The 72,089-nt window shown below is 41.6% G+C and overlaps 2 protein-coding genes across 2 annotated transcripts; one reads left to right on the forward strand and one right to left on the reverse strand.

The window, feature by feature from the left end:
- Window positions 1–1,831: 1,831 nt before the first annotated feature.
- On the forward strand, window positions 1,832–33,145 carry kiz (kizuna centrosomal protein; the record flags this gene model as incomplete). The annotated part of the gene is made up of 15 exons (XM_080523160.1): window positions 1,832–1,896; window positions 2,390–2,452; window positions 2,982–3,144; window positions 4,746–4,829; window positions 6,652–7,258; window positions 7,485–7,767; window positions 16,139–16,258; window positions 17,111–17,275; window positions 18,707–18,857; window positions 21,436–21,595; window positions 22,655–22,771; window positions 24,343–24,423; window positions 24,762–24,831; window positions 32,586–32,632; window positions 33,042–33,145. The coding sequence occupies 15 exons, from the start codon at window positions 1,832–1,834 to the stop codon at window positions 33,143–33,145; spliced, it is 2,280 nt and encodes a 759-aa protein (XP_080379286.1).
- A 30,890-nt stretch (window positions 33,146–64,035) lies between these two features.
- Window positions 64,036–65,551, reverse strand: nkx2.4a (NK2 homeobox 4a; the record flags this gene model as incomplete). Its single annotated transcript, XM_080538337.1, has 2 exons — window positions 64,036–64,700; window positions 65,182–65,551. 2 exons carry the CDS (start codon window positions 65,549–65,551, stop codon window positions 64,036–64,038), a joined length of 1,035 nt encoding a protein of 344 aa, XP_080394463.1.
- Window positions 65,552–72,089: the final 6,538 nt, after the last annotated feature.

A 72,089-nucleotide genomic window follows, 5' to 3' on the forward strand; every position in this document is an offset into this window, starting at 1 on the left:
ATGTACACTGCGTTGAATTCCCTCGGGAGGTATGTGGGTCGGCATTTAACAGTCAAGTATTCCAGGTCTGGGGAGCAGTGGCTACTTACAGTTTTTGTGTTTAAGCACCAGCTGTCCTTCGTAGATATGATCAGGCCGCCTCCGCGCGTCTTCTCGCTAAGCAATGTCCTGTCCGCTCGATGTAAAGTGCTGCCTTGTAACGCGACCGCGGAGTCAACAATGGAAGCTCTGAGCCAGGTTTCTGTGAGAATAATCACACAGCTATCCCCCACGGTGTTGTTGGAAGCAACCTGCAGTCTCAGTTCGTCCATCTTGTTAGCTAGGGATCTTACGTTAGAGAGGAATATACTCGGCAAAGCTGGTTTATCCGGGCACCTCCTTAGCCTAGCTAGCAGGCCTCCTCTACAGCCTCGTCGTTGCTTACGGTCACGACGCCGTCGTTTGCGCCTCAGGGTTGGGATTGTGTACCATTGTTCTCCCGGTGAGCGAGCGATGTCGTGGGGAATCCTTTTTTGCTTCAAGAATTCCGCTGTTACAGTCCTCTCGTTTTTCGCACCAACTTCTAGTTAGTCGTGCCTGCTGTAGGTACTATTTACACAACAGTTCCCTATAAGTACTGAAATAAAAATGTACATACAAATGTACTTAAAAACGCTAAAAAGCACCAACGTCGGGAGCTCTCCCAGCCTCGCTTGTGAACGCGCCGCCATCTTATGTGATCCTAATAATACCATACCTGATTCTCTTCACATGGTAGTGGTGGAATCAAAAAATCAAAATTATCAAAAGGAAGATGAATGGAGCTATGTACCTGGAAATTCTTGAGAAGAATCTGTTGCCATCCACCAGGATGATGAGGATGAGACATGGGTAAAGACGGTCTGGCTGGGTTGAAGAATGGGTCAAAATCCCACCTGATCACTGTGATTAGCCTATTTTTTTGTACAGGAATCGTCTTGAAGCTGTCATTGGAAACAAAGGCTTCTCCACCAAGTTCTCTTGTTAAGTCGTGACGTGTTTCCGGGTCCAACGTTGGCTGAGGCGCTGTCTTCGAAATTGAGAAATAATAATAATAATTAATTATATTTATATAGCGCTTTTCCGAGGCTCAAATACCCTGACAATATGGAGAAAACGGGAAAGTGCTGTGTCCCTTGTTGAATGAATAGATCCGAGTCTAAAAAACGATTAAACTGTCATTCTACCGCTGTAGTTCAGAGGTACTCTGGTGCGGAGAATTTCTGGTTTGGACTCGGAAATAGTTAAACGTCACTTTTGACGTCAGACTTAACAAGCGGATACCAATGTCTGGTCTAAATTTCATGTGAATAGCTGCAATGGAAATTAATTTAAAAATGTTGATGTGTTGAATACTTATTTGCCCCACTGTATGAACAGAACCAATCCATTACACATTCTATTCTCAAATCAGCATTTTATTTTTTTATTTTATTTTTTTTGCAATCATTATCCATGATGTGAATATTCCTTACTCCTTGCCATAACGTACTGTGGCCTGCATTTGATTACAGAGAATCATGGATCTTTTTTTCATTCATTCGACAGTGTATGCTTTGGCACATAGTATAGATAATCCATACTTTGGCATTGATAATTTGTAGAGCACCACCATTTTTAATGCGCGAAATCCGATCCTAGACCAGTGTTCAGTGCCAACCCTCTTTTACTTCCCGCGTGGACCGACTGTTTACCACAGGGGGGTTCTGGGAAGCGGTATTCATGGCAACCAACATAAACATGTTTTCGCGGTAGCTTCCTCCCGCTAGCTTTTTTCCTCAAACGCAGCACGAAGGAAAACGACCAAATAGTCATGGCTTTCTGTGAGGACAAGTATTACAAAAGAATAGGATTTATTCAACAAAGTATCCATGAAAGGTAAGATTCGAACCTTTTTTCCCAGTTTGGAGCTAGGCCTTTTTGAACACTACGAGCTTGAGTTAGGGACTCTTCCGGTGTACTCTGTTTCATGTGCGGGGGTCCAGCTTCAGTCGTGGCGCTAGCTTCGCCTTCCGTGCATGTTTTATAAGGCTCGTACTAGCCTGCTAGTTAGTTGGTGAGTGTCTTGAATGTGTGATGTCGGTCACAACTGACCTTAGCTTGCAAGCGAACAACAAAAAGGCACAATCAGCAGTAGCTAATGAACACTAGCCTAGCCTAGCTAGCTAACTGGGTAGCCTGTCAGCACGCTTGTCTTTGCATTGCTCTCCCTGCGTCTACTTCCACACTCCACAGCAGGAGTTGCATTACTTGTGATAGATATGGGGACACTGTCCAGCTTGTTTGTATTGTTTTGTGTGCTGCCTGTTAGTGAAAAGCGATATGGCAGGCTAACCTACTCCCACCTCGGCTGTGTCATCTGTCATTGTAGGGAGAAGAGGAGACTGGAGTTGGAGGGAGAGCTGTTCGCCTATTCCAGATCTGATAAGCGAATGTAAGCTTTCCCACCGCAAGAAACATTGTATTTGTTCGCTTACCGTTTTCTCATAGCTCATCCCCAATCACTGGGCCTATTTGGGCACTAATTTATATGTTGCAGTAGCCTATATCTAGTTAGTTTAACTAGTTTAACTATCACAGCACATCACTCTGCATAAGTGAGTGTAATGTGGCACGCATGTAATAATACGGTAAAGTCAATCTACAAATGCGTGTAAGGAGTTATTATATGATGGCAGGTTTTGTGTCAAATCACACGCACACGCACACACCCATACACACACACACACACACCACACACCACACACACACACACACACACACACACACACACACACACACACACACACACACACACACACACACACACACACACACACACACACACACACACACACAAAATATATATTTATAAAAAAGAAAACAATAATAATAAAAACACTACTAGAATAGATACTCTAGAAATCCAGCACTTATTTGTAAGAATGCTCTTATATTATAGCCTACTTCTTCTTTGCCTTTAGCTCTCAGATAAAGTCTGCCAAACTCTGTGGATATCTCAAGGAAATCTGTGAGAGAGAAAAACGAGCGAAAATGAGAAACCTTGAGCTTCTGAAAGATGTGGAGTGCATGGAAATGAGCCTGAAGGACCACTATCCTGACCGTGGCCTTCTGCATCAACACAAGGTATAACTGAAACAGGCCTACAATCTGTTCAATGTGTAGTCTTGCTTCTATCAGACTGGTATTGATTTGGCATACACTGAGTAAAATATGTATGATTCTCTGCAAGCTCAGATTTATTGCTTTTTTAATAGAAACATCAGTTGTGTGCCACCTAATGCCACAGACACACTGGTGGGTGGCAAACACTGATGGACAAACACCTTTTAACTCTTCTTGCTGTACACTATCAGAGAAAATAAATGATGACATGACATAGGCTATATTTACAAAATATAGGACTACTCTTCCTTATTGTGAAATATCTTAGTATCATGCACTAATTGCTACACACTGTAGGGATATTTACCCGCAATTGCTTGATGTAACAATAGTAAACACTTGAATACTGCAATTTATCACGCAAGCAAATGAGCAAGAGAGGAAACAATGAGCGAGTCAGATTATCACTTAAAACTCAACAACAGTGCTCAACAGCTTAATATCATATTAACAAAATTGGTTAATTATGACTCGCTAAATTAATTGCCCAATATGGAGAGACTGAAGCTCCAGAGGTTTATTTCCCCCTCAAGCAGTCGCTTTGTGTCCTCTTTATGCTTTATGGCTCATACATGTTTGTAGATTTGTTTGAAATTATTTCCTATTGTCACAGTGGAGGCCAATATATTCTATCTCATTTTCAGTCACCTGCTTATTATATATAATACTGTAATTAAGTAATCAAGCAGTCAACAAACCATAAAAAGATTATTTTCTTTTTTTTACACAGTGACACCCAAGTGATATTTTGATTACACTAATTCAGGTTACTGGGCTACTATGTAATTCCACAAACACATGAATTCACAAATAATTCAAAACCAGTTGTTACATGAATGTGTATGTATTACACTGTAAATGCACTTCAGCAGCAGAATATTATCTTTCTGTCATTTCTATGAACCTTACACAAGCAAACAGACACAAACAATGCCATCATTTATCAATACAAACATAATCGTTACCACTCGCTGTAGAATCAGCGCAAATAGATAACAAGTGTATTTAGCAGTTTTGATAAACAAAAGTAGCCTCTTTCTGTGGAAATTGCCTTGGATGTTGGAGTTAATCCTAGTGCCCTTAACTGCGCCATTAGACTGTTTAATTGGAGTTGGGATTAGGGCAGTCAGTCTGGCTACTCAGATAATTGATTAAGAGTGTTGGCAGGCAGTGTGGAGGACACTCACTGGGGAATAGCCTACCCATAGTGACTGACTCTCTCATTGTGACACTTTGAATTTCACCAGTCCTTTCTTTCCACATCAAAATGTGTTTGCAGAACATGTTTAAACACAGTGTTACCATTTTAAAGAAAGCTTCAGTGTTGACAATTATCCAGATTATGTCAAATTACCTGTGCTATATGTTAGTAATTGTTATTGATTGACAAACATGCTAGTAATTCTGACTGACTGATAATCACAATGTAATAAACCATGATTGTGTGTATTATTCAACATTAATGCATTGAGTTACGGTGCGATGGAAATGTGATTGGTAACTATTAGGATGATGCTTCATTTTTTAAAATGAAATGTTCTTTTCTTCCCCCTGATTCACAGACGGAGTGCTTGAACCGAATTTCCACATTCATGTTAGCGAGGGGGAAAAAAGAGCTGGAAAGAGACACGTTTGAAGCAGACAAGGTAACATAAAGCAACACACATCTTTAAATCAGAAAATTATATATAAAAAAACTAATAGAATATTCTACCCCAATAATACAGGAAATCTTACAAAATATGTTTACCCATCATTAATAGAATAGAATTGTTGTAGCAAATGCAACATATTTATCCATGATTCCTTGTACCAGTCTCACTGTGTTGACAGTCAAGTGCACTCTACTATAGACGCTTCTCAAGGTTGTTTTATTACATACAGTGGTGACCAACAGTGGTGACCAACCATATTTATGTGGTTTATCAACACAAACACAAACAAATGCATACCTTGTGTGTATATTGTGCAATAGCAAAATAACTTAAATGGTCTCCCAGTGACAAATCTCTCTTTTTTGTAACCCAGGTTACAAAATGTGAATAGCAATTCATTTGACTACAAGGATAATGCAAATCTTGACTCTCTCAAACTGTGTTTTTAGGTCTGGACCAACAAAGAAAAGTATGCAGAGCAAATGTGTAGAGGAGTTTTATACATTTAAACTGTGTATCTGCAATAGCGCAGGTGTCTAATCCTGACTGGTGCATCTGTACAAGCGATGTAGTTCAAGCCCATAGCTGCTTCTCCCTTCACTTAAAGCAGTTAAAGCTCTTTTAGATGAAATGTCTAAGACATCTCATAATAACTTGGAGCATGCTGTCTAGAGCAGTCACTTGTGACTGTGTGCAAAACCCCCCTCAGCTTGGCGATATTGTAATGAGCAAAATGGTACCGTCACTCCATTATGCATACAAGCCATTGCTGGCAGTGTGCATGTCCCTCAGGCTGCAGCATTCATTAAGGAAGCTTACCGGGCTGAAAGCTGGAGACAGATGATAACGGGATATGATTTTCATATTTAATACATTCCTTGGAAGAGCACGCGCGTGCCGCAGATTGATAGAAGAATCAATTGCTACTTTAGTGAAACACTTTCTACTTTGCCCTGCAGCTACCGATGGAATCACTCAGCCAAGAAATTAACTTTTCCTCTTTTTTACCTACTTTGTGGATCTGCTGGGCAGGCTGCATGGTTTACAGTGAATGTTATTAAGCAGCTAACTGTTTGGTATTTAAGACTCTTATCAGAAAAGAAACAGAAGCCATGCTTTTTGTTATTATGTTTGGAGGAAGGTTTTTTAGCTCCTCCTCTGTGCTATTGCAGACATGAATCACAACTGGTGCAAAGGATCGCTAATACGATTAAAAGTTAAATCATTGATCGTGCAACATTCTTCTGAAAGAGCGTTTGAAAATAATTCTGACCTTGACCCAAATAAACTGCCAACATTTTAACAGAAAAGAGTGATGCTTTTAAACACTCTAGAGTTGAAGTTATTTAGGAAACCCTATTTACTATTCTTGCATTTCAGGAGAATACATAGAATTATAAAAGCACAGACATTTAAGACCAACATGAATCCAGGATAAAATAGAAGTCTTTGCTGCTCGAGATTGAAGGGTGTCCTTGTCTAACCTCCTTGTTAATGGTGCTTCATGTGTTATTATATTTTTTTCCAATGAATAGTTGAAATGCCATAGTCATCGTTATTCCCATTGCTCCAAATTAAAATGGGGACTTGTGACTTGAAGAATCTCAGCACTCTTGATGATTTAATTCGAGAATAATGATGTCAAGTAGTAGTAAATTGTTACTTTAATTAGAATTAGCAAAAAAATACCTGTGTATCCCTAAATCATATGCAACACTTGTTTTAATAAGCTTTGAACATTTACCATAAATGCACCTGTGTACAGTATATACAGTGTCCATGTGTGTATTTTATTGATTAATTCATTTTTCAGGGAGATTCATATGCCCATCCCCAGGATGCGTCCCTCTCCCACCTGGCCTCAGGTTTTTACCAACCCGCTGCAATATTCATGGGTCGCCAGACCTCCAGAGGGACCGTGTCTGAAGATGCCACCACAAGTGTACACTTACACCGAGCATCGCATCGTTCGCCCAATCACCGCTCGCGCTCCTCCGAACGCCCGCAAAGTGGCCTTTTGAAGGACTCCAAAGTTTCCGGAGAGCTCCGCGCCGACAGCAGAGCGCGTTTATCAGATGACATTTCAGGCTCAAACGATTCCCCAGACGGCTGTAATTTGAGTGACAAACATGAAAGGACGGTGGCGGTGGTTCCATCTGTTCGTGCCTTAACAGCCGGAGCCGGCGTGCCTTTTGGAGGTGATGAACAACCACCTTCACCCAAAGTGACCTTGAGGAGGCCTGAGAAGAATACTCCATCTCCGAGCAGCATTGGCCCTGTGTGTGACAGGAATTCACCTGCAGAACACACTCAGTTTAGAGGGTCTGCCCATCAGGAGCTCATAATGGAGGACATGGAGAGAGGGCCTCAGGGATCAGCACCTGAAAAAGAATTGGGAATAGAATCTCAAGAAGTGCTAGGTTGGTGATCTTATTCCTAGAAAAACGTTTTATGTCAGTAGATACTGTGGTTTCTGAGTTGTTTAAACAGGACTTATTCTTTTCTGAGCAGTTCAATAGAAATATTTGCTTTTCAATGTTTTATGTATTAATTCTTCAGTGTATTACCGCTTTATATTCTATATATATATGTTTGTTTTTTTAAACACACAGATATTGAAATAACCTGTACTGCATGTGTTTTCAGAGACATGTGAGAGTGTTAGTCTACCCAGTTCCAGTGTTGACCTGTCAGTGACCAGTGGCAGTGACCTCTCCATCTCTCTGACTGAATCTGACCTGGAGGAGCTGCCTGAGGGTGTGGTCCAGACTGACAGCCCACCAGGCCAACCAGAGAGGAGCACCACGCCCAGGGGGAGTGACCTCCGCAGCACCAGCGTACACAGTCATGCGTCACTTGGCTCGGCAGAGTCCAACAACAGACCTGAATCAATTAGAGAAGCCACGTCTCCAGAAACACCATCGGAGAGGTATGTATGAGTTATGTCTATTACATTATGCAGAAATGTTGGTAGAATAAATGTCACTGAAATTAGTGAACATTGTGCCACTTTCATTTGTCAAATTATTTTCTATTGGTCTGTGTGTTCTGTTGCCCCTTATATATTATAACATGGTCTAAGTGGAGTGCTGCACTCTCCTACTGAAAATCACGTGAGCTGCATGGATGGGGATGTTCCAGAGTGGCCAAGCTGAACTGGGCCCGTAGATAATAAGTCGGCTGCACTGGGGGAGCTGGTGAAAAGTGCAAAACAGTCCCCACTGCCACATCTGCCCCTGACAGAGAGGATGGTGGGAGTTTTTTCGCTCCACGCGACCGTACTCAGTGCAGCTCAGCAGCCGCAGTGAGAAACATACCTTATAGGGAGAGCTCAGGACCCGTGACAAACATTATTGCCGTAATCCACGGTAATGCCATAACAGAGCAATTTTCTGCTTGAGAGACCTCAGGAAGTCCCAGTGGAGGAGGAAGTGTGGGGCGCTGTAGAGTGTTCTGGAGGGTGGGCATGTGGACAGCACTTTAGACCCAACAAAATCCAGCGCATGGTGTCCTCTGAGTTTGGGATGGATTGGGCATTTGGGTCCCACAGACCTATGTTCTCCTCAGATAGAGGCCGTAGTCATCTCAAAGACATGGCGCCGTATACTTAGCCTGTAATAACCTGAACAGTTTACTTAAAATGTCCTTGTATAGGCTGTGAATCTGAGGTCATCTTTCTGGGGACACTCACAAATGCACTGCATCTTTTTGGTTGTGGGTGTCTTATCCTCCCTAAATGGACTGCAAAATGTCAGTGATTCTGCTTTTGCGAGGTTCACCATAGGTTAAATATGGCTGCAGGGGATGACAGTATTGTGTAGGCTAATTGCTGTGTGGAAATAGTATTTTTTGCTCATCCAACATTAAGATTTTTAGCTAGTGATGAATTAAGATGTTTTTCACCGTCCTATGCATTTTCAATGGCTATCTTTTCTTTTCTTTTTACCCAGCCTTTCGATTGCGTGGTATCCGTGACAACAGGGCTGACATAGAATGTACATTCTCCAGAGAGTAAAGAATGGATGTTTGTGTGTGTAAGATGGTGTCTTTGTGTTGTCTGCTTTAGTGTTATACCATGACCTAGAGGAACTACATGGAGGGTCTGTGTGTGTGTGTGTGGGGGGGGGGGGGGGGTGCTTTCATTGTTGACATGGAGCCTTGTATGTGGAGAAAACCAAGGTTTTGATGTGATGCTCAGAGCATCCAGTGACCAGCACTTTGAGTCCTTACTCACTGTCAAGGTTAGGGCTTACAATATACCACTTTTTCCATTCAGCTCATTGGTAAGGAAAACAAGCCTGGGTAATTCATTCGATTAAACCGTTATCTGGTTATATATCCTTCCACTGGACTGAGAGAGAATATAGCATGGAAACATCCGGAGGTTTCTTCAGTGCTCATGGCCTCATTGCTAATGGCCTCATTATGTGCTTTCAAACAAGGAAGGCGTACATGCTACCCAAATATCATCCTTTCTTTGCTTATTGTTCTGTCCATGAACTAGACTTGTTGTGACTATTAGTGCAGTTGTTACAATATGATGTTGTATAGGCATCAGGTGTATCTTAGGAACAAGACGTGCATTACTTTAACATAGAAGGAGATTCATTATGTTATTGTGCTGATTAGTCTCAATTTCCTGGTTATTATACCCCGACTAATAGTTGACGGCATTGGCAGAGAGAGTCATATAGACTCCAGATTCCATGAAACTCGATTACAGGTAAATCGGGCTTGTTTTCATAATTCGTGATTATTCCAGGTCGAGTTCCATTCCCTGAATGTGGCTGAAATAATTTGCTGTTGCAATGCTATGCAACCAATCCTTCAGAACAAACGTGGTAGCGACCAGGTTTACGGTCTGGTTTAAGTTAGATGTGTGTCAACAATGTCTCACAGGCGGAAACTAAATCCCGAACGACAGTTCCTCAAGTGTCTTTTTTTGAATTATTTATTTATGGGTTTTTCAGTTTTACAACACAAACACACAGGTAGATCACAAACATATCAACAGAAAACAAAACAAACAAACAAACAAACAAACAAAAAAGTAAACAAATAATAAAAATATTGATAAAAGAAAAACAATTACAACAACAACCACAATATATATATATTATCAAAATAAATGCAAAAGTAAAAAATAAAATAATAATAATAATAGTACAAAGGTCAGATAGGTAGTTGGATAGTTAGGTCAAGGTCAGATAGGTAAATAGGTCAAGGTCAGATATGAAGGTAGGTAGGTCAAGGTCACTGCTAAGTCAAGTCCTCGTGTCTTTTTGGAAATATTAGGTCCCACCTTTTACGAGATAGATAGATGATTTGATATTTTGATAGATAGTAGGGGTGTACGGATCGCCCCCCGCGGTTCGGTAGGCATGTGTACCGCGGATCAAATGCAAAATGTATTTTATTATTAAAATAATAATATTACTTAATGGGCCAGTTTCACAGACAAGGCTTAAGCCTAATCCTGGACTAAAAAGCATCTTCAATGGAGATTTTACATTGAAAGTGTGATTTAGTCCAGGACTAGGCTTAAGCCTTGTCTGTGAAACCGGCCCAATATTAGTTAATATCTCTTGTAAATCACAATGTAGAGTAGCCATGAAAAGATAGACGCGACAGCATTCTTTGTTTTACTCTAAAGCGCAATGATAGGTTGATAATGCGCAAAAAAAACAAAACTGTTGTTTACTCACTACACGTGAAGCTGGCAATTCACAGCAACAAGTGTATCATGGCAAGCGCTAGTAACATCGGCGGCGGAGAAGAACTTGAAAGGCCTCCCTCGTCATTTAAATCCCATGTATGGGAGCACTTTGGCTTCTCTGTCAATTATAACAATGATGGAAGAAGGGTGGTCGATAAAAAAGTAACGGTGTGTAAGCACTGTGCAACGAGAAAGTCGTACGAGCATGGCCACACATTTGACGCGAAATCACCCTGGTGTGTTGACGGGAGGCATGAAAAAGGCAGCTCGACAACTTCTGATAATGTAGGCATTTTTTTCATACCATATTTAAAGGAAGGTTTCACTTTATTATTTAGTTAAAAGTGGCATGAAACATGTTTATCCGTCTGCTTTAAAGAGCCCAGTGATTCACTGCTGCAACCAGGCGCCTCCTCCCTCTCTCCTATTGCACTATAATTTAAGTTTAATGTGTATTTCAGTATAATATGTAATGTTTGAGTGTAGAATATGTTAGATATATATTTGACCAGTTTTGACATCTTGAATGTAGTTTTTTTGTTTCACAATAAAAGTTGTGGTTTTACGGAATTCAAGGAAAAAACTGTTTTTATGTATATATTTTTTTTAAATCGTGTTGATCCGATCCGTGACTCAGAAACCTCGACACGATCCGATCCGTGAGTTAGGTGATCCGTTACACCCCTAATAGATAGATAGATAGATAGATAAAAAGGTGTAAAAAGATAGGTATGAGTATCAGCTTGAATCGAGAATAGCAGAGTGGTGTGTCTGGCACAGGGGATATGAAAGCCAGCTAGCATTCAGGAGGTTGCTGGTTCGATTCTTGCCTCAGGAGAGAGTGGTTGACTTTAATTTAATGTTTATTTTAACATTTAACAGAAGCCTTCATGCAAATCGATTTACAATAAATACAGAGAGGGGTGCAACAGTTTGGGCACCCCTGGTTTAAATGTCTGTTACAATTAATCTCCAAGTCATTGAAAGCAAACCTGAACACTAAATGCTACAAAGTTAAACATGACACATTTCTGCAAAATGTAAAGCAAGGGTTAGGGTAACCCTTATTTTAACCCTTTTTTAAATGATAAAAAAGGAAAAGGGCCCTGTGCAAAAGTTTAGGAACCCTTTTGGATTATTCTTTGTTACCTTTTGAGAAGATGATTACTAAGGCCCAGACCAAGGTGGTTTACTTGTTAGGGCTTCAGGTGAATATAATTCCAGGGTTGAACTATATATTCTGAAGTAACTCCATGTTCCTCTAAACAGTTGTCCAAGGATGGTCATTCAACTATCCAAGATAGTTCACTTCCACCATCAAGGAGAAGGCTACAAAAAAGTCTTGCCATGTTTCAAACTACCCTTTTCCACTGTTAGAAACATCAGAAAATGGAAAATAAATGGATCAATTGAAGTCAAGGCAAGATCTGGAAGACCAAGACATTTTTCAGATAGAATGGCTCGTGATCTGGTGATAAATGCTCAGAAGAACCCACACATCACTGCAAAAGAGCTACAAAAAAGAGTAGCAAACACTGGTCTAGTTGTCCACAGGACAACAATACAGCGTACCTTAAACAACAAAGACCTACCGGTACATGGCCGTGTTGCCAGAAAGAAGCCTTTTCCTACAATCTCACACAAAATTAAGCGTCTGAAGTATGCAAAAGAAAACCTTGAGAAACCTGAAGCCTATTGGAACAATGCTTTGGACTAACAAAACCAAAATGTAACATTTTGGCCACAACTAAAGAAGGTATGTTTGGAGAAAAAAGGTTGAAGCATTTGTAGAGAAGAACACCTTGCCAACTGTTAAGCATGGAGGTGGATCCATTATGCTTTGGGGTTGTGTAGCAGTTGGGGGCACAGGCAATATTGTGCGGGAGGAAAGAAGAATGGATTCCACCAAATATCAAGACATTCTAGAGGCTAATGTTTGAAGGTTAGTCCAGAAATTGAAGTTGAAGAGAGGTTGTGTATTCCAGCCAGACTGACCCGAAGCGTACCTCTAAATCAACCATGAAGTACTTCCAGGAAAGACGGATGAAGGTTTTGGAATGGCCATCACTGTCCCCAGACTTGAATATTATGGACAATCTGTGGAGAGATGTCAAACATGCCGTGCATGCAAGAAGGCCGAAGAATATTTCTGAGCTAGAGGTGTTCTGCCAGGAAGAATGGGGAAAAATTCCCCAAACAAGAATTGAAAGTCTCTTAGCTGGCTACAAGAAGCTCTTGCAAGCTGTTATAGTTGCACGAGGAGGAGTTACAAAGTACTAGCTGATAGGGGTGTACCAGATCACCTAACTCACGGACCGGATCCTGTCATGGTTTCTGAGTCATGGATCGGGTAATTTTTTGGATCAACACAAAACTTTTCTAATAAAACCTGCTTTTTCCTTGAATTCTGTAAAAACACCACTTTTATTGTGTGAAACAAAAAAAACTACATTCAAGATGTCAAAACTGGTCAAATATATATATAACATATTCTACACTCAAACATTACATATTATACTGAAATACACATTCAACTTAAATTATAGTCCAATAGGAGAGAGGGAGGAGGCGCCTGGTTGCAGCAGTAAATCACTGGGCTCTTTAAAGCAGACAAATAAACATGTTTTATGCCACTTTTAACTAAATAATAAAGTGAAACCTTCCTTTAAACATGGTATAACAATGGCTACATTATCTGAAGTTGTCAAGCTGCCTTTTTTCGTGCCTCCCGTAAACACACCAGGGTGAAATTGTCAAATGTGCGGCCATGATCGGCGTATTGCCTCCCTCATACGACTTTCTCGTTGCACAATGCCTACACACTGTAACTTTTTTATCGACCACCCTTCTTCCATCATTGTTATAATTGACAGAGAAGCCAAAGTGCTCCCATACATGGGATTTAAATGTCGAGGGAGGCCTTTCGAGTTCTTCTCCGCCGCCAATGTTACTAGCACTCGCCATGATACACTTGTTGTTGTGGATTCCCAGCTTCACTGTGTAGTGAGTAAACAACAGATTTTTTTTTTTTTGCATTATCAACCTATAATTGCGCTTTAGAGTAAAACAAGGGCACGCAACTGTCGCGTCTATCTTTTCATGGCAACTCTACATTGTGATTTACAAGATATTAACTAATATTATTACTTGGTTAAATTGTGTGATTGATCCGCGGTACACATGCCTGCCGAACCATACGGATCTCCCCCCACGGTTCGGCAGGCATGTGTACTGCGGATGTTTAACTTTGTACCATTTAGAGGTTAGGTTTGCTTCTTTTCACTTAGATATTAATTGTAAATGGCATGTTGACTAGGGGTGAGATTCAACTTTATTGTTATTGCAGACTACAAGCATCAAACAATGAAATGCAGAAAAAAGTGTATGTCAGAAGCTGGATTCGGACCCCCATCTTAAAAGAACACAATGATCTGATGGCAGCGGCTAATACCACTCTGACATCCTGGTGATCTGATAGTGTGTAGCCTGCTGCTGATATAACCACAGTTTCTTGCCAAACCATTTCCCTCACCTTGTTAATTGCGGCAGTATTGCACTTTTTTACTTCTTATTTTTTAATCTTCATAAAGATCCATAAACAAAGCGCTGCCCTGTCATTTTCCAGTCTTAGTATCTTCTTTTCGACAATCGGCTCTTCTGGGCTGCTTATAACTTGTGTGTGTGCCCAAATCGAGAATTTCCAAACTGGACTTGCGTGAACATTGACGACACAAGGCTGATTCTAATTTGAGGAATCACTTGAGTTGAATCGCTTGAATCCCAATCGATAGTTGCTCGAACCAGGCTTTTCTTTTAATCGCGAATGTACTAATCAACGTACGTGGAATACCCCCCTATCCACCAGGCCTGTTAGTACAATATTTCACCATCCCATTGTGTATGCTGACCTGACACCAATCACTCCTGTCAGACCATTACATGTGGGAAACCTCCACTGTACACGGTATCAGTGTAATATCACTCCCAAGAGACTGACCTCTATCTCCCTGCTAACAATACACTCCTGATGATATTGGGATATGGACATACACACACACACACACACACACACACACACAAACACACACCAACACCCAAAGTGAGGTTAGAGACCTGTCAACGGACCCCTGACAACAATACCGGCGAGAGGTCTGGTGCACACACAACAAATTAGTGTTTTTTTTTATTATTTTTTATAAAGGTCCCCTTTTGAAGAGCACTGACAAATAAAGTGGAGAGAAAGATGATGACTATTTCAAGGCCCACGCTGACGGGGTGAGAAAAAAAGGCAGAGCTTTTGCCCATGCTACTTCAGCCGCATTGAAGAGGACTTAGCGCAGATGGATTGTGCACTACAGAATGTCATGGATATAATTCAAGCTGCCAGCTTAATCAGGATGTTACCAGGAAACAACCTGCAAAAGAGAAGGAGCAATTGTTTGCTGCCCCCTAACCTAGCAGCCCATTAGAGATTGTCATAAATTCTTTTTGCCCCTTTTATGTTTGGGGGGCTCAGGATCTCGGGCTGGGCTTTTCTGGAGAATTCAATGAGGGCCACCCAGAGCTTAATGCTCAAGAAAGAGATGGATTCCCAAAATCCACATGCATTAGGCATCCATCTCTCATTTTACAGCCTCACAATCACATGACCAAATTAAAGTGTAAATCTCTACCCCAAAAGAAAGAAATCATCTTAGTCTTTTTCTTGTTGGGAGGTTGGTCTGTTTTAGTGTGTGTGTGTGTGTGTGTGTGTGTGTGTGTGTGTGTGTGTGTGTGTGTGTGTGTGTGTGTGTGTGTGTGTGTGTGTGTGTGTGTGTGTGTGTGTGTGTGTGTGTGTGTGTGTGTGTGTGTGTGTGTGCGTGCGTGCGTGCGTGCGTGCGTGCGTGCGTGCGTGCGTGCGTGCGTGCGTGCGTGCGTGCGTGCGTGCGTGCGTGCGTGCGTGCGTGCGTGCGTGCGTGCGTGCGTGCGTGCGTGCGTGCGTGCGTGCGTGCGTGCGTGCGTGCGTGCGTGCGTGCGTGCGTGCGTGCGTGCGTGCGTGCGTGCGTGCGTGCGTGCGTGCGTGCGTGCGTGCGTGCGTGCGTGCGTGCGTGCGTGCGTGCGTGCGTGCGTGCGTGCGTGCGTGCGTGCGTGCGTGCGTCTGTGCGTCTGTGCGTCTGTGTGTGTCTGGTCTTTTTGATTTCACGTTTTCTAAAAATGTGATTTTTCTTTTGTTGTTGTACGTATGTAGTTGACCATCTGTGGTACAAAGTAATTTTGAAATTATCAATCATATTTGCTGTAGTTTTGTTATGGATTATTATTTTATTACCCCTCCCAGTTAGTTTACATTTGATTCATCCCTTGCTTTTAAAACTATTCATCTGCTTTTCTGCTACCTGCTATTCACATCAGCACAAAGAGATATTGAATTGATGGGTTGAAGGCCCAGTTCATACAAATACTACCATAGCACCCTCCATTAAACCTTGAAACCCCTGGAGAAAATAAATGACCTGGAAATATCAGTTAACACAAATATCGATCAAAGCAGTCTGCCTTTTTATATCTCTGTTATAGTTTAATATGTAATTTAATGTTCTTTCAGGCTCTCAATGGAAGGCTTCTTTAATCTTCTGGGGAACATCGAAGGTCGACTCCACGGAGAAGAAACAAATCTGTACAGGGATTCATCAGCTAGTGATAGAAAACGCAGTGAACTGATCAGGTAGGGTGTGTGCCATTTGTATTTGCCTGTGTTCAGCTACAACTAGTTTTCATCATCATCTTCTGTAGCCTTCATGGATCTAGAGGAAAATGTATTATCCTGTTGCCAAGGGCTCTTACTTAAAATTAAGTGTCATCACTTGGCACCAACAACACTCTTGCAACACATCTTGGTTTCTAAGGGTTTTTGAAACACACTGGATTGCCATAGTAACCACACTTCGCAGCAGAATTATGGTCCCGGCAATTTGGAGTCAAGGAAATTCAATGGCTCTTTTTTAATTTGAAAGCGGACCACTTTCCCAAGTCTGTTTTCTAGAGAATTTACAAGACAAAAATAATTGGAAAAAGTCTTATCAAGAAGTGTTTGTCGTTGAATGGCTGCAGAGAGAGAAAAAGTTTCAAACTCTTTCCCAATTATGCCTTCCATCATGTAGGCAAACATAAAAGTGCTAAATGATGCCATCTCGTTGGACGGTGATTGGTGATCTCCTGCTGTGGCCTTTCGCATATGTTTACTGGTGTGTGTGTGTGTGTGTGTGTGTCTGTGTGTCTGTGTCTGTGTCTGTGTATGTGTGTATGTGTGTATGTGTGTATGTCTGTATATCTGTGTGTGTGTGTGTGTGTGTGTGTGTCTGCCTGCCTGCTTGCCTGCCTGCCTGCATCTGTGCATCCGTGTGTGCGTGGGTGCGTTTTTGTGTGTGTGTGTGTGTGTGTGTGTGTGTGTGTGTGTGTGAGAGAGAGAGAGAGGGAGAGCTTGGAACAGCTGCTTGCTGTGCTCCGTACCCCTGACCTGCGGGGCTGAGCCCCAGGCTCCATGGGGATGGCTCACTCTGCTCTATATATCTGGCAGCCTTTGTAACGCCGGGGCAGCCTTGAATGGAGAGGACCTTGGAGCATGTGGAGCAGTCGTCCTTCATCAGCTTCAGAGGTTGTCATGGAGCATGTCAAAGGGATGCCTGTTACCCGAAGAGATAGTTAGCACTCACTGCTCCACCACCAAGCCCATGAAAATAAGGTAAGGTCTCTGTGAAGCCACCACCACCAGCAGAAAAGGCTTTTTGATGTCAGTGTTTTTGAATGTTGGGTCATCAATCATATGAGGCGTTCTATTGAAGCTTTCATGAAGCCTGCGACAGGTGAGACCGTGAAATGATCTACAGGTAATGCTGGTCAGCAATGTTTAGACCCTCTGATATTGAGTCCTCTCATGATATTGAGCCAATGGTTGGTGCTCGCTCCCTTGATGTTTTTCAGTTCTATTAGCACTGTTTTCATACGTTTAGCACTTTTGTTATGAATTCTGAAGCCATTTACTTTTTAATTATTTTTTGGAAAGATGGCAGATGTGTGCTCTAAAAACACCAGAAGTTGGTGCATCCTCAAGGTTCTAAAACCCTTCACTGCTCTTGTGCGTCAATGTCTCTCCTCCATGGAGTGTTTGCTAACGGTGAAATCAGGCCTGAGTGTGTGTGTGAAGATGGAGACATTGTCAAATCCTGAAATAAAATGTGAGCTGTAATGGAGTAATATTAGTGCTACAAGTGACAGAGTTTAATAGACCGATCTCAGCGCTCCAAATGAAAAGTCAACAGATATTAAAGATGATGTCCACTTTTCAGACAAAGAACAGATTACTTCCTCTGTGTGTTCTTGTCAGTTGAGCTGGAGTACAAGGAGGGGGGAAAAAGCACATTTGGAACACTCGGTGAGATTGCAATCGAATGACCGTGAACATGTCTCCACCGTCCACAAATATAAAGGTCATTTGGCTAACCTCCAGCGGTAGCACTACATGTGTGAATGTCACGAGCAAATGAAATGCCCTATCTTTTGACTTTCATTTCTTTTGATAATGACATCTACCTTGAACTGAAGCTTTGCTTTGCCTCAATACTCCATTGATTTCATAGAGACCTTTTTTGCTGACGTGTATTGAAGAAAAAATAACTAGACGAGTCCTTTATACTCTGGTTTTCTGTGTGTGCCCACTGGTTGCTTTTCCTTTTGGGACTGTAGCCTGTACTTAGAGCTTATTTGAAAAGAGTGATTTGAAGTTCACCGCTAGACAAATAAGTTCATTGTTTGTCTTGCAAATTTTCACTGTTACACTATGATTCCACCTTTTTGGGATGCACCAAATTGTGTTCATTGTGGAAAATATGTTTTTATCATAAAACATGATGGTTCATGTTTGTGAAGTGCTCACAGCAAAGGTCTAGAAAGATAGATCTGTGCAGATAAACAGTTTAAAAAAAACATTGATACTGTACATAAGTCAACATTTACAAATCTCAGCCATTGAATGAATTGTCCTCAACGTGACATGCTGTCATAGAATAACTCCCTCTCTCAAGACTGCATGTTTTGCTTGTAATGGTCTTACTGTGCACATCCAGACGGTCTTCCTCACCCTCCTGTGCTGCTGCCTGTGTGTGTCTCCCGCCAGCTCCAGCCTTCCCCGTGACGCCGCTCCGCTGTGGGATCGCTGGTTCAAGCACGCCCTTCTGCTCAAGGACCACCATGTCCTCAGCACCGAGCGCCTCGTCCAGCTGTTCTCCCCTCTGCTGCTGGAGCAACACGCCTCCTACAGCCAGAAGGTAGCTAAAGCACCACACACAACACACACTTACACACTGTAAATACAGAGGAGTGCTACCCTTTTTTAAAATATATATTATTTGACATAATATAAAAAAAACTATAAGATAAGATAACATGGGATTTTGTTCTGCTTCTATCAAAGATAGACGCCGTTGTTTAGAATATCAGTGGTAAAAAGGTGAGGTACTGTGGGCCCTCTTTGTCTTTGGTGTGTAATTCTGGCCTACTCATCGGATTACTCCACACGGTGACCTGGACCAAACGGAGACTCTGACCCGCGTGCTAATCGCAAATAACAGCCTCTGCCCAGACTCCTTTCATCCGCTGGTTTATTTCCCCATGAAAAACACAAGGCATTAATTTGTTATTAGCTGAAGTATTGCCGTGGCCCAGGCCCTGTGTGTGTGTGTGTGTGTGTGTGTGTGTGTGTGTGTGTGTGTGTGTGTGTGTGTGTGTGTGTGTGTGTGTGTGTGTGTGTGTGTGTGTGTGTGTGTGTGTGTGTGTGTGTGTGTGTGTGTGTGTGTGTGTGTGTGTGTGTGTGTGTGTGTGTGTGTGTGTGTGTGTGTGTGTGTGTGTGTGTGTGTGTGTGTGTGTGTGTGTGTGTGTGTGTGTGTGTGTGTGTGTGTGTGTGTGTGTGTGTGTGATCGAGGCGACCATTCAAACCTTCCTTCTTCTTGTTCTTCACAACAGAGGCAGCAGCGGTCTTTGAAATTCCCCACTCATTGACCTTTCAGCAGAGTATGCCCAATTAAACCGGGGCATGAAATTACAGTGAATATTCACACACCTGGCGTACGCTGAAAGATGATGCTCACAGTGAGGACCCTCATTGTACCCTCATCTTCCTCCGTCGTCTCGCAGTCGCTTTGTTTGTTGTTGTTTTTTTACACCTCCCGGGGTGAAAGCTGTCGCGCTGGAACATTTGATGAAGTGTACTGGATATATTCACCCGTATCAACAAAGAGGAAGTGTATTTACTTTGTGTTTTTTTTCTCCAAAGTTGATTTATATTCGACTTATTTCTATTCAATTTCCTGAAAAGGCCTGCTAGTGTTTTAGCGATGGTTCTTGTCACGGGGAGAGGTTGTTGCGACGCTCCTGACACTGGTGAAAGAGGCTGTAGAGAGGCTGTAGAGGCTGTAGAGGATATAGAGGCTGACATAGGCTGTAGAGGCTCTTGAAAATATGAACTGACAAAGGGAAGAGAGCTGCCGCTATCCCAATCATCGTGTCCAAGTGCACCAGGAAGAGCTTGAGTGTAAACCTCTCTCTTTCTCTCTCTCTCTCTCACGCACTCACACACACACTCTCACACACACACACACACACAACTACCATCTCTCTTTCTCTGTGTCTCTCTTGCTCACACACACACACACACACAAACTCTCTCTCTCTCTCTCTCTCTCTCTCATATACACACACACACACACACAACAGCTCATTCTCCTTCGCTCTCATACACGAGAGCAAACAGCATTTCCATTCACGTCTTGCCACACAGCCTCACCACTCAGTGGCAAACAGGAGCATGCAGCTCGCATGCACACTCAAAGAGACCCTTTGAATATTCAAGTACCAAGAGTTGCATTCATTGATATTGGAAATGCAGTGGTTTGCTTGTGCCCTCCACTCCGTGGTACATTTGACTAAACTTAGAAGAAAAAAACAAAAAGAGAAAGATACCAGAAACACAGATCAAGACATTTTTGATTTTGCGACCACGTCGAATACCACTGTATGAGAGACAGATCAGATTGCCGTTGGTGTCTGTACCCATCTTAAGGATATGAAAGCACATACACACTGCCAGTCTCCCCAATGAGACCCGCTGATAACGACGTGTATTGTAGACACACTTAAAGTTTGTCCATGTGGAAATCCTCCTGATCATCCCCTTCATATTAGTGCTCATTAAAAAGTTGCAAACAGCCATCTGAAGCTGAGAGGCGAGCTTTGAAGGCAGAAGAAAGAGGGGGCAGTATCTCTCAGATGACGATGGCTGGGTTTGATACGGTGAAAAAAGGAAATCGGTGTGGGGCATCTCCCTCCTCCTCCTTCTCCCTCCTCCTCCTACTCATCACACGGAGCAGCTCCTCCTAATTGTGTATCCTCATCGCTCCCGGAGATAAATGAGTGGAGAGGAAGGAAGAGAGCGGTTTGTCTCAATCCTCTCAGCCAAGTGGCGATATCGTAACGTGTTGCACGTTAGCGCCAGGATGATTGCATTCTTTAGGTGCTCGCCTAATCTCATGGATGAGAGGAGTTAGAGGGAAGGATGGAGAGAGGGAGGGAGGGAAGGGAAGGAAAGGGAGAAAGAAAGAAAGAAAGAAAGTGAGAAAGAAAGAAAGTGAGAAATGATTTGTTGTTGGTTAAACTAGAGAGAATTGTGGTCATTTATTGATTGATTGATTTATATTTAAAAAAATAAAATTTTAGAAATGCGTGTGCGCTGCTCTGTATCTCAGCCAGGGCCTGGGTAAATGACTTGCTTAATCGGTAGGAGTTCAATTTGACGCTCCCTTCACAATGTGGGAGCAATTAGAGTGTGGTTTTAATTTGCTGTGCTTGCAGGCCAAAGTGTTGCTGAGGACACTTCTGTCCCGGTCCAGTGAGGAGCTTCCCTCGGCGACCAGTGAGTCGTCCTCCTGCAGCCTTATCTCACTCCTTGACGACGGCACAGAGGTCCGACCAGCCAGAGCAGCTCTGGACCCCCGCAATGCTGGGACACAAGGTCATTAATCCCCCCTACCCCTACACACACACACACACACACACACACACACACACACACACACAGCTATCCCCTTCCCCTACACACACACACACACACACACCTATCCCCCTCCCATACACACACACACACACACACACACACACACATTTTTTATCCATATTGAGCGGCTACCGATAATAGCAGATATAGAGCAATACCTTGCTAACTGTTTAGCCTTTCTCTTGGAGATGTGGGCCATCTGAAGGTCCCTAACCACCAGCTTGTGAACATGACCCAGGCTGCCAAAAATGAAAACTAACATTAATCCCCCCCTCCCCTACACACACACACACACACACACACACACACACACACACACACACACACACACACACACACACACACACACACACACACACACAGCTATGGCCAGTATAAAACAAACCTTTTAGTAAAACAAACCTTTTAGTTCAGGATGATGAAAGAATATGTTGTTTTAGTTTATTACATAGTGAGGAGACAAAAATTAAACGGGCAGCAGCTTTTACGTTTGGTCAGACAGGAAGCAAGAGTATGAGAGGCAGAAAGAGCATAAAGCAAGTATAAACCACTTTTCATAAACCACCGTGAAATTGAACCAGAGAGCGAGGCTGCAGTTTAGAGACACACCTACGCACCACCCTCAAGGCTCAAGTAACCACCCACAAGTAATGAGGGAAGATGTGGGTATGACACCGTCCAATGATGCCTGTGTTTCCAGACCTCCGCTATTTCAAATCAGAAGTAATTTGCAGACATCGGAACACAGCATTCCAAAGTCAAGAAAGTCATTAATTGCACAGTGAGACAGACAAGAGAGAAAGAGAGAAGGGGATATGAGTGCTTCTGGTGCACTGCCATTTCATTCAGTTAAGTATGAGCAATCACAGCCTCCAAAAATGAAACTTCTCGTCTATGAAAGAACTCACTTTCACCACAGGCCTTTGTTTTGTTTTTGATTTTGTATGAATCCCTCACAGACACAGCCTTCATAGGGCTCTCTATTCAGACAAAAGAACCCCCCCACCGTCCCCCCAGCCCTGGCCTCCCCACTGCTTCCCAGCTTCACTGTGGGCTTCCCTTTTCTTACAGGAGTACAAAGTGGTGAAGAGGACAGCCAGGAGGAAAGCCTTGTGGAAAGTATTCCTAATAGAGGTAAAAAGGCAGCGCGCCGAGCCTTGCATTCACAGTTTCTCGGTGCTCTGTTTGTTTTTGGTCCCCACAAGCAGAACCATAATAGGTTCTTTTAAACGGATGGCTGTGGCAGGATGATCAAGGTGAATCTGCGGGTCAAAGTCCCACCTGAAGAGCTGCACTGGTCCCGTCTAATTATCTTGGCGAAAACAGTGCATGTTTTTTCAGCCGCTGATCGACGCGACGCTGGGGCCGATAGGCATCGTTCTCTGGCCGAAGTCGCATTACCGCGGGCGCTTTAATTATCTGGATGCCGGGGTGTTACCGAAAAAAAAAGATCTGTCATGGGTTCTCATTATCTTCTAAACAATGCTGTGCTGAAGCAAGAGACTTGAAAAGAGACAGAGATGTGAAGGCATCCTGAAAGCGGCTGGGGCCCACTGGTCCCAACCCCCCCCCCCCCCCTCCCCCCAGCACAGACCTTAGAAATGGAAAACCATCCCGTTATTACACTTCAAAATGCCATCGGATTTCATACTGAGCTTTTCATGTGGGAGCATCCCTAAGGTGCCAGGCCCAACAAAATCTAGAATACAGTTTTCTTTTTCTTTTTTTTTTTGGTGGGGGGGCGAATCGCAACTAATCAAAAGCCAGGAAAAAAAGAAAAGCCTATTTGTAGTCTTAGTTTCATGGAACGTGGCTGGAGCCACTGCAGGAGAAACTCACACACACACACACACAGAATGATAACTGAAAGTTAATGAGTTAAACATGTGTGGAATATAGCATGTATAAAGCATTTATTTTAGATGAGCCATATAGCCTATAGGGCCGTAGGCAAACCAAGCACAACGGGTGGATGCTTAGATTTAATTGGCGTTTAAATTGGTCATGGGGCCTACTGTAGTCTCCTCTTAAGAAAAGAACCTAACCCTGACCGGACTCAAAGTACTCTTTGCTACAAACAGCCTCCTGTGATGTGAAACCTCAATCTCTGTACTTATAACCAGATATGGCTATTTCTGTTATTTACCAGGTTGTGTTACAGCATCAGGATCATCAATGCCATCACTGGCCATTTAGTATCCTCGGCTGCCCTATAGATGTTTTACCACTGATTATGTCTCGTTTTCAAACACGATACCTACTCCACTGTATATGGAAGTCGTTAGGCGCAGCTTGTAAAAAAGAAAAACAATCAAAGTATTTTCCGTGTGTGGGGTGCCTGCCAACACGATGTCGAGATAATGTTAGTGGGTGATTATTGTCTCGTGGAAACTGTTGCTCCCCTCTGCCCTGTGTATGTGCAGGGCTTAAATCAACAGCTTAGCCGCCCTGTGTCGTGTCCTGTTGTCGCCCACTTTGTTCATCGCAAGTCCAAAAGACTCAGCCACCGAAGCGAGCGTGTTGTCTCATCAAACAGAGAGCCTCTGAAAGTTGGAAACCTGGGTCTTGAGCAAATATTTGACTGGGGCATTTTGTGTGTGTGTGTGTGTGTGTGTGTGTGTGTGTGTGTGTGTGTGTGTGTGTGTGTGTGTGTGTGTGTGCGCGTGTGTGTGTGTGCATTTTTTTTTTTTTTTTTTTTTTTACAGAGACAAAAGCATATCAGCTGCTTAAACAATCTGCTACGCAGCAGAGGCCACAGAGCTCCAAGGAGGAGGAGGGTCTGTCAGGTATGAGGAGACACCACCATCTCTCCAGCCAGCCAGGCAGCCAGTCACTGTGCACCTAACCATTGGTCAACACTGGCCATATGTTTCCCCATCTCATAAATAATAGAATCTGTTTTGAAGGAAGAAAGCTGCATTTCAAGTGGTTCAAGTGTTTCTTTAGAGTCAACTTTTTTTTTAACTTAGTTTAATATATTGTACTTTTAGACCTTTCACTATCTCCCGTAGTTCGTAGACATTAGCGTTAATCATATTAGCATGAATGCGAATACACAACAACATAGATGTCCTAATAAGATGCACAAATCAAATGGCTTGATCTGTCGTGTTTTCTCTCTAAGGAGTAAATGATGACCATGAAGAGGATATGGGGAGGGTTGAGCGCTCCTCTCATCCAGGCCCTTACCCTGGGTAAGAACATTATTGTTATTCTCTCTGTTGGGAAACGGGCCACCAGACACCAAAGTGGATGATGTACATTTGCATGGCTCTCATAATTCACAGTTAATTTCCATGAGATCAAGGGTGGGCCACCCATTAACTTGTGCATAAAAACAAAAGCCCTGAAGCCTCACTCTGACTATTTATAGGCCCCATCATGTCTCAGGAAGAAATAAAAGCAGACAGTTAACCATCAAAGCCAATCAATCACCCCCCCCCCCCCCAAAAACCACGCTGTTTCAAGGTTGGCACTAAAGAGCACAAACACACAAAGTCAAGTAGAGGACTTTTAAGTATGAGTTGAAATGATCATCATCCGTTCATTTTCTGAGCGTGCCCTGTCCCGAATCACGTTTAAGATGCTCAAATCAGAGCTAGGAAAAGAACATCCAATGGTAAATAGCTCAGTGTTGGCCAGGCACTCGCTGGCTTTTCCCTACATTAGAATAAGCGACTTCATCAAAATCAGCAATTGTGGCGCGGCCCTCAGAGCACCTCTTCACCGGGAGCCCATTTGGGTCCCGGTAATGGCTGGGTAAACGTTATGAGGAATAATCTTCTCTGATTTCATGTGATTACCGGCACCACGCTGACACAAGGGCCTGAAGTCTGCATCTCCGCGGCCAGGCTGCGTGTTCTCCCAGTCTCCCTATTAGCGGAGGAAGGGCATAATGGCCGCGCTTGAGGCGATCATGTCTGCCAGTGCCAGCCCGGTGGTGATGACCGCCCCTCGTTAATAAACATGAGCCAATTTCAGCCCCAGACCCTCTCAGATCGCGCCCCTCGCCCCGTCATTACGGCACGTGGGAAGCCCTGAAGCTTAGGTGATAAAACAAATCAAAAAACAAGGGGAAAAAAGGGAAGAATCACCCTAGCTTTGATGTGCCACTGACTGTAGCCCCGGCTCTGTGCATAACTGATTGAAACCGGACTAATGAGTCGTTTTGCATGCTTGACACTCTTGTGGCATGGGGGTTAGATGGGAGCTGTTAGGACTGGTAAGAGCTGGTCACTATCAACCCTTCTTCCTAGTCTACTGCGGAGGCTTTTTGTCCTCTCCCCCCTCCGGAATCTTGCGTTTAAGCATCCCACTTACCACAGTCACTTCTTGCGCTTTATTGCTTCTACAAGTGGTCCGCAAGCCTTGCACTTGAGCGGAAGCATAACACTGCAGCATGCTCTGCCCCGCTTCTCTCTTTCTATTCCTCTTTTCTCCTTTCCTTATTTCTCTTTCTTATTATTTTCTCTCCCCCTCTCCCTCTCTATCAAACACACCTCTCTCACACACCTCTTTCTCTCTCCCTCTCTCCCCTTCCCCTTGTTAATTATTTGCTTTATTTTGTCAGTGAGCTGATGGGTGACATCAAAAGGCATGGTGGCTGGACTAAAAAATACAAAAATGGCTTCCTCTCTGTTGTCTTAGACAATAATTATGATTTGCCAGTTAAGCCTAGACTACAGCTGAGGGGGATTGTAGTTTAAAGCAGAGGCTTTAGTGCAAAAAATGCATTTATAGCCCTTTGTATGGCTCCTCATTATGTGTGGGCCCGATTCATTAAGTAATTGGTTTGCAGTTGTTTACATGAGTATTAAGGCCCTCCATCCAGGAGCCTTTGAGAGATACATTGTGCAAATGTTGCATGTTCTGAATGCAGGATGAGAGGCGGGGGGCCCGTCCTATTGGCCAAACACTGCAGTGGGCTGAAAAGCAAGAGAAAAGCCCTGGGTGCTGCTTTGCATAGCAATGACTCTCCCATAATAAGCTTTACAGATTAAATGCATGCAGTCTATACAAGATGCAACGAGATACTCTTAACACATTTATATGTGCTCATTTCACTATTATGGCGTTGGAGAGAATTGAGGTCTTTCATATTCCTTTTTTTCTCTCTCTCTCTCACTGACTCTCTCTCTCCCACACAATGTTTTTCACCGAGATACGTTATAGAATGTGGTGTTTATTGTATTATTATAAATTGCAGAGAACGTAGACAGATCTGCAACAGTTTATTAAGGATTCGTCCATTAGAAATCTTTTGCTGCCATTGTGAGTGGTAAAGCAAAATCACTTTGTGGTTGAGTAGGGATGAAAGGAATACTGCAGGAAGGAGTGAGTCTTAATCAGCAGCTGCACTCCATGTAAAGACCACTTGTTCCCCTTTGTCTGAGGGTGCATGCCACTGCTTCCTCTTGTGCAAAGAATCATTGTGCTGTTTTTTACTGTAGGCATTTCAGATGGGGCTCCTTTCTTGTTTTATTTTCGTTCCGTTTTTTTTTCGGGTTTTTTCCGCTCTTTTTGGCCTGGTCTTGATCTAAAGAAAAATGCTCACACGTCGCACCACACACCGCACATAAACACACGTGCGGGGCGAGCGCACGGACACAAATACACACACACACACACACATGCACGCACACACACAACAACATATATTTCCAGTCAGTCTGTGTAGTGTTTTGGTGCCTCGTCCCTGCTTGACAAAAACCTTGACTTGACAATTAGTGGGTTGTAACGCTCTCTTGGACAACAGGATGTGCTGAGGCATTCGCCCCCCAATCACTCAGACACAAAGTGTCAGAATCACAAGTTGGCCCCTCTGTGAACGAGTGGCAGGGGGAGGCGATGTGTGTGGCATCTCCCACAGCACAGAGGGAGGGAGGGAGGGAGGGAGGGAGGGAGGGAGGGAGGGAGGGAGGGAGGGAGGGACGGAGGGAGGGAGGGAGGGAGGGACAGAGGGAGGGAGGGAGGGAGGGACAGAGGGAGGGAGGGAGGGAGGGACAGAGGGAGGGAGGGAGGGAGGGAGGGAGGGAGGGAGGGAGGGAGGGAGGGAGGGAGGGAGGGACGGAGGGAGGGAGGGAGGGAGGGACGGAGGGAGGGAGGGAGGGAGGGACAGAGGGAGGGAGGGAGGGGGAGAGAGAGAGAAAGATGTGCAATGAGAAAAATGCAGGTAGGAAAGGCATGAACAGAGAAACAAAGAGAGACAGATAAAGTAGCCATTGGACAGAAATATGGTAATGTACTGTTGTCATAGAATAATATTCCAGACAGACAGCTAGAAATATGGTTTTGTTTTGACATCTGACAAATAAATCACCAGTCTTAAACACCCCCTTGCCCCTACCGCCTACCCCCTAGACACTCTGCGGCGCTCCCTTTTAGATCTCAGACGTGCAGAGAAACATTGGCACTGTATTGCAGAAACTCCTTCTAACCCTCTGGGAGGGGCTGGGGGTGGGTTTTGGGGTGGGGTAGAGAAAGCAGCAGCAGCCTGACTGACATGCAGGCAGGCAGCATTGAGAGGCTACTGCCAGAGGAGGTCACTCTCCTGCACTGGGTTCCTCTCTCCGTCAGTTATCTGCCTCTATCTTGACTGAGGGACCACATACATACATACATACATACATACATACATACATACATACTGTACATACATACATACATACTGTACATACATACATATATATTATTGTAGGAGACATACAGTAGTTGGTTTGTCATACAGTATTTTGTCATCTTGTTGTGTTAATCTTCTCATGTCAAAAGGGTTTAGTTTTTTTCGGTTGAAGAAGAATAAGACAATAATGTATGACATTTACAGTAAGCTGTTGATATGAGAGAATGATAGTATGAAGTATTTTTTGTGAATATTTGTGATTACTCTTTAAATGATCTGATTTGGGAATGTAAAAACCCAAACAAATCTCCCATCGTTTTAGACAGTACATATTCCGTCAGGCAGCTCTGTGTCCAATGGAGGAAACTGCCAGCTATCATTGAATGTGTCTGTGCTTGAGTGTGTATCAGTGGTAGTGTTTTCCATAGCTGCAGTTCCCCTTCATGGTCAGCAGAGAGCACTCACACGTTAGACAGCACCAGGCTTCAAAGGTGGATGCCAAGGGATGCCTCACTGAGCTGCCCCCCCCCCCTTCTGAGTGTTACATCCTGGTATAATCCTGGGCTGTTTTAAACGTCTAAACAGACCTAAACAATTTTGCTGCGGGTCATAGCTGGGTAGGGAGTAGGAGTTGATGGGAATGATGGGGTGATGGGTCTCCCTCTTTTTTTCCTTTACCTTTAGACAAACGCTGGTGTAGAGTGCCTGTGCTATTAGCATTTCTGTGTGGGTGGTAGGAGCTTAAAAAAGACAGTGTAAATAAAGGTAGCTAGCGTTCTCTACCAGGCTGTGCCAAGTGTATATAAAATGCCAGGTGAGCAGTATTTTTTTAGGCAGAATCAACTCTATAGTGTCCCCATGATTAGAGTAGAACATTAGATTAATGTGTCAATCCAAAAAAGGTTGTTAAAAAAATCACTGCTGATCTTAAATGACAGTCTGAAAGGATAGTGCATGGTAATCAAAACATGAGAGGATGATACTTGTCTTTAATGTATGCTGTGGGAAGGCCATGGGGTACTGCTTTAGTAAATGCTATAAGGCAAAGTGTTGAGCGTGTTTGTTGAGCTCTTGCATACTATGCAGATCTATACTAGATTCTGAAATTCTTGATTTGTGTATCAATTCAACATTTAATAATTCAATGCTAGAAATAATGGTTTCTAGCACTGAATGCTCAGTGTGTGAAAAAGTATTATTTTGTGGTTTGATATTTGGTTTTGACTTTATTGTAATTTATATCTAAGCCTAACATAAGGTAAACAATAATATGCATCAATCGCAAAAGCCAAAAAGAGATGCTCTAAAAGGGTGGCATTTCAATAGCTGTAATTTGCATCATTTTACACATTACATTCACCTCTTGTCTGTCAGAGCCTGCAATACAGTGAACTAACCCAGTCTTACATATTCAGATTATTGCCTCAATTAAGGGAAACTCTGCCGAAGATGAACTGGCATAAATGTTTATGGAAATGGAATATTAGATTGGAGGGGTCAAAGCCAGACTGGGTTCTCTATGGTAATAGCACAGTCTTGAAATCAGCCCTGTGCCCATCTGAAGTGGAACAGCTGATAGATCATTCCCATGCTGCGGAAGTTATATAAAAGAATAGGCCAATTTACTCGCTGCCTGCATGGACCGCTCATTATTGTGGCGGGAGAAAAGAAGTCACCATATTGATTATTGTTGCTGCCTTCAACTGCGCCTGCACTTATTCATGGCGAACTATTTTAAGTTCACGTCAGTCAACTAATGTGATGTTATCCTCCAACAACTTGATTACCGGTATGTTGATATACCCCCTTTTATAGGAATGATGGCATGTAACAAGTCGATCATGAGACAAGTCCTTAGGGTAGCAGTACTAGGTTTGGCAGACGACAGCAGACAACCTTTCCCAAAGCTGTTCCACCTTTGTTCATACCCAAGGATGTCCCCCAACTACGGTAGCAATGGAACATTTCTGTTTCCACTTCACAGCGTTTTACCAAAGCCATTTAATTTGAAGCTCACCTTGAACTAGAAATGAAACTCCATGAAACTTTCTTTAAGTTGTCTAATGAATTAGTTTAGTTTCCCTGAAGGCTGCATTTCCCATAATTACTACATTCTAGGAAGTGTATTTTATTTTGTGAAACTCCTTGAGTCAAGCAACCTTGCAGTAAAATTATATTTGTGTGGGAGTGAGTAGAAACGAGGAGACGGTGGACAGGCTGTCGAGTCAGACGTTTTACTTCCCAACTTGGAACAATAGAACAGCAGCAGGATCACAGTGTACAACAGCAGTGGTAACGATAGGCTAACGTGAAAGATACAGGTGTATCAACAGGCGCTGCTAACTCTAAACACTACCCAGTAAGCCCCTGAGTTGAACTCTCAACTCTACATCTTAAAGGAGCCGTACCTCCTCCCATAGTGTCTAGGGAATGTCTATGTCCAGTGGGTCACCACATTTGTATTTATTGTATTTCTTAAACATCCAGAGCTATCACCTGATAAGTGTGTAATACATATCGATCACTCAATTACCTGAGAAGCCTACAAAATTGTCAGCTGTAACACATAATTTTCACTATGCAATTTCCTGGATAAGGATCTTCTGTTGTTCATGACCAGCGGCAGTAACGCCAAGTTGTAACTCATAATCAATGAAAAGGCTTTGTTTCCTTTTCACAATTCCAGCATAGATCGATAGTATAGCTGTTTAGTATCTATAAGATCTATTAGTAACAAGTTTCAATATTCTAGCGCACGTGAGACTGACCATCGGGGACCCGATTTGGCCTGAGCGCCAATTTTAGAAACAGTGGCTGAAATTATACAAATATCCTGTTGAATGAATGAATGAATGATGAATGAATGTTGCATCTCTTTAAACAGTTGTGAGTAAGTATTTGCATACATTTGCTGGCTTTGTGAAGCATAGTTTAAAGTAGGCCTGTTAAGGTAGGTTGAATCCCTACCATTGAGGGAAAAGGTGTCTGTGAAAAGCCTGATAGCTGCCAGAAAGAAACCTTCCTCAGTATTTCAGTGCCCTTTCAAATACAGACAGATCGGCTGATTATTTGTGATTGCGTCCTTGCCTCGTCCCCCATTTCCACTTTTTTGACCTTGCTTTTCCATGACTGGCTCTGTTTTGATTTGCCCGCTCTGTCAGTGCCAAGGTTTCCAGAGGTATACACCCTTCTCCTGCCTGGAGGCATAGATATAGACTTCACCCCAACATCTGCTGGGAAGCTTATTCTATGTGTGCAAATGTCCCCAATAATGGTTATGCCGGCTACATTATTTAATGCATGAATTGAAAAAACAACCTCTCTCCTGTTAATAAATGGGAGTTCTTTATAAACTGTGTGGGTGTAGTGTCAAAAACAAACTTGTCGTTTGTGTACGGTGGAAGATAGAGTGGTGTTCAATAGGATCAAAGACGGCATAATTGAATTCATATACTTAGTGTACAGTCACATATCCCTGTACCATGGCTGAGCTTGGAGAGAGCAGGGTAATTGTGGGGATGACAATCAAAGAGGTGATGTGTATGAATGGAAGGTCGCACGGAAGAACACAACCGTGCATGAAGAAAACTCAGTCCACACAGTATATTTTTTTCCTCCCCATCTCAAAGCTTTTCATTGTAAAAGTACAAACAAACGGGCCATATGGATATACGATAACCAGAAAAGATGATGTGGGGGATACATTGTAGAGCTTTGAATAGGCCCTGTGATGATGTAAATTGAAGAGGAGGCCTTTAAAGGTGGAACAGGGGCTGATTGCATATGCATGGAGGCAGATCAAAGGCTTTTCAGGGTCACACATTTACATAGCCATATCGCTGATGCTATGGGAACCTGGCAACCCTGTCTCTGGACCACTTGTGAATAAAGAGAGGCCTTGTGGAAGTCCTTCAGCACCATTAGAACAGGAGTCAAGCAAGTTTCCTTTGGTGCTCGCTCCCTCTAAAACAGGCTTAGCCAGCAAATCTCTCCCCTCGAGCGTAGATATGGGTATCCTTAAAACGTGTGTTACACACACATTTTGGTAAGAGTAAAGGTAAGGAGACGGTGTATCTCTGTTGGTACAAGTTGTGCATTTGTTGGTGCATGCATGCATGCTGCTAGTGTGGTTCTCCCTCTCTCTGCTCCCTCGTTTGGTGGTGGTCTCTATGATTTTGAACCGACTATGCAACCCAGATAACTGTTATTACTCTGGTTAGTCATAAACTTCAATTGCTTTTCATATAAAAAGCTGTTTTCTTGAGGTGCTCTCTTGATAAATTATTTTCAAAGAAAACAATGAATTGGTTTTATTCTTTGTGTTTGAAGGAAAGGACAGACAAAAACAAAAGGCCACTCTGCGATACAGTCCAAAGGTGAGTTAAAAATTAACACATGTTTTAATGTCATGTCTCTATCTCTGTGTTACCAATAGCACACACAGAAGTGAATGGCCACACACACATACACACACACACACACACACACACACACACACACACACACACACCCTCTCAGAATTGTTACCCGTGTGAGATGCTGTGTTATGCTAATGAATCATACATCTATGCTTGGATCAGAGATGGGTTTAGAGGGCGCATAGACAATTATTCCAGAGGTTTGTCTCTCTAATAGCTATATTACATGTGTAATTAGTATACATTTCACAATGACAATATCATGTTCCTTGTTTGGATTTGCATTTGAATACCCTCCCATGTCTGAATTTATCACAACTCAGGATGCAGTTGTGTTTCATGTTTTCATGTTTTGTTTTTTTCAAAGCTTTTTGGGGAGAATCAGATGACAGCGACTCAGAGATCGAAGCTGCCCTGCGTCCTCAAACCTTTACCACAGACAATGATGACTTTGACGATTTTTATGACTGATTTTACTTGGCTCAGGGGAGTGTTAATGTGCCTGCAGCATGATTATATGGTTTTAAGAGAATGTCTTAATACCATTTATTTTTCATAACATTGTCATTCCTAATTAGAATGCACTCTGAATCCACATTCTAAATCATACAGTATGCGTACCGCATCATACAATAATAATGTAGTTGATACTGTACCTCTCAATGTGGGTAAGGTACGTGAAGAGTTTTCAAATACACTAATGTTAACCCTGCTCCAGTCTCTTTATCTGAACGACACTTAGAACTTATAATAACAGCTTGAAATAGATTAAACAGATCTTTTAAAGTGATTTGTTTGCACTAGACTGGAAATTATGCATTTTGAATGCAGCAAGCATCTTGGAGTAGTCGACATGTAGCATGCTTGAGTGTAGTGATGTGAATCACCTATGAAATGACAAAGAACAATGGGCACTCTGGGTGCTACCAAACAACCTGTGAACCTGCTGAAGTGGCCCATCTCACACAACAAGGTGTCGTTGTACTAGATTCAGATTCCACATTCAGAATGAAAACATCCACTGACAAATGCTCAGAATGTATTGGAACTATTTCTTTACAACGACTTTAAGAAAGTTGTACTCATAATAGCACCCAGACGGGTTTAAAAAAAATAAAAGAATGAGTGTAGTGTGGATAGTTTATTTTCTCCCCATGCCTTATTTGCGTGTAATCATATTTGGTCATTGTTATGGTTACATTCTTGCGAATGCCTTGTTATGAAATTGCTGCATTGGTATGCCTACTGTAGCAGTACTTTGTAACAATGACATTTAAAACCTTTGGTCAAATCCAGATTTACTGATTTCAGGGAATTCATCCATGGGAAAGACAAGGGAACTACCCACACTTATTCACTGTATGAATTACAGTAAACATACAACTTGCAGAACTCTTCACCTCTTCAAATTTGTAGTTGTAGTATTTGTAGATAAAGAAGCTCCTGAAAGATAATTTACATATAAAGCACTCTAAGATGCAGAGTTGTATTATATCAGAGGCTGGTGGCATCTCCATAGACTGACATAACAGTAGAAAAACATTCACCAATGTTCATGGAATATCACACAATGCCAAATAAATCTGATTCAATACAGGTTTCCACTCAAATTCCATTACACTGTATGAATAGAACATTGTTTCTGAGTTGATGAACTGCCTTTGTGTCCATATTGTCAAAGGAATCTACCAGACACCTTCAACCATGCATTCTGCCTGTGTCCTATTATCAAGAACTACTGGAACAAATGTTCTCTGTGACATCCTTAATACCACCATTTCAGCATCCCCCTCACTGTGTGTAATACACTCTATAGAGGATGGCAAGTACCTTGCACGTTCCCTTTCCAAAGATAATACACATTCTATTTATTCACTTGCCATTAAAGTCATTTTACTGAATTGAAAAAAATATATATATAATGTCTCTGCTTCTCACTGACTCAACTTATTGTCAGACATGGCCTCCCTAGAAAGAGCTACCTCCCAATGAAATCGCAAACTAAATGATTATGATGAAACATGGAAACCCTATCCTACATTGCACACAGGTGACCACCTACATCTAACCCATAGATGATAGGGAAAGCTTGGCTTGGATGGGTAGGGGGCTCGCCAGAGAGGGTTAGGGGACACAGGTTGGGGGATAGTAGGTAGGCTACAACATTGTAATTACAAAAAAACAAACATTATCCATTTATTTAGTTTCTTTGATCAATGACAGATTATGATTAACAACATCAGCTGCTGCTCCCCACGCCCCAGTCCAGGACTAGTTGTGGCTTTTCGGTCATGCCTTCTTGATACGGTTAATTTATTCAATCAATTATTGAAAAAGAAACTCATTACACAGAACATTTTACTTCAAGTGTAACTTGTGTTGTGACATACCAAAAACTTGTAATTACAGTATAAGATCCTGGTGTAAAAAGCAACATTTACCTAGTGAGTCTCAGGGTTCGTAATACAATGCAAGATTATATTATGACCCCAACAGGAGAGACCTGGGGCTGTTTTACAATATTCATATTTATACTGTAACTGCAACAGAGCTGCACTAGCGTTACTAATACTATTAACACAGTAGGTGTATACAGTAACGCTAGGTGTATCTGTGGACCAGAATGGTCATATTAGCCTGGGCTTCATCACACATTCACTGCCCAGCTACTACAGCTTTATGGTCTGAGCAAGTTAGCTGCTGGGTGCTAATCAAAGCACACAATGTTGCCAAGCAAAGGAATTCCGGCAGTTTGACCATTTCTTTTTCATACGTGTATCGTTGAAGTAATACCGTAAACGTTATTGTGGATCCTGCAGCCGTGGGCGGAGATACTCAGATGGGGGGCGGTATAATTCTAATGAGACCACTCTGTTATGTAGGAAAGGGAGGCCAATCTGAATGACTTGTTGAATCGCATGTAATCGCATTTCTGAAATAGACAGCCCACAGAAAACTGACTGGATTGTTTTATTTAGCAGTTTGTGTGTTAGTAGGCCCACCAGAGACCCAAATGTATGTGCACAAGCACTGAAAATGTGAGTTCTCCATAATATGAGACCTTTAATGATGATGAAATTAACAATAATGTGGACAAATTAATGCATGTATCTGCAACTTTTTAAAATTGACAGAAAAAAATGACAGATAGCCACTCGGAACCAGAAGTAAGTTCAATTAACTCAAATTACATTCTGACAACACGCTGCACTCTACATCCTTAGACACGTCCCTGAGGACCTGAGGAACATCATGAGCTAACCATGACAAGTATTGTGTTATAATAGTCTACAAACAATGTCATTTTCATGACATTTTCACTCTCATCACTAGCACTGTGAACAGGCCCCAGAAATCACTCAAATCACCAGTTATCCAGTCTATAAATAACCTGTAACTCTCATCATGTGGGAGGTTGCATTATGAATTGTACATTGAAGTTCATCTGTATCATGTCTAGAATAGTGAACATTTCCAAAGGTATGTGATGTTGTAATAACTGTGAAAGCCCCCTGGCATTCTGTCCATCAGCAGGATTCCATTAGTCAGCTTTTAGGTGACTTTATATGCCTGAACCTTCTAAAGTAGGACTCCACACTCATTACCAGTAATGGCTTCAGCCAGCCCTGACCTAACATGGAAACAGAATGTGGCGGAATAATTTGGAGTTTGCTAAAAGGCTCCCTAACATAATATCCATGTTAAGGAGCATGTCAACAGATACTTGTGTGAGGTAGATAGCTCTGGGAGAGTGGAGTTCTATTGTACTAATATGTAACAACACAATAAACATTTTTTAAGAGAAAAGTGCACACACGCAGCGTTTAACTGTTAGCTTTCGACGCGTGCTGTCAGGTTGTGCAAGGCCAGAGTAGACTCAGCGATATGACGTTACCACAGGAAGTGGAATGACTTCAGTCACCCAAGCAAGGTGTTTCACACATAGGCTAGCTATTCGGTATGCATGCTGTCCAAGTACTGCTTTGCAATGTGATAGCCGCTTGACAGAAAGGCGGGCATATGAATTGTCTTCAATTGGGCTAGTTATCTTTGTTGGTTGTCAGCCCAATATTTCGTAGCTAAGTCATATTACTTTTAATACCCTCTCTTTTACGGAAAAGTAGATCTTTACAGAAAAGTAGTACAAAGTAGTACTACACTCTACATGTCAAAAATATAGGACGACAGTCACAAAACATACATAAAATACAGCCATATACTGTATATATATAAGCCTGCATGAAAAGGGTCAACACTGTCATCAATTCTGACACTGGGAGAGAGTATTCCACAGGCAATGAGCAGCAGATGAGAAAGCTTTGTCACCCATAGTGTGGAGTCTGGTTCTGGGGCCAGGCAGGGAGCAGGTGGAGTAGTATAATAATAATAATAATAATAATAGCTTAAATTTATATAGCGCCTTTCTCAAACCCAAGGACGCTTAACAGATTTCATAGACAGACAGAACAGAAAAACAAAGCAAAGAAACAAAGACAACGAGAGTGACAAAGCTAGACTAGGGACCAAAGGCCTTAGAGAACAGGTGGGTTTTGAGGGCTGATTTAAAAGTGTCCAGGTTAGGGGCATTGCGGATTGCTGTGGGGAGAGAGTTCCAGAGGGTGGGAGCTACCACACTGAAAGCTCTGCCCCCGAAGGTCCGTAGGTTAGGAGGAGCTCAAGACAGATAGGGGGGGCAGACCCATGGACTTAAAAGTCATTCCTTTGATGGACAGGTAGCCAGTGGAGGTCCTGGAGTACAGGGGTGATGTGATGGCGGGTGGAGGTGGATGTGAGGAGAGTTTTCTATCTGTTGTAGTTTGTTGAGCTGGTGGGAGGGGAGGCCGAGGAGCAGACCATTGCAATAGTCCAAACGGGAGGAGATGAACACGTGTATGAGTCATTCAGCATCAGAAAAGGAGAGAAATGGCCGGATCCAGGCAATATTACTAAGGTAAAAGAAGGACAGCTGTCGTTTTTCATTGATGTGGGTCTCAAATGAGAGGTCACAGTTGTGTCAAGGAGGACCCCTAGGTTTTTGGCATGTGGGGAGACTGTGACCTTCACATCCTCCTCCTTACCTTATACTGCATATGGGAACTCCCGGTGGACTGACACCCTCCTTCCTCGACCCTCACTTATAGGGGTGACGTGATATTCTAAACTCAATACAGGAGGGCTTCGCAAGGAACAAAACTACACTGTCACATGTACTGTAAATGTCACCCAATGCTGCAGCTGCACTAGTCTGTTGAGGTGAGAGCAGGAAAGGTTCCTCTTCCCCCAGCAGGCCCAAGGCACAGCCATCAGTCATTGTCAGGCCAGAGACCATCTAGAAGCTCTAATGTGTATTGGACCCCATCAACACACAGGATGCCTGAGACACCAATACTGCTGAAGGGGTCAAAATCCCACCTGATCACTGTGAGAGAGCAGTTTTTTCATACAGGAAGCTGCCATTGGAAACGAAGGCTTCTGGTAGTCTGGTCTGAATGTCGTGAATAGCTGCAATGGAAATATCTTGAATTTAAAAATTGTTGACGTGTTGGATACTTATTTGCCCCACTATATTATGGAATCTTATATTGTATGTTTGTTTGTGACCATACTGGATGCTTTCAATATGACAAATCATTTAACCAACAAGGGTACTAATGCACTTTGAATAGTGGGTGCAGCCATAACAATAGCTGGCAATGCTCATATCAGTCACATCAATAGATCTCATATGTTGACCGTCAATTAAATACATGCAATACTTCCCTGCCAACAGCAACAGTGCTTCAAATATAGCTCAAGTACTATTATCTATCAATCAGCACGAGAAGCACTGCACCACATCTACAATATATCCAATAGGTTCAATCAGGCACAGCCAGATATAATTGTACTGTATAGGTCGTGTGTGGAGCAGAGAACATTGTCAGCTCTATACATTGCAGTTCTTCGTAATGCCCTGTGTTCCAGCTGCTGACCATTACCCCAACACCATTCTACAGTTGGACAATTGAGGATCAGCAAAATGCAGAACTAACTTAACGTTCACACATTTTTTTTTTATCAAATAGGCGTGTTTGTGGGATACGGTAGTCGCCTAGTGGATAGTGAGTGGTACTGGTGATTGGAAGGTCATGAGTTCAAATCCCACCAGGGAACACCACCACCACTAGTGTGCCCTTGAGTAAGGCACAAGCCCAAAATGGATAATTGAAATAGACATAGATGTAGATATATAACATACATATTTTCAAAAGAAATTACCTGACATTACCTGGTTGGTCAGAGAGGGGCAAACCTTATTTTTATTAAACAAGCTTATTTTGTTGGCCTTAAACTGAGGACTGTGTGGTCTAATGAGATTAAAGGGTTAGTTCAATATTGTTCATCTTATGGTAATTTGTTTAAATATCCACCACTAACTTCAGCTAACAATGGGAGTGATTGGGGAACATCAACAAAACAGTTCAATATTCGTGAAAAGAGGAAAACATTTCAAGTGATTGTGGCCACAAATGTTCTTCTTTTTTGTTCCCTAATAACTCTCATAGTTGTTCCCCAATCACTCTAATAGTTTTTTGTCAGCAGTGTTGCTGGCTACAGCAAGTTACTAGTGGCTATTTAAACAACTAAATTACAGTTTTTTCTGGTCCACAGACTACTTTCAAGGTAAGGAGCATCTGAAATATAAGTAGTAACTAAACTAACTAAAGCTACTGTATTGTTACTGCATTACTGCAATAACTACTTCAATAAGAAGAGTAAGCTATTTGACTTGTTGTATGGTTGGCATCTAAACGTTGTATTCCCAGTGATTCAAACTGGCATGGCACTCTGGAATGGAACTTGTCAGTGTAATAGGAATGGTTCATTTAACTGGTTAAACACAACATTTACTACAGTTTTGATGCAAAGTTTCTCTTTGAAGGGGCTGGCATGATTGTCCCAACATCAGACGATCGCCTTTGTAAGCCTGGGCTATGAAAATTATGTGTTTTGGTCTTTTTTTCTGAAGAATTTAGAGTTGGCAATGAGAGGAGGAAGAAATAGATGAAAGCAAGGGGCAAAGTTAAACACTCACCAACAATGATATGGTTGAGTTAGCAGTATGTTATTTGCATACTGGATGTTTGTGTAATGTATTCCTGCTCGCCAGACAAGTTGAGGTTTTCGAGTGTGCACCTTCCATTCTCTCCTACTTCACTTTTATTTTTCTATCAGAGAATAATGATTTAAAGCAAGGTCATGTGATCCTCTGTCTCAATAGACCACAATAAAATATTCATCCATTCTGATGTGCTCTCTTTGACAGCTCTCCTCTGTGTGTGTGTGTGTGTGTGTGTGTGTGTGTGTGTGTGTGTGTGTGTGTGTGTGTGTGTGTGTGTGTGTGAGTGAGTGTGTGTGTGTGTGTGTGTGTGTGTATATGTGTGTGTGTGTGTGTGTGTGTGTGTGTGTGTGTGTGTGTGTGTGTGTGTGTGTGTGTGTGTGTGTGTGTGTGTGTGTGTGTGTGTGTTAAGGAAACAAAAGCCTGTCCTTTTCACAATACCAGTTTTTGCTATTCAAAAACATAAGTAGAAAACTAAGTATGCAGAGTTAACCAGTCTTATCTCTGATCAGCAGATTTTGCTTTGGCCAAGATTTGTGTTGTTTTGCCTTGAATGCTGAAACAAAAGCAATTGAGCAATTATCAAACTAAGTGTGAAGGACTCTACTTATAGCTTCCATATAGCTAAATCCTGGGCACATATTAATTTATATGTATATTGTATTTATAATGAATAGGGCTTATTGGGTAGGACTAAACATCATTAGCTCATACTGGGGATGTTGGTGGATGTATAAAATCAGGGTATTGTTGTAATGCATGGGATGGAATGAGGAATGGCATCTTGCCCGTCCTCCGATTTCAGCCACACCTGCTGTACATTACATGTATGCATGCTACCAGAGTAGCCGTTGAAATGACCTCTTTAGTATATGTATTTTTTGAATCGGTATATGTTGCTTCTGTTCTGTTGTCTTCGAATCCTTTATACATGGTCTCTTTGATGATGCATGGTGATCATTCATTAGTCTGCTTTTTGTGTTTTGAAAGCAATTGTCCCGTGAGCATCTTCTACCTGGCTGAAAAAACAAATCCATATGACCCGACCATGGTTTAGCCTTACTACCACTTTCAACTGAACGGAAATGTCTTGAGCCCCGCCATTACATTATTGCCAGATTCAGCAAGTATCTGAAAGCGCCGAGGGGGGAACAAAGGGATCCGGGGGAGATTTGCACATGAATGATGTCTGTGAATTAGAGCGTGGGTTACAGAGGGAGAGGCCTGCTCCACGGCCAGGGGCGCCAGCCAGGAGGACGAGAGGTCCGCTCGCCTCTCCAAAGCCCAGGTGAGATTCTCCGACACAAAAGGCCAAATGAAAATCCCAATCGATGGTGTGTCGACAGGATGCATAAACACGTGCTGATGGAGGGATGCCTCATGGTCAGGTGCAGGTGAACCACTGTTCGTTTCTGTCTGTCATAGAGCACCAACATGGCTCTCTAATGTCATAACTGTACCTGAAGACTGTAAGCACCATCCTTAATCTGTGGCCTGTGGCTGGAGTATGTTGAGGCCTTGTCCCCTCTCTTTCTCTCTCTCTCTCTCTCTCTCTCTCTTGTTCCAGTGTGTGACCTTGAGACCGAGTGGGAAGCGTGGGGCAACAGGGCCACAGTGGACAGCCATAATGACAAGACCTTGCCTGGGGGAGTTTCATGGGAGAACAGCTCCATGCTATCAAATTCCTGCTTGAAATGTTCTAAATCACATTATAATTAACCGTATTTAAGATGGAGCAGAGTCCATGCATATAAGTATTCCCATGATCCCCCCCCCTCTCTCTCTCTCGTTCTCTCTCTCTCTCTTCCTGTCCCTATTTTCAGATGGGGTAATTAATATGGAAAGGCATCATATTCTGCAAATTCCTATGAGATGGACTCGCCAAAGCTGTTAAGGCCAAGTACGCAAATTAGTATTCATGCCGGTTTTCCTGTTACAAGTCAGTTTTCCCTGTGGGACCCAGTAGTAGATTGGGTAGACAGGCACCGCTCATCCTTGATTATGTGAGCAGAATGCCATCGCAGTGCGGAAGCACAGCAGCAGCAAAAAAAGAAGCATTCCTTAGGCAGCAAATCAATTTCTGTGACCTGCTAAATGGAACTGACTACAGAGTAATTCTTTAACCCTGTATATCAGGCAAAAAAAAACACATTCTGAGGTAGAATGATTACTGGCTATTATACAAATCCATGGTTTCGGTATCAGTTAATAACCATTTACGGCAAAACATTATACATACACTACGATTCAGTGGTAATAAACAATTGCTTTAATGCACTAGTCATGTCTTTGTTTTGCCAATTAACTAGATCTCAGAAACCCCCTATTATTCAAAATGGGAAATTGCTCAGTAAAGAGTTTTTGCTTTTAGATGCATACAAATTTGTATGTAAATTGAGAATTGAATATTCCATCCTGTAATAAGTACTGGGGGTGGCCTCTGATACTCCATAGGTCGATGAACCATTGAATTCCTGGGCACATTTCATATTGTTACAGTATACACACAACCCTATGTTTTGAAATAATTTATGCACCCACAGAGTGTGTATAAACCCAGAGTACAGACTATTTATTGTTCAAAACACATTGTATCAAAAACATGTTCAGACATCTCAAACAATATTATGTGCTTTTGTTGAACACTGCAGTTTTTTGCTGTTTATGAGAGTTATCCATGCATGATTTTCTTTTCCTGAATACAGTTACCAAAATATGTGTCTTTAGCAGTGAAGTGGGTCTACATAAACATATACTGTAAACCACTTTTCAACACCACATTAAGGATATATATAGGTATATATAGGTGTTGGTCTACAGTATATGTTCTAAGAATATGTAAAAGTAACTTGCTCTATTTGGCATATAGAGCAAGTTACTTTTAAGAAAGAAACAACGACGTACACAGACAAAACAAACAGTGTATACTGTACTCTTGTGACATCATTTTTAGTCTCAAACTTTGTGGACCTTTATTGTAAAAAGAAAAGATCCTAATCTTGTAGGCTCCTCCAACAAGCATCCCAGGGTTGACCCCTCCCGCTCGTCAGCAGGCCCAGATCGTGAGCTCTGGCTGTGGGTTGACTAATTAGCAGTCCCCCCTCTTCAGCCTGTTCCTCTGTCCTGGTAGACCCGGCTCGGCAATCTGGCGGAAGGTAATTCCGTGCTCTGTGCACGCAGGCCATAGCATTGACACCTTATGCTCTGTGATTGAAGGCAATCTCCGGGGAAGGGTTGAATTTATTCATGGTGTAGTCTCCCATCGCCATGAGAGACGTATCCCTGCCCGCCCTCCACAAATCCACACATTTGCTGCTCTGCATCTTTTCCTGAATGCACAAATAATGCTAAATGATCTGAGGGAGTTGAACATCTTGTTTTGTCATCCTGGCGATTGAGACTGTGAGATCTCTGGGTGCGATGTCTCTGTGTCGGGCCTGTGCAACAGAGACACGTTACAGACATAGTGCATGACAGTGACCTTTAATTGCATTACGGCTGTACATACAACCCAACCCCTTTAATTACCCTCTTGCCCCTTAGGGAATACAAATGTTGACACACATGAGTCCATGGCCGGTCCAGCTGGGCTACAGGAAGTGACATTAATGTAATTCCGGTCCGACAGCAGAGATTTGTTGATAATAGAGATGTTAGAAGAGGTGAGGAAAGCAGATTAGCCAAGACATCGTGGGGGGATTGAGGGGCTCACTGTTATTAACATGCGCTGTTGTCTGGGAACCCTGTGAGTGCAATGCTCCCCACCAGGGGGACAGAGGTTAACCATTAACATGGAGAAGGGAAATGCTAATATGGCCTAAATGCTAATGCTCAACTTGAAGCACCTGCCCCTGCCTGCCTGCCTTGCGTGGTTTATTTACCAGTGAGGTCTGAGTCTTATTATAAGGTTTATTTACCAGTGAGGTCTGAATCTTATTATAAGGTTTATTTACCAGTGAGGTCTGAATCTTATTATAAGGTTTATGAATGAATGAATGGTCTTTATTGTCATTGATATAGTACAGGTACCAAACAACGAAATGTGGGAGTAGGGGCTCCCCTGGTGCTAGGAAAGAAAAAACAACTAAAAAAAAACAAGAAGGGAAAGGAGCTGGTTTACATAAATAAAGGCTATTTACACTATCCACTATGCTATACTGTACAAATAAAACACTGTGCTGTACTCTATGCTATGCTATACCTATTCTAACCTATTGCTGTACTCTATGCTATGCTATACCTATTCTAACATTTCCTATTCTATGCAACCTTATGTACCCTAGGGTTGTCATATTGCACATAGTGTTATTGCACATTCATTTAAAGTGTCGCAGTTTGCAGGCTTGATATGTACACATTTGTGCCTCAGCACTACACCTGATTTTCAATCCAGCAGCTGCCATCAATCCGTCCAGACTGTCTTATTTACCAGTGAGGTCTGAATCTTATTATAAAGTTTATTTACCAGTGAGGTCTGAATCTTATTATAAGGTTTATTTACCAGTGAGGTCTGAATCTTATTATAAGGTTTATTTACCAGTGAGGTCTGAATCTTATTATACGGTTTATTTACCAGTGAGGTTTGAATCTTATTATAAACTGATGACATTAATGGCAGGAAGATTAACTACACTGCTAAAACTGCCTAGGCAATTTCTGAAGGACACAGTTCATACATTTTTATTTTATGTAGAATATAATTCTACGTTATTAGTGGGCTTGTTTCATAAAGTCCAACTTTAGTTCTTGCTTCTCTCCTCAAATCAACCATTGATGAATGAGGATTGCTAGCAATCAATTTCCATTAATCCTACCTTGGATGGAGTCTCCTGCTGAAGCAGCAAGTTATTTCCATTGCTTCTTTTCTTTACGCAAATAGCAAGTTTCCGATTGTTGATATGGGCCTGACTAATCCCTGGATTGGAAACGTTCATGTCAATATTCCATTATGTTCATGCCTTCCAATAATCACAATTTCACTTACTACATAGCACCTACATAGCACCTAGCGTACAAAAGTTGTGTTGTTCTGGAGAAAAAATGTGGCAGTCATGGGAGGGATTAGAAAACTGAGATCAACACTTTATTGGCTGATGTTAATGAGTGATCATGTGATGTCAGGTGAAAAAAAATCTGACCGGTTCAGATTCATGATCAATCTTCTTCAAATAAAGCTCAACGGACATAGCAATAGTATTGATTGAGTGTTATACTTTGGTGATGCTACTTTCATCTGACTGTAAATAAAAGTATATGTAGGCTTACATATAGATCTATCTATCTGTCTGGCTGGCTGGCTGGCTGGCTGGCTGGCTGTCTGCCTGCCTATCTATCTGTAACCAGGGAGTAGCTAAAAGGACTGTAGAATTTAGGAAGGGCTGGTTATCTAACTAACTCTGAGCTAAATAGGCAGTGTAGGAGGATACAGGCAGGGGGCGCCAGCCACCCTTTAGACTAGCAGTACTATCGTTAGCATTAGCATTAGCATTAGCATTAGCATTAGCATTAACATTCGCTAACAGACGACTAAACACACAGCAACGGTATCCCATATGAACAAACACATTTATTTACACAGATGATATATACATCCCCATATATACACTCCCTCCCCGCCGGCCACACACACACTCAATCACTCACTCACAGTACCTAGCCTGGAAAAGGCTTAAAGTCCCGGACTGCAAGGAGCGCGTTGAGGCCTGGTTGGAGCTCGCATGTGCTTCGAGGAAGGCAGCAGACAAAGGGGGGGGGTGACGTAGCAACTTGAAGGGAAAGGGCCTTCTTCTTAGTCCACGACGAGGTGGGAATGGCTCTGTCCAGCTTGGGTCTCGCTTGGTCCAACGTTAACAGCCGGCTGCTGGCAAGGCTGGCTAACGGGGACACAGCTAAACGGGCTATCACAGTTGTGAACTCAATAATCACTGGAGGTCTTCAGCTTCAGCACGGTGTGCGTGTTACTGACTCCGCCATCTTAGATCGACTTCTCGTTCTCTCTGCTTCTTCTCGCTCTTGTTACTCTCATCACTCTGATTCTCGTCACACTGACGCACAGACCACTTCCGTCCCTATATATACACCACCGAACCTAGCATCCGGGTCACGGACACACCCCGGATATACCACGTCATTAAACATATACATAAACATTACAATAATAATACATACACCTTCATGAAACGTACAGGAATAGGATGGAAAATAAGAAAGGAAATAACAGGGCAAAATAGGGCTGATTCGGGGAAACTAAACTGGCTCTAAACTGTGGGCCTTCACAACACTATCTATTTATCTATCTATCTATCTATCTATCTAGCTATCTATCTACCATCTGACCATCTTTTATCCATTGGTCCATCCTACTATCTGACTTTCTATCAACTATCCAGATCATTTATCATCCACAGTTACCATTTTTCCCACTACCAAAATAAGACTGCAATCCCACAATGTTTCATCTTCTACCAGAGACCTCTAACTAATGTTGCTTGAATTTATATTTTTCTAACTCAGTATACTTTTTAAACTATTCAAAGAAGATTTTAACATGGAGGTCTATGGAATCCAACATTCCGAAACGTGCTTTTGTCACCCAACATGCTCCTTGTTCTCCAGGGTAGGACTGAGCAAGTTATTGCACAGATGATTTGGTCTATACATCATACTTCCCAAAAAGCATGTCAAATCAGCATCAAAATTATCACCACATACGCTTCACATATGGACATTTGCATCCAACAGACTGCCAAAGCACTGTAACCCACAAATGTGGCAGATAGGCAAGTGTAACATCATTACTGTTGACTGTAGCTTTGTGTGTGATAGAGACTACCAGATTATTCAAGGCGTATGGATATGAAAGCAGAGGCTATTTGGCTCTACTAGGAGCTAGAAAGGAACAAGTCAAGTGTATCAAGTAAGTACATGTAGATGAAAGATATCACTCCTGAGGCAGGAAATGTTTTTGCTGTTATTGTATCATCACAGCAGAAGAGGGTGAAGAAGTGCACTTAAGTCTGGTAGTGCTCAGGCATAAGAGGTATTTTTGACAATTAGTCCCATAAATTTGTTTTTCCCTCGACATCGAAACCTGAGTGCTATCAATATCTGTTACACTACAAACACACATACACACACTCACCTCCACTGGCTTGTCTCTATACTGTAGGAAGATGAGTTGTGCCATCAGAGAGACTATTTACCATTAAATGATGGTTTGATGACTATGTGGTGTATTTTATTTGTATTGTAGTTGCTGCATGAGTGACATGGAGGCACTAAAGATAGGCCTTTCACTTGGCTCTTAACAGAAGGCATGTATTTTCTACATGCAGTATGGTTGTATTTTATGTTCTTGAATGAATGGTCTTTATTGTCATTGATATAGTACAGGTACCAAACAACGAAATTTGGGAGGGGGGGCTCCCCTGGTGCTAGGAGAAAAAAAAATAAAAACAAGAAGGGAAAAGAGCTGGTTTACATAAAATAAAGGCTATGTACACTATCCACTATACTATACTATACAAATAAAACACTGTGCTGTACTCTATGCTATGTTCTTGTTAAAAAAATAAAAATAAACATGATGTAATAAATGAATGGGGTCCATTCCCAGACGATTTTGAAGGATAGAAACAAAAGAGAAAGTTATTACCTGCATCCAAAAAAATAATCAAAGGGAGTATACTGTATCCATAACACGTTTTAGACTACTAGACGTTGAAGTGGGAAGCCAAAACATTTATTTCACCTTCACAATCAACTGCAGCCAGGGATGATGATGTCAGTCTTATATACTGTAGTTTATCAGCCTTGAATTTGAGGACGAGGTGCTTTGAAGCATGTATTTTTTTGCTGAACCCTGAACGTGGACCTGAATAGTTAATTTCCATAGAAACTGTTAATGGTCTCTCTTTGTATGCAAACAGCTCTTATATATACTGTGCCATTCAGTTCAAAAGCCCCACAGTCTCTGCTTGAGTAAAGGAAGGCCAAGCGGGATATTCATCCATACACAACTTTGACTGTATAATACTATATAATGACATTCAAACCTAGTTTTTGCTTTTGGTAAAAGTGTATAGTCTGTATTGAATCACATTTTTTTTCTACCTTCTCATATTATAAGAATATTCTTTTCAAGGTCAAGTCCTCATGATGATCATGTAACTCTGCTTTGGATGTAGCAGACATAAGGCCAAGGCCAAGGCCCCTAGTTCTGTTGTTCTTTTGTCTGCCTGTCTGCTTGTCTGACTGTTTTTGATCTTTTTCTGTTTCTCTGTAAAGCAACCTTGGGTCCCCTGAAAGGTGCTATATTAGGCCTACTATATAGTAGTAGTAGTAGTAGTAGTAGTAGTAGTAGTAGTAGTAGTAGTAGTAGTAGTAGTAGTAGTAGTAGTAGTAGTAGTAGTAGTAGTAGTAGTAGTAGTAGTAGTAGTAGTAGTAGTAGTAGTAGTAGTAGTAGTAGTAGTAGTAGTAGTAGTAGTAGTAGTAGTAGTAGTAGTAGTAGTAGTAGTAGTAGTAGTAGTAGTAGTAGTAGTAGTAGTAGTAGTAGTAGTAGTAGTAGTAGTAGTAGTAGTAGTAGTAGTAGTAGTAGTAGTAGTAGTAGTAGTAGTAGTAGTAGTAGTAGTAGTAGTAGTAGTAGTAGTAGTAGTAGTAGTAGTAGTAGTAGTAGTAGTAGTAGTAGTAGTAGTAGTAGTAGTAGTAGTAGTAGTAGTAGTAGTAGTAGTAGTAGTAGTAGTAGTAGTAGTAGTAGTAGTAGTAGTAGTATTCTTATTATTATACACTAAGTTATCAGCAAGTGTGAGCTGGCCACTGTGACATCAGCAGTCTGGAGACATGAGCTAGTGTTGCCCTCAGCTCATCAAGATGATGGTTTTGGTGGGATAATGGTAAGAAGTTCTGGATCAACCAGGTAGAGATTAACAGATATTGCTTATGTGCATACTCTCTTTCCTTCATGGGAGTACTTGGTTACCAAATCTGTTATGGCCAGTATGTTATACTATGTACCTTCCTCTTTGTTACACTCCTAATACTTTTAATGGTTCTTGCACCCCTTTGACACTGGTTTTTACCATTACAAAGTGTGACCCGGTTCATTAGTTCATGTCAAGAATTCTTTTTTTTTAAAGGCAGCATAAGTTCCTCCTGGCCCAACGACTACTATCCAAATTACTCACCAACAACTACTCTCCAAATACAAAATTAAATATCACAAACACACAATTTAAGGGACTTGAAGGTGAAACTTCATCAAAATAAACCTGGATTTTCCTTTAGGGACGTTGATGGAATAAATAAAATAAATTCCATTCTAGTCAGGTTAACTACAATGTACTGAAGAACATATAAAACGATGATAAAAAAGACCTTCAGGACTTGAAAAGGGAAGAGAAAATGACAATTACAAGAACATGCTTATCCAGCAACACAACAATCTAAAAAATCATAAGCAGTCTAGCCTTCGGCCTCCTGCTAAATAACTCTTACCACATTACAATGAGCTTACATACTGCCTTCATGAGTGGAAGGGCACCAGGTGTGTTGTGTCTTAATTGGCCACATCTGATCTAATTGGGTATCTCCTATACAGTGGGGTGCAGAAATGTGGGCACCCCTGGTTTAAATGTCTGTTACAATTAATCTCCAAGTGATTGAAAGCAAACCTGAACACTAAATGCTACAAAGTTAAACATGACACCTTTCTGCAAATGTTGGTTTTTAAATGATAAAAAAGGAAAAGGGCCCTGTGCAAAAGTTTGGAAACCCTTTTTGATTATTCTTTGTTACCTTTTGAGAAGATGATTACTAAGGCCCAGACCAAGGTGATTTACTCGTTAGGGCTTCAATAAGTCAGGTGAATATAATTCCATGGTTGAACTATATATTCTGAAGTAACTCCATGCCTTCTAAAGTATCCTACTGAATGAATGAATGAATGGTCTTTATTGTCATTGCTATAGTACAGGTACCAAACAACGAAATTTAGGAGGCGTGGCTCCCCTGGTGTTAGGAAATAAAATAAAAAAATAATAATAAAAATAAAAATAAAAAACTTTTAGAAAACACAAGAAGGGAAGGAGCTGGTTTACATAAATAAAGGCTATGTACACTATCCACTATACTATACTGTACAGATAGACGACTAGGGTTGTCGTATTGCACATAGTGTTATTGCACATTTATTTAAAGTGTCGCAGTTTGCAGGCTTGAAATGTACATATTTGTGCCTCAGCACTACACCTGATTTTTTCAGTCCAGCAGCTGCCATCAATCCGTCCAGACTGTCCAGGGCCCAGAACTTAGGTCTTTGCTGTGTTCAGGGCCTGGACGGCCCTGGGGTAGAAGCTGTTCTTCAGTCTGTTTGTCCTTGCGGCCATGGTCCTGAACCGCCTTTTCGAGGGCAGCCGGGTAAAGTGTTCGTACCCAGGGTGGGTTGGGTCCCTGGAGATCTTGGAGGCCTTCCTGAGACAGCGTGTGTTGTACAGCTCTTCCAGAGAGGGGAGGGGGGCACCGGTGATGGTGTTGTGATGGTGCTGTTGTGTCTGGTGTTAAAAACCATCCTCTAAACAGTTGTCCAAGGATGTCAGAATCAAGATAGTTCCCATTTCCACTAAGAAGGCTCAGAAACATCATCAGAAAATGGAAAATGAATGGAACAATTGAAGTCAAGGAAAGATCTGAAGACCAAGAACAAATTCTGATAGAATAGCTGAGATCTGGTGAGAAATGCTGAGAAGAACCACACATCACTGCAAAAGAGCTGCAAAAAAGAGTAGCAGACACTGGTCTAGTTGTTCACAGGAAAACAATACAGCGTACCTTAAACAACGAAGACCTACATGGCAGAGTTGCCAGAAAGAAGCTTTTCCTACAACCTCAACACAAAATTAAGCATCTGAAGTATGCAAAAGCAAACCTTGAGAAACCTGAAGCCTGTTGGAACAATGTGCTTTGGACTGACAAAACCAAAACTTAACTTTTTGGCCACAACCAAAGAAGGTATTTTTGTAGTGAAGCATTTGCAGAGAAGAACACCTTGCCAACTGTTAAGCATGGAGGTGGATCTGTTATGTTTTGGGGTTGTGTAACAGCTGGGGCCACAGGCAATATTGTGCGGGTGGAAGGAAGAATGGATTCCACCAAATATCAAGACATTCTAGAGGCTAATGTTTGAAGGTCAGTCCAGAAATTGAAGTTGAAGAGAGGTTGTGTATTCCAAAAGGACAATGTCCCGAAGCATACCTCAAAATCAACCATGAAGTACCTCCAGGAAAAACGGATGAAGGTTTTGGAATGGCCATCACAGTCCCCAGACATGAATATTATTGAAAATCTGTGGAGAGATGTCAAACCTGCCGTGCATGCAAGAAGGCCGAAGAATATTTCTGAGCTAGAGGTGTTCTGCCAGGAAGAATTGGGAAAAATTCCCCAAACAAGAATTGAAAGACTCTTAGCTGGCTACAGGAAGCTTTTGCAAGCTGTTATAGTTGCCTGAGGAGGAGTTAAAGTACTAGCTGACAGGGTTCCCAAACTTTTGCACAAGGCCTTTTTCCTTGTTTTATTATTTTGAAACTGTAATAAGTTCAAAATAAAAATGTATCTTGCTTTAAAATGGGATGAAATGTGTCATGTTTAACTTTGTACCATTTAGAGGTTAGGTTTGCTTCGTTTCACTTAGATATTAATTGTAAAAGGCATTTTGACTAGGGTGCCCACATTTTTGCACTCCACTGTAAATGGAGGACATCCAAAGTATTTATGTATATATCACAGAATGTATTTTTCAACTTCGGACCTGGTCTGGCACATACTGTACAGTGAGGGAAATAATTATTTGATCCCCTGAATTTGTAAGTTGCCCACTAACAAAGAAATCAACGGTCCATAATGGTAGGTTTATTATAACAGTGAGACACAGAATATATATAAAAACAAACAAACAAAAAAACATTATATAAAAGTTATAAATTGATTTGCATTTGATCGAGTGAAATAAGTATTTGATCCCCTAGAAAAACATGACTTCAGGAGAAACCTGAAGGAAGGAGGTTCTCGACCAGGATTTCATGGTACATGGTCCTGTACATCGTCCCCTCGATGCGGTGAAGTCGTCCTGTACCCTTAGCAGAGAAACAGCCCCAAAGCATAATGTTTCCACCTCCGTGCTTGACACAGAGGATGGTGTTCTTGGGGTCTTAGTCAGCATTTCTCTCCCTCCAAACACGGTGAGTCAAGTTGATGCCAAAGAGCTTGATTTTGGTCTCATCTAACCACATCACCTTCTCCCAAGCCCTCTCTGAGTCATTCAGGTGTTCATTGGCAAACTTCAGACAGGCCTGTACATGTGTCTTCTTGAGCAGGGGGACCTTGCGGGCACTGCAGGATCTCAATCCATTACAGTGTAGCGTGTTACCAATGGTTTTCTTTGTGACTGTGGTCCCAATTGCCTTGAGATCATTGACAAGCTCCTCCCGTGTAGTTCTGGGCTGATCCCTCACCTTTCTCATGATCATCGATACCCCACGAGGCGAGATCTTGCCTGGAGCCCCAGACCCAGGGCGATTGATGGTTATTTTGTCTTCCATTTTCGAATAATCGCACCAACAGTTGTCTCATTCTCACCAAGCTGCTTGCCGATGGTCTTGTAGCCCATTGCAGCTTTGTGCAGGTCTACAATCTTGTCCCTGACATCCTGAGACAGCTCTTTGGTCTTGCCCATGATGGAGAGGTTAGAATCTGATTGATTGATTCTGTGGACATGTGTCTTTTATACACATATACACTGAGATTAGGAGTACTTTCTTAAAGTGAGAGGACTAATCTGTGTTCTTCTGGTTGGTATGGGATCAAATACTTATTTCACTCAATCAAATGCAAACCAATTTAGTTCAAATAAACCTGCCATTAAAATGATACACCGTTCATTTCTTTGTCAGTGGGCAAACTTACAAAATCGGCAGGGAATCAAATACTTGCCATTTCCCTACCAGACCAGTTATGGCCCACAATTGTAGGAGGAAATAATACCTGCATTGTGACTATATCATGCCCTTTAATGACTACTGTCCTTTATAATGTAAGGGTGGGGGGTTAAGTTGAAGTCTACAGGATCAGAACATGTATTTCTACTGTTTAACCATTATTTGTAGTTGTTTTGCAGAACAGAGCATCAGGCCTCTGCCCCTTTAATCCTGCACCTGTCACTGAGCTATACCTATTTCCTCGTCAACCTTAAATGAATGTTCCTGTCTAAGCTTAACCGTTTTTCAACAAATGTTACCCAAATGTATGAAATGCCCATGCTTGACACAGATGATTTGTTCAGTACTGCTTTCATACTCTACAATGACATTGTTGACATATTAAATCAATGTGTCAAGGCCAGCTTTTCTTGTCCTCTTGTATGTTGTTTTCCCCCAGGAGGAAACAGAAACAGCCATACTGTGCGTTCAACACTTGTGCAACAGCTTGAGGTCTGTGGTGTGGGCATTGAGCATGGTAATGTGGGAGCGCAGATTCAGGGAGAAGGGCAACGCGGTCAATCAAAGGCTACCTTTCCTCTCCCTGCCCGTGCGTCGGGGTGTTCCTGACGGTAATTCTCTGATTTGACTTTGATGTGCCAATTTGTGTCTGATGAATAATTGTCTGGTTTGCTGATAACTTGTGGGAGTCAAGTGCATTCTGGTGGCACTCAATGCAAATGGAGATATTTGGGTCCCTCAAATCACGGCAGTAGCCCCTTCTATGTCTGCCTTCCCGTTCCGTGGGTAAACTCGCCAATTAGCTGTGTTTGAAGAAGCCATTTTTGATTAGAGCAATCAGTAAACAGCAAGGCCTCTCCATGATTGTTCCCCTGATTAGATGAGTTGTCACTTGAGAAGTTGTTGGAGATTTTAATTTATGGCCTTATAGTCCTGAAAAGTACGGTAATTACCTAATCCATTTTCTGCAGTTCAGCACTCAGATTAAAATTCAATCGCATTGTAAATTCTGACAACCAAATTTTCCCTCCTGAAGTGCCTAAGTAGTGTTTCTCCCACTGCGGCAAGCACATGTCAGACGCATCGTTTAGGCACAGAAGGAGAGAATTAGCATAGGCAGCCTATTTGTGGTCAGGATGTGGAGTAGTGGCTTATGGGATGAAATTGTTCAGCAAACATCTCAATTTATGTCCATAGCAGAATGCTGGGTTACTGTTGGAGCCACTTCTAAGGCCTTCACAAAATACAATATAGTAATTACAATGAAATGGCTCCAGAATTTCAGCAATGTTGATTATCCTTCGACTGATCTTTCTTGCATTCCAGGTTCATTATGGCTCATAATGTATTATAGTATTTTCTTCTCTGATTTAGGGTTAGGGTTAGGGTTATTACCACTTCAGACCATGTTGTACATAAAAACCTGTGTCTTTTTATTCCATCCCATTTTAGAGTGTAACTCTAGGCTGGTTATTAACCAAAAAGAGACATTGACAGCCATAAAGTAGACTATTTCCTAAAAGCTTTGGGTAATAAGCCATTGCTTTCAATTTACAAATTGTTCCAGAATTGTTTTTTCAAAGCTGTCATGAGAATTCCACATATTTCATGTCTCAAGCACTGTGTAAATGCCAGTTGTCTGATGTTGAGACTGAATGGGTCTAAACTTAAAGGACTTTATTATCAATTCCCAAAGGAGGACACCCTATTGATGTATAATGTTTACATTGTTGCCTTTGTTGCATAGTTGCCATGCACAGTGCACAATACTACTCTTATTGCATTCCTTAATGCATATAAGAGACATCCGTTTAATGTAGGGATAAGACATGGAGGAGAGAGAGAGAGTTTGGCAAGGGTGTCTGTAACAGAAGCTTTAGTGTACATAACATCTTCTGTGGACCATCCATAGTTGTTTTTAATAGTGACAGACAAATACCCCAAATGATGCCCACCACCCCTCCCCTTCTGCATTCATCAATACAGCCATGGAGAGACAGTCTGGGAGGGGAGAGGTAGGGGGGCAGGATTAGGCCTGATTAGGGCAGTTTTAACATGTCCTGCTGATTAGGGGCCAGTGAATCTCATTGGTAATTACATGTGAAGTGTGGCCGGACAGGGGTAGCACTGGGGTGATGGCTCCCCCCCCATACCGCCACCTCCTCCTTCCCCACACACACACACCCACACTCCCAATCCACCCACCCTTTGATTGGATGTGGTGCATTGTGGAGAGGGAGTTGAAACGGGAGTTGAGTTTCCCTTTCGGCGTGTCAGTACCCCCTGTAGGGTGGAGTCAATGTGTCCTTTCTGCCTCTCGTCTGGCCTGCTGGGTAAAGCTGGGCAAATAAACACTCCAGCAGCGTATTCAGTGACGAGTATGGCTGCCGTCTAAAACACACTTTTTGTCCGATGTGGATCGTGGCCTAATTCTCTGCCAGAAACACTTACTTTGTGTTTGCATTGTTGGTCATCAGAAAACAGTCTGATAAACGTATGATAGAAGAAGCAAAACACCAAAAATAAATGTAGCTAGATTCGAGATATACCGGTACTCTTTTTCCCCATCAAAAATATGTAGTCATGATAGATAACATTTTCTGCAAAACATCTATACAACCATATTCAACACTGAAATGATGTTCCCTAACTAAGCAGTTTTGCAGTACATCTTGCAACAGCAAAGATTACAGATGAATTAGCATATATGTGAGCTGCGTAGATGACTGTGCCCCCTGCCCTCTGCCCTTTTAGTCCCTGACAATCGTTACTTAGGACAGGAGAGAGAAAGGAATATGGGATTTGGGATGTAATCCTGTTTGCCTTTAGGGTCACATGGGTTTTCAGACAGTGAATTATAAAATACAGTCTGAAAGTTTATTAGGGGGCAACAGGCGTCTCATTGTAATACCCTCTGGAGTGCAGTCAGTGTCTCATGCTGAATGGTGGAGAGGAGACAGATTGCTGCAAGATGATAATTGAAAAGAAAGTGGGTGGTCCTCTTTGGCTCCTTGGCCCTCTGTGCCTCCTGTAAATCCCTTCCTTGTTATTGGCTGAGGAGATGATCAAATGTCAAATTTGTAGAAACGATTAGGTTCTTCTTCACTTAATTTGACTTTTCTACTGAGTGTTCACTTCTCCCCTTTCCTGTGTGTATGGTGTGTGTGTGTGTGTGTGTGTGTGTGTGTGTGTGTGTGTGAGTGTGTGTGTGTGTGCGTGCGTGTGTGTGTGTGCGTGTGTGTGTTTTGTGTATGTTTTGTTTTATTGTGTTGAAGAAACGAGAAACATTTTGTCACCCCAACACACACACATACACACACACATACACACACACACACACACACATATGTCATTCCTAAGATAGATCCCATTGCCTGCCTTCATTGAACTGCTCTCCAACCCTGCCCCTGTAAACAAACAAGCCACAGACTCGCAGCTGGCCATCGCCTTGGCAACGGTGGATTGAGAAGGAGTGCTCTGCTAGTTAAAAAGTGCAGCTTTGTGAAGGCCATGGAGGGACCTGGAATACTTCACCACTTCACAAAGCAGCCCATTCAATGCTTATTCCATTTTTTGGGGGACACAATAAATACCCGGTATACTCACATATTTGGAACATCCAAAGGCATTTATGTCACACCAGGGACTGTGTTCGCTTTTTTTTGTCTATTTTATAAAGAGAACATTTTTGGAACAAGTTGGCTTCTCATTTAAGTGTCCTTCTTTCAGACTTTTTGGGCTATTAGTCTCCTGTTTCTTGTCTTTTTTTCCCTTCAAACTTTGGAGATAGATGATACAATGTGTCAAGGATAGTGTGTAAAATGTAACCGTCTAGCAAATTCTGAATTTCAGTTTGAAAAGTCCACTAATTAATTCATCTAGTTTGCCCTTCAAGTATTGAATACAACCCAGTAAGAGAGATGTCATGTTTATAAGAAATAACTGATTGAGTGTGCAAATGGCTTAGCTACTCTTAATGACCAGTGGACACTCCTCCACCAAGCATGTGTGTGTGATGATGCTATGCAGGTGTCAAGCGGTCAAGGGAGTGTGTTGTGTGTTGTGTTATTGTGTCTTGAGGTTTTTCCCTGTTTACATTGAGGGTAGTAATAGTATAGTATAGGTAGTAAAGTAATAGATTGATCATTTCACTCTCTACCTACAATACTACGTGTGACCTATGTTCATTAAGGGAGCGGTCTAAATAGGTATATGAACTAACAGATGAATCATTTGGTTGGAATTTCTCTAGGCATCAATGCCCTTGGTTTTATTGAGAGTCTACACTCTTAGAGAAAAAGGGTTCTTCAGTTGTTCCTGTGAGAGAACCCGTCGAAGGTTTCATGTTCCATTTAGACCTTCTGTGGAAAGGTTCCTCCATGGCCCTTCTGTGGAAAGGTTCCTACATGGCCCTTCTGTGGAAAGGTTCCTCCATGGTCCTTCTGTGGAAAGGTTCCTACATGGTCCTTCTGTGGAAAGGTTCCTACATGGCCCTTCTGTGGAAAGGTTCCTCCATGGCCCTTCTGTGGAAAGGTTCCTACATGGCCCTTCTGTGGAAAGGTTCCTCCATGGTCCTTCTGTGGAAAGGTTCCTACATGGCCCTTCTGTGGAAAGGTTCCTACATGGCCCTTCTGTGGAAAGGTTCCTACATGGTCCTTCTGTGGAAAGGTTCCTACATGGTCCTTCTGTGGAAAGGTTCCTACATGGCCCTTCTGTGGAAAGGTTCCTACATGGCCCTTCTGTGGAAAGGTTCCTACATGGCCCTTCTGTGGAAAGGTTCCTACATGGCCCTTCTGTGGAAAGGTTCCTACATGGCCCTTCTGTGGAAAGGTTCCTACATGGTCCTTCTGTGGAAAGGTTCCTACATGGCCCTTCTGTGGAAAGGTTCCTACATGGCCCTTCTGTGGAAAGGTTCCTACATGGCCCTTCTGTGGAAAGGTTCCTCCATGGTCCTTCTGTGGAAAGGTTCCTCCATGGCCCTTCTGTGGAAAGGTTCCTACATGGTCCTTCTGTGGAAAGGTTCCTACATGGCCCTTCTGTGGAAAGGTTCCTACATGGCCCTTCTGTGGAAAGGTTCCTACATGGCCCTTCTGTGGAAAGGTTCCTACATGGCCCTTCTGTGGAAAGGTTCCTACATGGTCCTTCTGTGGAAAGGTTCCTACATGGCCCTTCTGTGGAAAGGTTCCTACATGGCCCTTCTGTGGAAAGGTTCCTACATGGCCCTTCTGTGGAAAGGTTCCTACATGGCCCTTCTGTGGAAAGGTTCCTACATGGCCCTTCTGTGGAAAGGTTCCTACATGGCCCTTCTGTGGAAAGGTTCCTCCATGGCCCTTCCAAGGGTTCTCCCACAGGGACAGCCGAAGAACCCTTTTTGGTTCTAAGTAAACTCTCCGTTTTTTTTTTTTTTTTTTTTAAGAGGAGCACCAAAAATGGTTCCTGAAAAGGTTCTACAGGGGAAAGCTGGAGAACAGTTTTAGGTTCTATTTTTCGAAGAGAGCATGTGAGGCTCATTAGAGTGGGGACTGGTACATATACATTACTTCAGCAACGATTATGAGATATGAGGTCATTCAAATCTATACATTTCAAAGCCTGGTCTTTACTTGCACCCCAGTGGGGGGTAACATCAGTAATAGATTTTGGACAGGCTAAACAAATTTCCCTCAGGGGTTTCACAGGACTTAATGAGGCATAACTAATGGTGTTCCACCATTATCAACACCATGCTGGAAGCACCGCGTCAGGACAGACCGGCCATTGATTCTTGCTTCAAACCTCTTGAGGTACTAATCAGCTTCTTTGGTTCAGCGTTTCAGGCCTGACAAAACCATTGTGGGCCTATGTCACTCTAGGTCAGTAGTTATTAGTGGCAACTGAAAACAGTTTCTTTAACTACTTATGAGCGAACTGAATAACATGCATAGGGAACTTGGAGGGGGGATTACTGGCAGGCCGGCGAGGCAGGCAGCCACTGGAGAGAATGTGACATGGTTCTCTAATAAGGGATGCCATGCTTCCCCCTTCCCCCCCTCCCTCTCTATCAGTGAAATAGAATAGTCTTCAAAAGGTTGCTTGGGCTCCACAATGCCACATATTGCTAAAATGTTATTCATAGCAAGCAACGGAATTAGACAGTTTAAGCCCTGAAATAGCATAGTATTTTTGTGTGTGTGTGTGTGTGTGTGTGTGTGTATGTATGTGTGTGTGTGTGTGTGTGTGTGTGTGTGTGTGTCTGAAAGAGAGAGAGAGAAAGAGAGGGGGGGGCAGAGAAAGAGTCCATGTTATCTTCAAACTAAAGGCAATGGTAAAATGTGGTTTAGTTTATTTAATTTTATGGAAATCTATTAGAATGAGAATTGCTTTCTGAGTCCTATGACCTCCTTGAAATGTTTTTCATTCCGTGCGAAGATGATTATTTGCAGACTATTTTTCCAGTTTCAAATGACTAGAATTAGAAAAGTTTTTGCTTCCTGGGGCACATTCTCCTTTGATCCTGAAAGCTGATGGTTTCCCCAAGCGGCATAAATATAGGATTGCATTGACCCATTCTGTAGACACCAAACAACTCAGACCGAGCGATACGTTTGTCATAGAGGAGAGAAAATGTGTCGCTCTTTGCCAGAATGGGAGGGCATTATACTAATTAAAATCTTTCTCAGAACTTGCCAATTCAAAGCATCCTTTCGCTCTGCACTGAAAAGCAGTGCTCTTCTCCTAATCATTTCACATGGGGCAAGATTTGGGGACTATCTTTGGCAAAAAAGGAGAGTTGGAGTGAGGGGCGGGGGGTGGGGGGGAGATGAGGGCTGGAGAATACTCATAGCACCTTTTAGAATTCCTGGGTACTTGCTCGTTGAGAATGAGCATATCTTTATCAAAGATTTGTCTTTCCCAAATCCACTTGGAGAGTTGGTTATCCAGTACAATCCTAGTATGTGATTTTGTTCCTTTTTACATTTTGATGGTATTGACTAAGAATCTCTCAACATAGTTGTGATAACTTACATGGTTTTATAGACAAATTACAGTTCTTCTGTGGGATTTTTTTAGTCATTGGTCATAATAATAAATGTTTTACATTGAACATTGGGTAATCATTCAAATAACAACTAGAATGCAATGTGCAAGATGTTTATTTTTATCTGCAAGATAAGATATAAAGCAGGATTTGGAAGGTTACATTTTTGTTTCGTAAACTGTAAAACAAATGATGTTAAGCCCTTGCCAATTAGCATTCACTAGGTTGCTAGGTCACCATAGTCAATTGAAGAAAACATCAATAGAACTTGAAAAGGTTTCTCTACGATCAGACCTTCTCACATATTAAGTAGAATAATGGGGAGAAAATACAGACAACGTCTCTTGCTAGATTCAAATTACTCAGCGGTAAGAACTCATTTGTTACCTGCAATTAACTGGGAAGAAAGGAGACAGAGAAATTCTGTGCATCACTGAAAATAAAGACGCACCATACTATACCATATATCTATACGTCTGCCATTGAATGAATGAAAGAATTCTTCCAGTTCCATTGAAGCAATTCCATGTGCAGTTATTCTTCTTGCTTTTAACCTGGTCACAGTGTCATGCATGCTTTCTCTATGCTTTCTCTATCTATTGTCTGTGTATTTTCTTTCTTCAAAACTAGTTTTGTACAGCATCAACACTGAAAATATGTCAACCATACAATATTACAACCAGTCCTACAGCGGATGCAATGAGGTTAGCCAGCAGATTCAGCGACTGAGGTTGGGGTGTCTATTCCTTAGCAGTTGACCACCATCCAGTCAATAACCCGAAATCAACATCCAATTGTGGTTGATGATTTCGTTTTTAACAAATGTGAATTTGACTTGAACTAATAACTCAATAAGGATTGACTTGTGGTTGAAAGTTAGATTCAAATTGGGCAAAAACAGTGTAGGCCTACATTGATTACTTTTTTTTTGCAAATTCAACTAACTATCCAGGTTGATGCAACATCTAACAGTGACCTGGAGAACAGGCATATCCACATAACTTGTGAGAAACAGTCATCTGACATGTATGGGTCTGGTGAGGAACAATACCAGCAGCCATCATGATAACAGAAAGGATGACCAATCATAGCCAACTATAGTCTGAATCATGACTATGACCATCACGTGGGAGAATAGCTTCACCTCTCCCTTCCATTAATTTGTTCCCCCATCTATGGCTTTGCTGAGAATTAAATGATACCCAAAATGGAGAAAACCATAAATGAAGAAGAAAATAAAAAATACTTCTATGCTTTAATTGAGGGGTGTTGACTAACATAATGTATTTTATTTTCTGCCACTCATATCAAACCTCCCTTGATTGTACTACTTGAAAACGTTTTGTGGAGCAGGGACATGGTTATTGTGCTATAGGTTCAGTGCATATTGGCTTTGATTTTTGATTGAAAAAGATCCAGGCGCCTGTAGTGTTTAGGATGATTGCACATATACATACAGCTGTACGGTATGTGATGCTGCCGTCTTGCTATTCAAGCTCCTAAAGGTCCTCGTTGAGAGGATGCAGGGGCAGTGATAGGCCATCATCATCATCATTGTAGGGTGTCATCATGGCTGTTATTGAGATGAAATCTACAACGTGTTTAAATTACCAACAGATATAGAATGTTATATCCTATTACCAGGTGTCCTGGACTAAAGGTGAAGACAGGACAGACTACACTATTGTTGCCAAGTTGGGATTGATACATTTGAGAGTTTAGAACTAATTATTATTAAAAGAAAAAAATATTCTTATTATTTTTCTTATTCTTATTCTTATTATATCACTAGCACTATTTTTCACTATGTCTGTTCAGTCACCGTTGATGAGTCATTTTATGCCTTCAAAATAAATTGAAATACATGGAGATTGATTTTTCTTTTTCAGCCAGGTGCAAGCCCTTTGTGTCCCAGTTAGCTTTAGACTTGATTCATAGTTATAACAGAGGTTGCAAGATGTAATGGAGAAGTTGTGAGAAGTCTTTGAACAGTCTCTAGACCATCTATGTCCAGAGATGCAATAATAGTTTAGGGAGAGCTGGATGTAAGAGTTATACAGTATTGTGGGATATCTGTAATTTCACTTAACATTGATTTCACTTTGCAGTTCAATCACTAGTAGACGTGAGTTCTAAGTAGTTGAGGCGATGTGATAAGATCAAAAGCAACAACTTTTAAGTGATTTCTTCAATTTATGGCAATTTATGGAGTTGGAGAGTGCGTATTTGCAGTGAGGCGCTAAAATGCTGGGGTTTGCTGCTCAAACTTAAACCTAAAGGGGTTGTGTACAGATTTTCGACTAATACATTTACTATAGGCTAGTCAAAATGTTTCACAGATAATAGGACGTATAGGCCTACATGGCCATTGAGGTATGCCGTGGTCAAGATATAATATGTTTAGACTGATAGACTGTGAGACTAATTTCGATGAAATATTGTAATGGAAAATAAATAGCTAGTGAAATACAATATTGAGTGTTTTTCTGCTACAACCAGACGTAGTTGTCCTTCACCATAACCCGCTCTAAACCGATGCTGCCACAATGCTGTGTCGGGATGACTCGTAGGCTACTACAGGCTGCTGCTGATTTTGGAGAATGTTCTGAATTAGTTAATGATTTCGAGCTATGAATGCTTTAGTTGGAGTTCAAGAGATGGGATAAGAGACAAATATTTGATGACGGAGGATAAGAACAGGAAACTGTTCTTCAAATGTTGCATTAAAAGCTTTATAGAAATCGCAATCGACACAATTCAGAAAACATAATGTAGGCTACATAATTTTCTTACAATAGCTTGATACAACAATGTGCTATCCTATTATGATTATGGTTGTTATTATGATGACGGTGATGATGATGATTATTATTATTATTAGGCCTATTATTATTATTATTGCTTTTTTATATTATTATTATTATTATTATTATTATTATTATTATTGTTATTATTGTGGTGGTGATGGTGGTGATAATTAGTAGCCTAATTATACGAGTTATAGCCTATTAATCATGCAGTATCAACACTGCCATGATAACACAGTATACTATTTACAATGTTTTAGGTTTTTGTGGGGGATATTCAACATTCAACGCCAATTCACTGATGAGACTATACTGTACCCTGTATTGTTACTCTCATCATTTACTCTAATGATCTAAATGTATCCAACCTGCTATCTAGAGAGGGAATTCACTAACACATCAACAGGTTTAAGTCATTGTCAGTATTTAGAAGTATATCACTTTTAACACACTATTAGCCAATAAAATGATCGAGTAAGCTAAATCATGGAAAGATGACGGTGTGTATAAACATAACTGATAACGCTTAGCCACGTTGAGAATTAGGGCTAATACTCAAAACGGGTAGTTTAGGCTTTTAAAGGCTACTTAAAAATAAAAAAAACAGTCTAAATATGTTTCAACAAACTCGATGCAGTCATATTCTAGCCTAACATAATTGAATGTTTATATCTTTGAGGATATTTCAGTGGGTAGCTATTCTCTCCAGTGAACAATGCTGGCTCCCTCATCGACCTTGCGTTCCAACTCAATTTGGTCTCAATCATACCATAATGAAAACGCACTCCAACCAGATCCTTATAAAAAAAATAATTCGTCAGGAATAGCTCGTACTTCAAGTGATTTATTGTTAACGTTCAATTGGTTTGAAACATATACAGCAGCCATCACGCATTTCTTCGTTTTAACTTACAAAAGAATAGAGAAATCAAAAAGGTCGACGTAAAACAAGTATTATACAGGTAAATGCATTGTCGTGTGTTAGCCAAATATACAGTTCCTACTTTCTTTAAGTCTAAAATGAATACATTAGTTTACAATATTAATAGCATAAAATACCAGGTTATCACCGCAAAGGAGAGGTGGTTTAGTACCTTGAGAGGAGTTCATACCTGATCCCACCTATAGCCTCCCTTTCCCTCCAGTACCCCCTAACGTGGAGCAGCATTCCTGTTCAACAACATAGACTACGTTAAAATCATGAGGAAGTCCATAACATTGATTACAAAAGGTCCAGAGACGATTCAATCGCTTTCAAGGGCAGCCATTTCGTGCAATGTTCAAAAATAGTCTCCCTCTCAGAAATGTCAAGAAAATGTGCCCTGAACAGCTGCTGCGGGTAAGCGCGTTGTCCTCTCAAGGGCTTAATGTTCCTCACAGTTTTATATCAACGTGATACAGGCCTATGCTCATCCGCAGGGGAGCATATGAGTGGAAAATGTCAGTAGATCCTACCACGTTCTGCCGTAGAGGAGGTTTGAGCTGACCATGTTATTGGTATAGTCTACAGCAGAAGTCTCCATCTGGGCCATGTTGATCTGGCTGTGGAGGGAGGGAGGGCTAGGGGACATATCTTCCAGGTCTTGGGCCTGAACTAAGGCGTTGACCTGCTGGTTCTGATGTTGATTAATGGCGTTACTAGAAGCGGGGAGCACGACCCCGGAACCGTTCTGTTGCTGCTGCTGTACTTGCTGCTGTACGTGTTGCTGCTGCTGGTTCGGTGTGGGTGTGTTGGAGCCGTTCTGACACGGTTTACCGTCCTTCACCAGAACCGGCACCGCCACTCGCCTCGGGGATTGCTGCTGTTGACACAGGCTGTTGTCCTGCTGCAGCTGCTGAGACGCTTTGTCCTTGGCCTGCCGTTTCATCTTGTACCTGTGGTTCTGAAACCAGATCTTGACTTGGGTCGGCGTCAGGTGGATCATGCTGGCCAGGTGCTCCCGCTCTGGCGCCGAAAGGTATTTCTGTTGCTTAAATCTCCTCTCCAGCTCGTAGACCTGAGCCTGGGAGAACAGCACCCGCCGTTTCCTTCTGGGCGCTGAGTGGTGCAAGGGTTGCATGGATTTGCTGGCGTCCCCCATGCCTGTTAGGGTCCCCATTCCGGTCATATTCATACCTGTGGAAGGTCCCATGAATCTAGAAACTTAAAAATATACATACATATATGTGTATTCAATTATCAGCAATTCACGTGTCGGTCTGTTTTCCAGAAGGACTCTATGTCATGCGTAAAAACCTAATGCATAAATGTTGTGAGCAAGTTTGAGTGCAATAATAATTGAATGCAGATAATAATATATACTTCTACTACTACGACAACTAGTACTACTCCTATAGCCTACTCTTACTAGTAATAATAATAATTATTATTATTATTAATATTAATATTATTATTATAATAACCACCTAATAATTAACTTTTAAACACAACAGTGAAATAAAATGATATAATGTAAGACAATAGTGACTAGTGTTAAATAGATTCAAGTTCTCTGTGTGTTTCGTTAAAAGTTAGGCTATAGTTTGGAAAATAGTGAGGCAGAACTGAGCCATACAAGAGAAAATACAATTATTTAAAAATATAATCGACAACTTACTTGTTGAATATCTGGGATCCGGGTTTCCACCATACCACCCTGTTGCTGCTGCGCTATTTCTCATGGTTTCTTGGTACGACGGGAGGTCTCCCATGTTGCCAATGCTCCCATTGCAGTATCCCCCCATAGCGCTGTGCGAGAACTGGGATACAGTGTGTGGCATGTGGTAGGTGGTCGCCACGGAGGCGTTGTGGCCCATGGAGTGCTGCTGCATGCCAGTCTGAGATACCTGGGGCTGTCGGTAAGCTCCCAGTGGAGAGGTTAGGTTCCCTGCGCCGTCCATGCCACTAAACTTCTTGTAGGTCTCCTCGATTGGACTCAAAATATCTGTCACTGAGAAAGGCGTTGTATGCTTTGGGCTCAACGACATGGTTCAGAAAGCAGGTATAGATTTAGTTGAGCAGATCAACCGTGTTGTTGTATCCAGCTCTCTCCTTGTGGATGTCTACGTAAGAGAGTGCTTGTAGTACGCCTGAGATCCGATTGATCGCCTTGGAGAAGGAGGCGAGCCCAGGGCGCTCTTGGCTCGGGTGTATTGTAGCCAGGAGCCAGGTTTACGACAAACACAGGGGGCGGAGCAACGTGCTAAACGAGCAAACAATAGTCATTGACATTTTAGGAAGATAATTTAGGGAAATGTTGTTCGTTTCGTATCAAGATGTTCACATTTCGCCAAATAAAAATTTTGTTTTGCTTTTCTTCCTATTTTCAACATGTGTACAGGTGCGCATTAGCTGGCATTTAATTTGCTCAACATGTGTTAAAGTCCCACACAACAGCTGAGCACATTATCTCTGAGTGTGAAGGCTGTTCTGCGTCAGGAGGGAATTCCATACTTTCTAGTAACTTTTGAGAGCACTTTGACCAGACATAAGCGCCACTGAGCATCGTCCAAGGGGTACAATGAAGGTTCTCCTCAATTGTATGACCACCTAATTTATGCGTCTTAAGCATCATTTTGCTCCACCAAGTGGGGTACTTCCAATTAACTCAAAGTAACAAAATCCTGTGAGGACAAAATTCGGATAGGGATCCTAACTTGAGTATTATTACTTTCAGTTTGCGGGCATGCACCCATACTAATAATACATATTAAACAGAATCCTTGAGGTACCCTTTGAGTTAAGGTCTACTCGAGAGTAATAGAGTAGGCTACATATTAACCCTGTTGATCTCTACTATGGCTAGCATATACAGTAAACTAGACTTTATCTAATGGGACACAATATAAAATGTGCAAAGTTTGAAAAGTGAATGAAGCTCAATGAATGAGTTATGTGTATTCATAGTTAGTACATGTAAATAGGCTTTTGACAGATAACTATATTCTACAATCAAAATCTATCCTTTCAGTGTAGGTTTTTATATGGTAAACAATTGAGAATGTTAGAATTTACGATAGCCTACATGACAAGTGGAAACAAGATTCTTATTCTGGCACTCAACCGGCTGCCACTGCCTCAATCAACCTGCATTGATGGCACTTAGATGTTTGCGTCTGGGTCCCTTGTCGATGTGAGTATACACTCCGCTGCTTGACCTGGCATCTTAATCTTTGTACACACTCACTGGCGCCACTGGCAGAACCTTTGGATACGACGAACAATTGATAAAACCTTTAATCCTGAAATCTGTCTGTATAGGCTACTATTAGTCCTCTTCTTCTTCTTCTTCTTCTTCTTCTTCTTCTTCTTATTGTTATTGTTATTGTTACTATTATTATTATCATCATTATTATGTTGGTTATTATTATTTGTATGATTATTGTTTACAGTGGTTGTTACTTACAATTATTATTTACCATTATTACTATCATATGATTGTTATAATTTACAACTATTATGATTATGATTAAGATTGTTATTATTATTATTATTAGCCTACCGTTATTATAATAGCATACAAGTGCATTTAGTTTATCACGCAGAAGATTAAATAATTGGCTACCATATTCATAAATTACTTTTATACAAGCTTTGCTTTGTAGCCACGGCCAGAGCCTACATGGCATATACTCATGGCCAAGGCAGGTTGTTATATTTTTCTCACTTAAACCCCGAATCAGAGCTTATTAGATATGTATTGATTGATTGCATGATGTTGATGATGTTGTTGTTGATGATGATGAAGACTAATGGTAATGTAGACATATTACTATATCATAATTGTTGCTATTTAGGGCATCGTTATTGTTAATGATGTTATAAGGACTTTATAACGGATCAATGCGTTTTAATTAATATAATGAGTTCATGAACAAATATATGCCAAATATATGTCAAGAAGGCCGGATAGTCGTGACACAAGAAGTAAAAAAGGGAAGCCTATACGTATGTCTGCTTTCCTGAAAGGACTAGGCTATTAGTGATTTGTATACCTTTAATGCATTTACTCTCCCAGGTGTGTTTATGTGTTAATAGGCTACAGAGTAATTCCTGAGGAATCTAATCTAAACAACGTCGAATTAATTATCTCCAAATGCTAAAGACATGAGGTAGCAAAGTTGCCATCATGTTAGTAGTGGTAGTTTTGTTCTTTTGTTTTCTTTGTTTAAGAGGGAAAATTAAGGCATACACTTACTAATTTGAATTAGTATAACATGATGACAGTAATCTCTAAGTACCGTATTTAAACAAATGAAGATGCGACATGGTCATCCATCAATTACTGGCGAGCTTTAAGAACAGCCAATCTCCGTTTAGGATATCAGTTCATCATTGTCCTTATCAGTTTGATTCAGTACACATGGACGAGCACTTGCATCCTTCAATTACAGAAAAACACTTTTCATCGCATGTCTTAGAATGGAGTGGGTGGATTTTGTAATGCATAACGGCTACACGAAGAAATTCACATCACTCAAGAGTCAGTAGTTTTTTTTATGGATGAAGTGGAACTCAAGATTAACTAAATTCCAGCGCCAGAAAGCAGGCTATCATCTTGAGAAGTTAACAATACAACAACAACAACAACGTTACATGTTTGGTTTGTACTTGTCATTAAAATGTAATACATTCACTTGCTTTGCATTTGAATAATGTTAGCCTGAATAATTTTCCGCAAGGGAACATCAGATCTTACCTGCAAAGGCCATCCCATAAACTCTTTGTGAACCACTTTCACGTATTAGACAGTGTGCCTGTTGTGGAACATAGGAAAGGTAGGCCTCAGTCCCAGCACTTCCAACGTTATGTAAATGAGGCAAACCTCTCAACCTTCTGGATTATTGAGTCAGAGAGCACGACCGGGGTCCAAATACCCTCCACGTTAGAAAACCACAGAAATCTGGCGTCGGTTGGCTGCACAGCTTGGAGTAATAGTTTTGTAATACATATACGTGTACATGTAAACTTTTACAGTCAGTCAATATAAAATGGCGGTGGAAGGCCTTTCATCGACAGCAATATACGTGCGCGTGCCGTGGAAGGAAAATTTAGGCCTATTGAAGGTTTGTGTAATTTATATTCTAATAGGTAGGCAATATAGATTATTCAGATTTAAAATACAATACAGACATACCACACATTGTTCAACATACATTCATTTTGTAACACTCAACACAATTATGCACATTTTGGCTTGTTGGGAGGTTTGCTTGTTGCTTGGGTTTGCTTGGGTTTATAGCCTTAATTGCGTCATCATAACCTATTCAAACTATACATCACATACACCTAAACCAACCACAGATTGCGTCGTACTGAAAGAAAACGTATAGGCTCTATGTATTGTATACAAGTAGACTAAACAAGTGTTACTGAACTAAATACTCATTCGGGTATATTGTCCGTATATGCATCCATAGATACAACAAATGGAAACAAACCAATCATGTATCCATTCTTCAATGTAGCGCTGTGAAATAGGCTCAATACACAGAACATTGTATTAGTGGTGAAGCATGATGTTATACAAAGGTGCAGTTGTACTTTCTATTTCTATTTCCTTCAGTCTCATATATATGCAGTCTGTTTTGAAGCTTTGCTGACGTTGATAAAAATAATTGATGGCAAACAAAACTTAATTAAGAAAATTATATATGTTATTCACTGTAATTTCCTAATTATATATCAGTTCGTCGTTTGATAACCCCTTTGCTTAATTCTTGAACGCATCTCATAATAATGTTGCCTACCGCATAATATGCGTTGACCTGTATTAGTGCGTATTAAAGTGATAGCCTGGCCGATTAAACTCATTTTGGATATATCAATTAGATTGTACAGGATTAGGATGCTTTCGACTAACTAGATCAAGTTTGATCCTCCTCCTTGTAGGCTATACATGTACCCTTAGGCCTGTAATACGATATTATTGTATACGTGTAAACGTCAATTGGATGAACCATGATCCAAGAATCCTATGAAGGAATTGAAGGTTGATGATAGAAATTATTTCATGAAGCAACACATGACAGTTTGTTGAAGGACATTGTATCTTGCATGATATATTGCATAATTGCATGGTCCTTTAACGGCCATGCACTCTTTGACCAAGTCCCTTTCACTCCGTGACAGAAAGAGACTGCTGTGCCCGGTTAGCTCTCCAAACTGGGCGCACTATATTGTCGGTGTTATTTGAATCTCTGATCTATTATTTCATTAATGAATTGTTATCGACTCAAATATAAACAACAAAGCATTACTTGTCGTTTTAATGGCGGATGCTTTTATATTTCATAACAGCCCCCACCCCCGCTCCCCCACCACCACAGCACTGGCTGAGGTACAGCCCAGCAGAAAGCGCGAGGTCAGTGAAGTGCTTTCTCCATCACGGCGTGCTGGTTCAATAACCTGGGAGAGATTTGGAGAGATCAGTGAAGGGCTGCAGCGCTCTGCGTAAGAGCCGGGGTCCTGACCTGCAACCTCAAAGATACACCGGCGGAACAAAGTGACCGCTGGGAATCACATACTCGACATGGTCGACATGGTCACTGTGCTAAATTGGTAGCCTAATGCCAAATGGTATGGCACCGTTACTATGATGCTTTGAACGTCATTAACGTTTTGTGCGAAAACAAGCCACAAAGTTAATGCATAATACGCGTTTTACGCATGAGATTTTCTTTTACTCGTTTTCTTTCTGTCTAAACAAGCAAGATTTTAAACATCTGACTGCATTTTATCCAGTAATTTCTTAGGCGAATCTTCCTAATTCTGACCTATATAGCGTGGCATATTGATACAATCTCATAGGTGCAGCATTTATTCCAGCATTTATCTCATGTGAGGGACATGGGAGACCATATGCATCTCTTTGTTTAGTAAATTGAAAGTAATTTAGATATATTAGCAGTTTTGCTTATTGCCATGGCCAAACAGCTTCGTAATTGCACGAAAGCTGTAAGAGGCAGGTAGTCCCCCGAGGTCTGAAGTTGACGGTTTGCCCTCACACTCATGAGGTATCTTAATATAACTAAATAGATAACCGCGCACACTTGGACAGGTGTAACTTTTCATTGACTGAATATCCCTGAAGCTTAGAATGTCACAGACCCAAAACAGAACCTTTTAATAAATACAATACACCTGCATAAATTCGTAGGCCGACGATAAGCTTGCCTGATGTATTCATGCAATATGCATTTATGATTTACTTATTATGAAATGACTTCAATCGCGCATGTTAAATTATTATAATTCACCAACTTAAAGATGGATAGGTATAGACTATTTTCCATTTTGTGGAGTGCCTAGACAGTTAAGCACAGCTGAATTATTATACCGTTAGCCAGCTAAGTCTCAAATATTCCTTTCGTCTATTCTATATTCAATTAATCATTGCATTTACACACATTTTACTTTTTTAGAAAGTATGAGCTGTAAATCATAGGCCTAACGTATCTAAAAACAGGTTGAAACAGTATTAATCAATAGCATTATCATACCTTGAGATTTCCGGCAGTCTTGTTGTAATTGTAGTCTAGGCCTATAATAGTCTCTCTGTTGTGGTCGTGCTAGTTAGGCCTAAAGCTAACTACACTTGTAGACGCGATGTGCCCTAATAATAAACAATATATTTTAAAATGGAAAAAAAGAAGAGAGGAGACGGTAAAATAATAACGTCAAACATCCGTAGTTGATATACTGAAAACCAAGGTTGCAACATTCAGTATATCTTTAAAGTTGATTTGGACCCACCAATCTAAAGGAAAAGTAGGCTATCCTAATTCAAAATATGTCACCCTTGCAATCTGGAGTTCAATTAATATTTGATACTTTCTCCTTGCTGAGCATTTTGCGCGTAAATGCAGGCAGGTGCATATCGAGTTGCTCTACTTGAAACAGTGCAGGCCCACCGCTAAGTAGGTTAAAGGTCCTCCCAAGTGGAGCAAGTATCTGACAGGCCTCTTGAAGATCTTTTTCTTCTGCACGAGTTTTCATTCATCCACAATTAATGTCGCTTGATGGACGAAATGATGCTAATAGGTTGCAAAAAACACAGGGAGCAGTAGAGAAAGTTTAGTCGGAATAGTCCTAAAACACATGAAGAGTATTGTAAACATGTACTGATGTGCGTTTTAAATTGAGTGAAACTAGATCGTCTTTGGTTGTTGTTTGGTAATGTATGCAACACAGTGTTTGTATCTATTCTGGAATGCATCTCCTCCATACGGGACTGTAAAATCTATGAAAGAAAGAAGCTCTGCGAAGCTTCTTTATGTGAGTAACCTACAATTTGCTGATCAAAAGTTAGTGTGGTGGTTTTCAAGTTGGCGGGCACATTGGTAATCCACTGCTTTCTACTATAAGTGGGATGTTTAATGAACATTTGAAGTAGGCCTTTACTGGTGTCTTGACAAGCTGTATATGAGATATGAAGTGAACAGCAACAACAAAAGAACAATCATAAGACAACATTTAGATTTTTGAAGGAGGATGTGGAAATACTTTTTAAACCTTAAGCAGGTC

This window comes from Nansenia antarctica (assembly GCF_963989245.1).
Source record: "Nansenia antarctica genome assembly, chromosome: 1".
Classification (NCBI taxonomy): domain Eukaryota; kingdom Metazoa; phylum Chordata; class Actinopteri; order Argentiniformes; family Microstomatidae; genus Nansenia; species Nansenia antarctica.